The sequence below is a fragment of the Arachis hypogaea genome, chromosome 19, assembly GCF_003086295.3.
Source record: "Arachis hypogaea cultivar Tifrunner chromosome 19, arahy.Tifrunner.gnm2.J5K5, whole genome shotgun sequence".
Classification (NCBI taxonomy): Eukaryota; Viridiplantae; Streptophyta; class Magnoliopsida; order Fabales; family Fabaceae; genus Arachis; species Arachis hypogaea.
Window position 1 is genome coordinate 58,270,989 of NC_092054.1, and position 72,089 is coordinate 58,343,077.

The 72,089-nt window shown below is 38.9% G+C and overlaps 3 non-coding genes across 3 annotated transcripts; 1 reads left to right on the forward strand and 2 right to left on the reverse strand.

Moving 5' to 3' along the window:
• The first annotated feature begins 7,199 nt into the window (after window positions 1–7,199).
• LOC112780576 (small nucleolar RNA R71) lies at window positions 7,200–7,307 on the forward strand. The gene has a single exon (XR_003191402.1). It is a non-coding gene; the product is annotated as a small nucleolar RNA R71 (small nucleolar RNA).
• A 13,802-nt stretch (window positions 7,308–21,109) lies between these two features.
• On the reverse strand, window positions 21,110–21,216 carry LOC112781121 (small nucleolar RNA R71). Its single transcript, XR_003191915.1, has one exon. It is a non-coding gene; the product is annotated as a small nucleolar RNA R71 (small nucleolar RNA).
• A 12,724-nt stretch (window positions 21,217–33,940) lies between these two features.
• Window positions 33,941–34,044, reverse strand: LOC112780422 (small nucleolar RNA R71). Its single transcript, XR_003191261.1, has one exon. It is a non-coding gene; the product is annotated as a small nucleolar RNA R71 (small nucleolar RNA).
• Between the last annotated feature and the right edge of the window lie 38,045 nt (window positions 34,045–72,089).

Consider the following 72,089-nt stretch of genomic DNA (forward strand, 5'->3'; position numbering starts at 1 on the left):
TCAATCCTCATGGCGACAACCTCCACCAACGCACTATGAAGAAGAGCCATCCTATGATGCATACCAATCCAATGGTTATGGTGAATCCCCTTGTGACTTCTAAGAACCACCACCATACACCTATGATCCATATCCTCAATATAGCCATCAACCATACTCACAAGCCACCCTTCACCAACCATCTTCATATGACCATAATCCATATCCATCCTACCAACAACCATATTAGCAATATGAACCACATATAGAGCCACCACCATTCCAACATCAACATTTCCAAGAGCCACCCCCTCCATACTATTACCAAGATGAACCACCTCCAATGCATGCAAATTTTCAACCACAAGATGAATTCTACTTTCCACCACAATCTCCCATGGAAGAATACTCATGTCCTTTGATCCAAGAGCCATATGATCCTAATCTTACTATCCAAGAGGAACAAGAGTCAAGGGATCATTTCAAGGAGGCATTGGATCAATTTCAAGCAACCATGGAGTGTGTTGTGCAATGAATGGAAAGAATGGGAAATATTGAACCACCACAACTCTACATAAAAGAACCACCTTCTAACTATAATACCTTTCCCTCAAACAATGAACCCTTTCTTCCACCATCACCTCCCGATGAAGCCTTTATGCTAGAATTAAGGGATCTTAAATCTCACACCTTAAGGCAACACGAGGAGGATGAAAAGAAATTTGAGGAGTTAAGAGCAAAAACGGCTATCATGGTAGAAGTGGTGCACGAAATTGTGATCATCAATGGCGCCATCAACATCGTACGCTCAATTGTAATCTCAATTTTTTATCACAACTTCGCACAACTAACTAGCAAGTGCACTGGGTCGTCCAAGTAATAAACCTTACGCGAGTAAGGGTCGATCCCACGGAGATTGTTGGTAAGAAGCAAGCTATGGTCATCTTGTAAATCTCAGTCAGACGAATATAGAATGGTTATGGAGTTTTCGAATATTAATAATAAAATAGGGATAGAAATACTTATGTAAATCCTTGATGAGAATTTCAGATAAATGCATGGAGATGCTTTCGTCCCTCTAAACCTCTGCTTTCCTGCTGTCTTCATCCAATCAGTCTTACTCCTTTCTATGGCTGGCTTTATGTAAGGACATCACCGCTATCAATAGCTACTTTTGATCCTCTCTGGAAAATGGTCCGATGCGCTGTCACTACATGGCTAATCGTCTGGAGGCGTCACCCTTGCCAACGGCCGTATCCTATCCTCTTGTGAAAATGGTCCAAATGCTCTGTCACAGCACGGCTAATCATCTGAGGTTCTCGATCATACTGGAATAGGATTCACCCTCCTTTTGCGTCTGTCACTACGCCCAGTACTCGCGAGTTTGAAGCTTGTCACAGTCATTCAATCCCTGAATCCTACTCAGAATACCACAGACAAGGTTTAGAATTTCCGGATTCTCATGAATGCCGCCATCAGTCTAGCTTACACCACGAAGATTCTAATTAAGAGATCTAAGAGATACTCATTCAATCTAAGGTAGATCGGAAGTGGTTGTCAGGCACGCGTTCATAAGGAATGATGATGATTGTCACGTTCATCACATTCAGGTTGAAGTGCGAATGAATATCTTAGAAGTGGAATAAGTTGAATTGAATAGAAAAACAGTAGTACTTTGCATAAATCTTTGAGGAACAGCAGAGCTCCACACCTTAATCTATGGAGTGTAGAAACTCTACCGTTGAAAATACATAAGTGAAAGGTCCAGGCATGGCCGAATGGCCAGCCCCCATGATCTAAGAACTAGGCATCCAAAGATGTCTAATACAATAGTAAACAGTCCTATTTATACTAAACTAGTTACTAGGGTTTACAGAAGTAAGTAATTGATGCATAAATCCACTCCGGGGCCCACTTGGTGTGTGCTTGGGCTGAGCTTGAATGTTACACGTGCAGAGGCTCTTTCTGGAGTTGAACGCCAGGTTGTAACGTATTTCTGGCGTTCAACTCTGGTTTGTGACTTGTTTCTGGCATTTAACTCCAGACAGCAGCGTAGAACTGGCGTTCAACACCCTTTTACGTCGTCTAAAGTCGGCCAAAGTATTGGAAGCGCGCCATTTTGAGTTCTGTAGCTCCAGAAAATCCACTTTGAGTGTAGGGAGGTCAGAATCCAACAACATCAGCAGTCCTTCTTCAAACTCTGAATCTGATTTTTGTTCAAGTCCCTCAATTTCAGCCAGAAAATACCTGAAATCACAGAAAAACACACAAACTCATAGTAAAGTCCAGAAATGTGAATTTAACATAAAAACTAATGAAAACATCCCTAAAAATAACTAGATTCTACTAAAAACATACTAAAAACAATGCGAAAAAGCGTATAAATTATCCGCTCATCACAACACCAAACTTAAATTGTTGCTTGTCCCCAAGCAACTGAAAATCAAATAGGATAAAAAGAAGAGAATATACTATAAATTCCAAACTATGAATGAAACATAGCTCCAATCAGATGAGCGGGACTTGTAGCTTTTTGCCTCTTGAATAGTTTTGGCATCTCGCTTTATTCATTGAAGTTCATAATGATTGGCATCTATAGGAACTCAGAGTTCAGATAGTGTTATTGATTCTCCTAGTTCAGTATGATGATTCTTGAACACAGCTACTTTATGAGTCTTGGCCGTGGCCCTAAGCACTTTGTTTTCCAGTATTACCACCGTATACATAAATGCCACAGACACATAATTGGGTGAACATTTTCAGATTGTGACTCAGCTTTGCTAAAGTCCCCAATTAGAGGTGTCCAGGGTTCTTAAGCACACTCTATTTTTGCTTTGGACCTTGACTTTAACCGCTCAGTCTCAAGTTTTCACTTGACACTTACACGCCACAAGCAAATGGTTAGGGACAGCTTGGTATGGCCGCTTAGGCCAGGATTTTATTCCTTTAGGCCCTCCTATCCACTGATGCTCAAAGCCTTGGGATCCTTTTTATTTACCCTTGCCTTTTGGTTTTAAGGGTTATTGGCTTTTTGCTCTTGCCTCTTGGTTTTAAGAGCTTTTGGCTTTTTCTGCTTGCTTTTCTTTTTCTTTCTATTTTTTTCGCTATTTTTTTCTCTCTTTTTTTTTCTGCAAGCTTTGTTCTTTGCTGCTTTTTCTTGCTTCAAGAATCATTTTTATGATTTTTCAGGTTATCAAATAACATGTCTCCTTGTCATCATTCTTTCAAGAGCCAACATATTTAACATTCATAAACAACAACTTCAAAAGACATATGCACTGTTCAAGCATTCATTTAGAAAACAAGAAGCATTGTCACCACATCAATATAATTAAACTAAGTTCAAGGATAAATTCAAAACTCATGTACTTCTTGTTCTTTTGAATTAAAACAGTTTTCATTTAAGAGAGGTGATGGATTCATAGGACATTCATAACTTTAAGACAAAGTTACTAAATACTAATGATCATGTAATGAAGACACAAACTTAGATAAGCACTTAACATAGAAACGAAAAACAGAGAATGTAAGAACAAGGAATGAGTCCACCTTAGTGATGGTGGCGTTTCCTTCTTGAGGAACCAATGATGTCCTTGAGCTCTTCTATGTCTCTTCCTTGTCTTTGTTGCTCCTCCCTCATTGCTTTTTGATCTTCTCTAATTTCATGAAGGATGATGGAGTGCTCTTGATATTCCACCCTTAGTTGTCCCATGTTGGAACTTAATTCTCCTAGGGAGGTGTTAATTTGCTCCCAATAGTTTTGTAGAGGGAAATGCATTTGAGGCATCTCCGGGATCTCATGGTGATGAGCTTCATGCGCCTCTTGAGCTCCATGAATGGGCTCTCTTGCTTGCTCCATCCTTTTCTTAGTGATGGGCTTCTCTTCCTCAATGGGAATGTCTCCTTCTATGAAAGCTCCAGCTGAGTAACTTAGATGGCAAATAAGATGAGGAAAAGCTAGCCTTGCCATGGGGGAGGACTTTTCGACTATTTTGTAGAGTTCAAGGGAGATGACTTCATGAACTTCTACTTCCTCTCCAATCATGATGCTATGAATCATGATGGCCCAATCCACAGTAACTTCGGATCAGTTTCTAGTGGGGATGATGGAACGTTGTATGAACTCTAACCATCCTCTAGCTACAGGCTTGAGGTCCAGTCTTCTGAGTTGAACTGGCTTGCCTTTGGAGTCAATCTTCCATTGAGCTCCTTCCACACATATGTCCATGAGGACTTGGTCTAACCTTTGATTAAAGTTGACCCTTCTAGTGTAGGGGCGTGCATCTCCTTGCATCATAGGCAAGTTAAACGCCAACCACACATTTTCCAGACTAAAATCTAAGTATTTCCCCCGAACCATGGTGAGATAATTCTTTGGGTCCGGGTTCTTACTTTGATCATGGTTCCTAGTGATCCATGCATTGGCATAGAACTCTTGAACCATTAGGATGCCAACTTGTTGGATGGGTTTTGTTAGAACTTCCCAACCTCTTCTTTGGATTTCATGTCGGATCTCCGGATACTCATTCTTCTTGAGCTTGAAAGGGACCTCAGGGATCACCTTCTTCTTGGCCACAACATCATAGAAGTGGAAGCTTTTGTCTTCCCTTTCCCTTTTCTAGAGGATTCTCCGGTCTTAGGTGCCATCAATGGTAATGGAAAAACAAAAAGCTTATGCTTTTACCACACCAAACTTAGAATTTTTGCTCGCCCTCGAGCAAGGGAATAAAGAATAGATGAAGAAGAAGAAGAAATGGAGGAGAGGGAGAGGGAGATGTGTTTCGGTCAAATAGGGTGGGTTTGGGTGGGAAATTGCTTTTGGATTTTGAAGGTAGGTGGTGTTTATGAGGTAGGTTTATGGGGAAGAGTGGATGGATGTGAGTGGTGAAGTGGTGATAGGGAAGAGGGATTGAGGTGATTGGTGAAGAGTTTTGGGGAAGAGTGTTTATGGGATTGTGTGAAAGAGGGGTGAGGAGAAGTGAGTGGAGGTAGGTGGGGATCCTGTGGGGTCCACAGATCCTGAGGTGTTCGAGGATTTACAACCTTGCACCAAATTAGGCATGCAAAATGCCCTTGCACACAACTCTGGGCGTTCAGCGCCAGATTGGTGCTTGTTCTGGGCGTTGAATGCCCATTTGTTGCCCATTTCTGGCGTTGAACGCCAGAACCATGCTTGTTCTGGGCGTTCAGCGCCAGCTCTTCTCCAGGGTGCAATTCTGGCATTCAAACGCCCAGATGCTGCCCATTTTGGGTGTTCAGCGCCAGAACCATGCTCTGTTCTGGCGTTGAACGCCAGCCAGATGCTTCTTACTGGCATTTAAACACCAATAAGGTCTTCCTCCAGGGTGTGATTTTTTTTCTACTGTTTTTGATTCCATTTTTAATTTTTATATTTATTTTGTGACTTCACATGATCATGAACCTAATAAAACATGAAAAACAATAAAAATAGAAATTAGATAAAAATTGGGTTGCCTCCCAACAAGCGCTTCTTTAATGTCAATAGCTTGATAGTGGGCTCTCATGGAGCCTCACAGATGTTCAGAGCATTGTTGAGACTCTCAAACACCAAACTTAGAGTTTAGATATGGGAGTTCAACACCAAACTTAGAGTTTGGTTGTGGCCTCCCAACACCAAACTTAGAGTTTGACTGTGGGGGCTCTGGTTGACTCTGTAATGAGAGAAGCTTACTGTGCTTCCTCTCCATGGGTACAGAGAGAGATCCTTGAGTTTTAAACACAAGGTTGTCCTCATTTAATTGAAGGATCAATTCTCCTCTGTCCACATCAATCACAGCTCTTGCTGTGGCTAGGAAGAGTCTTCCAAGGATGATGAATTCATCCTCATCCTTCTCAGTATCTAGGACTATGAAATCAGCAGGGATGTAAAGGCCTTCAACCTTTACTAACACGTCCTCTACTTGTCCATAAGCCTGTTTTCTTGAATTGTCTGCCATTTCTAATGAGATTTTAGTGGCTTGCACCCCATAGATTCCCAGTTTCTCTATTACAGAGAAGGGCATGAGGTTTATCACTGAACCAAGGTCACACAGAGCCTTCTCAAAGGTCATGGTGCCTATGGTACAAGGTATTAAGAACTTTCCAGGATCCTGTTTCTTCTGAGGCAATCTCAGTTGATCCAGATCACTTAGTTCATTGGTGAACAAGGGAGGTTCATCTTCCCAAGTCTCAATACCAAATAATTTGGCATTCAGCTTCATGATTGCACCAAGAAACTTGGCAGCTTGCTCTTCAGTAACATCCTCATTCTCTTCAGAAGAGGAATACTCATCAGAGCTCATGAATGGCATAAGGAGGTTTAATGGAATCTTTATGGTCTCTAGATGAGTCTCAGATTCCTTTGGTTCCTCAAAGGGAAGCTCCTTATTGATCACTGGACGTCCCAGGAGGTCTTCCTCCTTGGGATTCACGTCCTCTCCTTCCTTCACAGGTTCGGCCATGGTGATTAATTCAATGGCCTTGCACTCTCCTTTTGGATTTTCTTCTATATTGCTTGGGAGAGTACTAGGAGGGATTTCAGTGATCCTTTTACTCAGTTGGCCCACTTGTGCCTCCAAATTTCTAATGGATGACCTTGTTTCATTCATGAAACTCACAGTGGCCTTAGATAGATCAGAGACTAGGTTTGCTAAATTAGAGGTATTTTGTCCAGAGTTCTCTGTCTGTTGCTGAGTGGATGATGGAAAAGGTTTACTATTATTAAACCTATTTCTTCCACCATTATTAAAGCCTTGTTGAGGCTTTTGATCCTTCCATGAGAAATTTAGATGATTTCTCCATGATGGGTTATAGGTGTTTCCATAAGGTTTACCCATATAATTTACCTCTGCTATTGCAGGGTTTTCAGGATCATAAGCTTCTTCTTTAGAAGATGCCTCTTGAGTACTGTTGGATGCAGCTTGCATTCTATTCAGACTCTGAGAAATCATATTGACTTGCTGAGTCAATATTTTGTTCTGAGCCAATATGGCATTCAGAGTGTCAATTTCAAGAACTGCCTTCTTCATAGGCGTCCCATTACTCACATGATTCCTCTCAGAAGTGTACATGAACTGGTTATGAGCAACCATGTCAATGAGTTCTTGAGCTTTTGCAGGTGTTTTCTTTAGGTTAATGGATCCACCTGCAGAAGTATCCAATGACATCTTAGCCAATTCAGATAGACCATCATAGAATATATCCAGGATGGTCCATTCTGAAAGCATGTCAGAAGGACACTTTTTGGTCAGTTGCTTGTATCTTTCCCAAGCTTCATAGAGGGATTCACCTTCTTTCTGTCTGAAAGTTTGAACATCGACTCTAAGCTTGCTCAGCTTTTGAGGAGGAAAGAACTTAGCTAAGAAAGCCGTGACCAGCTTCTCCCAAGAGTTTAGGCTATCTCTGGGTTGAGACTCCAACCACACTCTAGCTCTGTCTCTTACAGCAAAAGGGAAAAGCATGAGCCTGTAGATTTCAGGATCTACTCCATTAGTCTTAACAGTATCACAGATTTGCAAGAATTCAGTTAAGAACTGAAAAGGATCTTCAGATGGAAGTCCATGAAACTTGCAGTTCTGCTGCATCAGAGAAACTAATTGACGTTTCAGCTCAACGTTGTTTGCTCCAATGGCAGGAATAGAGATGCTTCTTCCATGTAAATTGGAATTAGGTGCAGTAAAGTCACCAAGCATCCTCCTTGCATTATTATTATTTTCGGCTGCCATGTCCTCTTCTTGTTCGAATATTTCTGAAAGGTGCTTGCTGGCTTGTTGTAATTTAGCTTCTCTTAGTTTCCTCTTCAGAGTCCTTTCAGGTTCTGGATCTGCTTCAACAAGAATATTCTTGTCCTTGCTCCTGCTCATATGAAAAAGAGGAAACAGAAAAATAATAATAATAGGGATCCTTTTTACCACAGTATAGAGATTCCCTTGTTGTTAGTAGAAGAAGAAGGGGAATAAGAGTGAAGAAGAATGGATAATCCAAACACAAGGGTGAGGATAGGAGCGGTAATTTGAGATGAAGAGAAGTGTTAGTAAATGAATAAATAAAATAGAAGGAGATGAGAGAGAAGAATTTTCAAAAATTATTTTTGAAAAAGAGTTAGTGATTTTCAAAAATAGTTTTTGAAAAAGGTTAGTAATTTTCGAAAATTAGGAATAAAATTAAAATAAAAAATTAAATTAATTAGTTAATTAAAAAGAAATTTTGAAAAAGAGGGAAGATATTTTCAAAAATTAGAGAGAGAGAGAGTTAGTTAGGTAGTTTTGAAAAAGATAAGAAACAAACAAAAAGTTAGTTAGTTAGTTGAAACAGATTTTGAAAAGCAATTTTGAAAAGATAAGAAGATAAGAAGTTAGAAAAATATTTTAAAATCAAATTTTTGAAAAAGATAAGATGAAAAGATATTTTTGAAAAGATATGATTGAAATTAGTTTTGAAAAAGATTTGATTTTTAAAATCACAATTAATGACTTGATTCACAAGAAATCACAAGATATGATTCTAGAACTTAAAGTTTGAACCTTTCTTAACAAGTAAGTAACAAACTTGAAATTTTTGAATCAAAACATTAATTGATGATGTTATTTTCGAAAATTATGTGATAAAGATAAGAAAAAGGTTTTTGAAAAATATTTTTTTATAATTTTCGAAAATAAATAAGAAAGATGAAAAAGATTTGATTTTTGAAAAAGATTTTGAAAAAGATGAGATTTTTAAATTGAAAATTTGATTTGACTTATAAAAACAACTAGATTTTAAAAATTTTTGAAAAAGTCAAATCTAATTTTCGAAATTTTAAGAGAGAAAAAGGGAAAGATATTTTTTTTGATTTTTGAATTTTTAATGATGAGAGGGAAAAACATGAAAAATGATGCAATGCATGAAAGTTATGAATCAAAGTATGTGATGAATGCAAGAACATCATGACTGTCAATATGAACACCAAGAACACTTTGAATGTCATGATGAACATCAAGACTTTTTTTTGAAAAATTTTTAATGCAAAGAAAACATGCAAGACACCAAACTTAAGAATTTTTCATGTATAGACACTATGAATGCAAGAATGCATATGAAAAACAAGAAAAGACACAAAACATGAAAACACCAAGATCAAACAAGAAGACTTACCAAGAACAACTTGAAGATCATGAAGAACACTATGAATGCATGAATTTTTCGAAAAATGCAAGATGAGTATGCAATTGACACCAAACTTTCAACTTGACTCAAGACTTGACAAGAAACATGAAATATTTTTTTGATTTTTATGATTTTATGATTTTTTTTTTGTATTTTCTTTTAATTTTTTTTTTCAAAAATCATTTTGAAAAAGAAAAATAAGGATTCCAAAATTTTTAATATGAATTCCAGGAATCTTATGCTCTTTAAACTAAAGCTCCAATCAAAGGGTCAGGCATGGCTTAATAGCCAGCCAAGCTTTAGTATGTAACTCAGACATGACACGCCTGACATTCCCTACCCAGAAGAATTAGACATGGCTTTACAGCCAGCCAGGCTTCAACATGCTTCATGAAACACTAGAATTCATTCTTAAAAATTCTGAAGAAAAATATATTTCTGAAAACATTTTTATTTTAAAATTTTTTTCGAAAACAAAGGAGAAATTTTTGAAAGATTTTTGAAAAATTTTTGAAAATAAAACAAAAAGAAAATTACCTAATCTGAGTAACAAGATGAACCGTCAGTTGTCCAAACTCGAACAATCCCCGGCAACGGCGCCAAAAACTTGGTGCATGAAATTGTGATCATCAATGACACCATCAACATGGTACGCTCAATTGTAATCTCAACTTTTTATCACAACTTCGCACAACTAACCAGCAAGTGCACTGGGTCGTCCAAGTAATAAACCTTACGCGAGTAAGGGTCGATCCCATGGAGATTGTTGGTATGAAGCAAGCTATAGTCATCTTGTAAATCTCAGTCAGGAGGATATAGAATGGTTATGGAGTTTTCGAATATTAATAATAAAATAGGGATAGAAATACTTATGTAAATCCTTGATGAGAATTTCAGATAAATGCATGGAGATGCTTTCGTCCCTCTAAACCTCTGCTTTCCTGCTGTCTTCATCCATTCAGTCTTACTCCTTTCTATGGCTGGCTTTATGTAAGGACATCACCGCTGTCAATGGCTACTTTTGATCCTCTCTGGAAAATGGTCTGATGCGCTGTCACTGCATGGCTAATCGTCTGGAGGCGTCACCCTTGCCAATGGCCGTATCCTATCCTCTTGTGAAAATGGTTCAAATGCTCTGTCACAGCATGGCTAATCATCTGAGGTTCTCGATCATACTGGAATAGGATTCACCCTCCTTTTGCGTCTGTCACTACGCCCAGTACTCGCGAGTTTGAAGCTTGTCACAGTCATTCAATCCCTAAATCCTACTCGGAATACCACAGACAAGGTTTAGACTTTCCGGATTCTCATGAATGCCACCATCAATCTAGCTTACACCACGAAGATTCTGATTAAGAGATTTAAGAGATACTCATTCAATCTAAGGTAGAACGGAAGTGGTTGTCAGGCACGCGTTCATAAGGAATGATGATGATTGTCACGTTCATCACATTCAGGTTGAAGTGCGAATGAATATCCTAGAAGCGGAATAAGTTGAATTGAATAGAAAAACAGTAGTACTTTGCATTAATCTTTGAGGAACAGCAGAGCTCCACACCTTAATCTATGGAGTGTAGAAACTCTACCGTTGAAAATACATAAGTGAAAGGTCCAGGCATGGCCGAATGGCCAGCCCCAATGATCTAAGAACTAGGCGTCCAAAGATGTCTAATACAATAGTAAACAGTCCTATTTATACTAAACTAGTTACTAGGGTTTACAGAAGTAAGTAATTGATGCATAAATCCACTTCCGGGGCCCACTTGGTGTGTGCTTGGGCTGAGCTTGAATGTTACACGTGCAGAGGCTCTTTCTGGAGTTGAACGCCAGGTTGTAACGTATTTCTGGCGTTCAACTCTGGTTTGTGACTTGTTTCTGGCGTTTAACTCCAGACAGCAGCGTAGAACTGGCGTTCAACACCCTTTTACGTCGTCTAAAGTCGGCCAAAGTATTGGAAGCGCGCCATTTTGAGTTCTGTAGCTCCAGAAAATCCACTTTGAGTGCAGGGAGGTCAGAATCCAACAGCATCAGCAGTCCTTCTTCAACCTCTGAATCTGATTTTTGCTCAAGTCCCTCAATTTCAGCCAGAAAATACCTGAAATCATAGAAAAACACACAAACTCATAGTAAAGTCCAGAAATGTGAATTTAACATAAAAACTAATGAAAACATCCCTAAAAGTAACTAGATTCTACTAAAAACATACTAAAAATAATGCCAAAAAGCGTATAAATTATCCGCTCATCAAGAAGCCATTGGCAACATAGTCTCATCCCGCCTAAGCCTATGCGATCAAGGCACTTCCATTGTGGAATGTGGAGAAGCAACGAAGGAGCTTAATGAGGGAGTAAACTTGAAGCTCCAAGGTGAAGAAGATGAGTTAAAACAAGAAATGCAACAAGAAGAGGAGGTAGAGATTATTGAAGAAGAGGAAGAAGTGGTTGAAGACTTAGGAGATGCGGAACCACCTTAGGAGTCTAGGATTGAAGAAAACCCCTCCAAAATGATTGAATTTGATGCTAAGGAGGAATGTGCACAACCTCTGAGGCATATCCCTTATGAAGAATTGGATGGGATAGAGTAAGAATTGAGCCCCCTTGGTGATGAAGATCAGGCATCAAGTCTTAGTGGTGAAGAATCCTTTGAGCATGAAGAACCTTTTCCCGTTGGGTTTGAAAGCGTTGTGGAGGTAAATTTTTCTCACCCTCCTAATTATGACTTGAGTAAGGGAAAAGGCTTAGACAATATTGTTGAAAAAAGGATCACATTTAAGAAAACTTGTGAGGAGGTGGAGATCCTTAGAAAAAGGAGGATGGGAATTGAATATGCTTTAGCAAGACCCTTGGAATTGTCTTTGCCTAGGTTGCCATCTACTCCTTCATTTGAGTGGGTGAAACTAATTTCTATTAGCTTTATTATCCCACTTGAATATGATTTGCTTGAAACGGATGGCCAACTTAGGATGCTTTGTGGGATGAAGTGTAAAAGAAAGATGTTTCGTGGTTGGCGTTGCAAATCAAGGCTCATTATGGTTGATGCATCCAACATGAGATATAAAGGTTGGAGTAGTGCTCACCTAGATGGGTCTAGAAGGATTGTTGGTCACTTTATAGAGAATTCACCTTGTTCACCACCCGGATGGGCTAATAATGAGAGTCAACCTCAAGACGGGTGTGAAAACAAAGTGTGGGACCCCGGATTACAAGAACAAGATCAACTTTGGGAGACCATTGTTTGTGAAGAACTCCATCGAAGCTTGGAGTTACTAACTTTGAATGATGAAGCACAATGGAAATCCAAGCATTGCTGGATGTTCAAGGATGGATTCAAGCACAAGCCACCTTGATGAGGAGCTCCCCATAAGTCCAACTTAAGGACAATAAACAAAAGTGCAAGGTGGGAGACACCCCACCATGGTAACATCTTTCCCTTTTCCCTTTTGTACATATTGGTAAAATAAGTTTAATTTCATGTTTTGTTTGGTTAATTGAGTTTAATTGGGAGTCTAGTAGGTTAAATAAGGTTTTATGATGTTTTGGTAGTTGTTTGGAGGTTTGGAATGCTTGGTTTAGTACAAAAACATAGAAAAATTTTGAAAAACAGAGTACTACCCACGCGCACGCGCACTCCACGCGCACGCACACTCCATGCGTACGCGTGAATCAAGCAATTTCAGCAATCCACGCAGACGCGCCATGTACGCGTACGCGTGGATTGAATTTTTCCACCTCCCATACATTCACCCGAGAGTTGTGCCTGAAGTGTGCCAACTTTGTGCCCCAGGCACGCGAACGCGTACCTTGCGCGTACGCGTCGACTCTCTGCCTTGCCATGCACGTGTACACGCACTGCACGCATACGCGTCACTTCCATTTTCATCAATCCACGCTTACGCGCACATGACGCGCACGCGTGGATTGCCCTGTTTCACCCACCTTCTTTTCTTCTCCTCTTTCCATCTCTTTGCCTCTTCTCTTTTCTCTTCTTTTCTTTCCACCCTGCAAACATCATCCAACACTACCAAGCATCATGTAACACCATTTCTTTTAGTTAGTTTAATTTTTGTTTTCCATTATAAGTGTTGGATTGCTAATCTTGTTTACTGTTTCTTGCTGCTGATTATTGATGAGATGTTATTTTAACATCATTATTTTTAATTTTTATTGTTGGGTTTAATTGTTGAGGTTATATTTTGTCACTTGGTTTTGAGTCTTCATGTTTAACATTTGTGAGCACCAAGTGAATGTTACATTGCCTTTAAGCTTCTTAACTCTTTTGAATTGCATGTTTTGGCCACCATGCATTCATCATCTACTGTTAGGCAATTGTATATTATTATTGCATTTTTTTTAGGTGATGCTTGTTTATGGTTTACCCTTATTCACATCACTTATTTCATGCATTGAGATTATAGAATTGTGAAATTGGATCAAAGCTTACCTAGTGACATATTTTTGAGCTTTGAAAAGCTTTGTGGGCCATGCTTGCTATGTGATTGATTTCCACTTCTATCTTCTTTTTCCTAAGTTCCATAGCATCCATGTGTTTCACCTCTATGTCACTTAGGTGTTGCAACAACTTCAATATGTATCATTGATTGTTGTGTGAGTTTCATATACTATTTTGTTCACTAAGTCCACCTACACATCAATCAATGTCCATGCATTATCCAATTTCACAATTGCTTGATTAATTGCTTGAATGCTTTCATGCCTCTTCACTACTTGTGTGGTTGACTTAACCTACAAGTCTTTTGAAGTATTTCAAGCACACTAGAATGAGTGAAATGTGTGTCTTCTTTTGTATAATTGTGACATGGTTTCTAAATACTAGGGTGTGAGTTCTAAACCGCATACAAGTTAGGACCCACACACTTATTTTTCATTAATGTCACACTAATTCACTCACTCAATTCTAGTGATTTACCTCATTCCAATAATCCATGCTTCCTTGCTTGTGCATTTACTTGTCTTGTTATCTCCTGTTTTCTATGTTCAGGATGAGTCATCATAAGCAAAAACGGAAGCGGGAGAAGAACACGCAGCATCGGTTGACCTACCAACTGAAGGTAGCAACTAGGAAAGTCTCCGTACCCCCTTTGCTCATCTTTGGATGCACCGAGGATGGTGCAAACTTTGAAGTGTGGGGAGGTCGTCCGACCACTCGGCATTTTTGGGTAACAAGTTTCTAATCCCAACACTCTTGCATTTTATTTTAGGATTTTTAGTTGCACTATCTCATTTTGCATATGTATATATTAAGCTTAGTCAAAATCATGATATCTTCCAAGGATTTTATCTATAGGACACCCCAATTGAAAAAAAAAAATTTAGAACTTGCTTGAATTATATACTTTGTGGAACATGATTTTTGAGCTAAGAACACAAGCATGTGAGATTTGAGCCTAATTGTGTGGTTACATCATATATAACCACTTACTTTCATTCTTGTGTGCATTATTCTTTTCCTATGATTGTAATCTTTGATTTGTTTAATTCTATATGTCCATTATTTTGTGTATACATGCATTTATATGATTGAGGCCATTATTCAAATAGCTCACTTACCCAAATAGCCTACCTTTTATCTTCCATTGTTAGCCAATTTTGAGCCTATGCATAACCCATTTGTTCTTAATTGTAGCACATTACAAGCCTAAGTGAAAAATAATAAATGTCCTTAATTCAGATCTTTGATTAGCTTAGGCTAGTGAGAGTGTTCATTACTTGATTTTGGGAAAGTTGGGTACATTGGGTAGAGATAAAGGTGTGTTTATATTTTTGTTGAAAAATCTTGGGTGCTGGGTGCATACTCATGTTTTAATCATATGTAAACCATATGCATTGATATTCTTGTACATATTTTAGTTTGAAAAAAATATATATATAGAATAATAAAAGAAAAAAATAGATATACAATATATATATATATAGAAAAAGAAAAAGAAAAAGAAAGAAAAAGAATTACAATAAAAAGGTGACAAAAATGCCCATAGAAAAAGAAAAAGAAAAAGAATTACAATAAAAAGAGGACAAAAATGCCCCAAAGCAAGGTTCAATAAAAGTCAATGCATATGGGTGGTGATCAAAAAGAGAATGCATGAGTGTGTGAAAAAGTGAAGAATGGGTATTTAGGTTTGTTTAGAATTGTATAGGATGTCATAGGTTAGGTGGGAAGTTTAAGCTTATCAAAGATTCAAATTTCAAGCTCACTTGACCAAATATGTATCCTACCTTGACCCTAACCCTATTACAACCTAAGGGAAGTCCTCATGATATTTGTATACATGCATGAAATAATTGTTGATTGTTAGATGAAAAACAAATCTTGGAAAACATGATTAGGGGAGAATTAAGTGAATCAACTCCATACACTTGAGTGACTAGAGCAGATACACATCCGGTGAGGGTTCGATTGCTCAATTACATGTTTCCACCCATGATCATCTCTTTTCTTGCAAGTTTGTAAAATATTTTTAATAATTCAATTCAATTGTGGGTTGAGTGATTGCTATTTCCTTAGCCCTTGTGTTTGTATATGTATTCTTGGAAATTGATTTATTTTGACTAAGTGGATGCATTCATGTAGATAGATTGCATATAGATAGGTTGCATGTAGTTAGTTTGCATTGAATAAATGTTGATGTCCCTTTGCTTCTTTCTTGATTTTAGCATGAGGACATGCTTAGTTTAAGTGTGGGGAGATTTGATAAACCCCGATTTTGTGATTTATCTTGTGCTTAATTTGGGGGATTTTATCACCTTTTCCCACATTTATTCAATGAAATAGCATGGTTTTGTAATTCTCCCTTGAATTGTGCTTAAGTGTAAAAACATGCTTTTTAGGCCCTAAATTAGTGATTTTGATTCACTTTAATTCCATTCGATGCCTTGACGTGTTTGTTGAGTGATTTCAGGTTCATAAGGCAAGTATTAGATGGAAGAAATGAGTAGAAAAGCATAGAAAGGGGAGAATGCATGAAGAAACAAGGATTGGGAATGCATCAATGGACGCGCACGCGTACAAGGCACGCACGTGCAAAAGTGGTTTCGCCTAGAGATGCGCACGCGTACATGCCGCGTCCGCGCGGATGAAGAATTTTCCAATCGACGCGCACGCGCACATGGCGCGCACGCGCCGATACTCTCACATGGCCCACTTAAAGGCAAAATGCTGGGGGCGATTTCTGAGCTGCCCAGGCCCAAATACAACTTGTTTCTAAGTGTATTTCATGCAGAATTGAGGTCCAAGCAAAGGGGAAGCAATTGTTTGTAGCATTAGCATCATGTAGGTTAGTTTCTAGAGAGAGAATCTCCCTCTTCTCTCTAGAATTAGGTTAGTTTAATCTCTTCTAGATCTAGGCTCAATAACATGTTTTCATCTTATTTCTTTTATGATTTCTTGTTCCTACTACTTGATTCTCTTAGTTTTCATGTTAATTTCCCTTTTATGTTTCTTTTGTGATGATGAACTCATGTAGGATTTGATTTACATTTAATGAAATTTAATGTTTGATGTTCTTTTTATTGTTGATTTGGGATGTGTTCTTACTTTTCTTGCAATTTGTAGTTGGTAGATTTTACTATTTCTTGTCATTTACTATGCTTTCTTTTTATTCCTTCCAAGTGTTTCATAAAATGCTTGGTTGGATTTTAGAGTAGAATTTTATGTTATTGGCTTGGGAAGGTAACTTAGGAACTCTTGAGTTACTAATGTCCAAGTTATTGACGATTGGGAGCCATTAACTCTAGATCTCACTAATTGATTTGGTAGAGAACTAGGACTTATGGACTTGGGTTGATATAGCTCATTTGACTTTCCTTTATTACTTAGAGGATGACTTAATGGGGTTGATCCTCGCCAATTCTCATGTTGTGGTTAGTGATTAGGATAGAGATCCTTGACCACCTAACCTTACCAAGACTTTTTTGTTAGTGTATTTCCTTTCCCATTTATATTTCTTGTCCATCATATCAAAAACCCCAAAACATACTCCATAACCAATAACAAGGCACTTTATTGCAATTCCTAGGGAGAACGACCCGAGGTTTAAATACTTCAGTTTATAAAATTTAGGGGCTTGTTACTTGTGACAAACAAATTTTTGTATGAAAGGACTATTGTTTGGTTTAGAAACTATACTTTACAACGAGAATTCATTAGTGGAATTCTAGACCACTGATGAGCGGATAATTTATACACTTTTTGGCATTGTTTTTAGTATGTTTTTAGTATATTTTAATTAGTTTTTATTATATTTTTATTAGTTTTTATTTAAAAATCATATTTATGGACTTTACTATGAGTTTGTGTATTTTTCTGTGATTTCAGGTATTTTCTGGCTGAAATTGAAGGACCTGAGCAAAAATCTGATTCAGAGGCTGAAAAAGGACTGCAGATGCTGTTGGATTCTGATCTCCCTGCACTCAAAGTGGATTTTCTGGAGCTACAGAAACCTAATTGGTGCGCTCTCAATTGCGTTCAAAAGTAGAAATTCTGGGCTTTCCATCAATATATAATAGTCCATACTTTGCCCGAGATTTGATGGCCCAAACAGGCATTCCAAGTTAGCTCAAGAATTCTGGCGTTTAACTCCGAAACTGGCACAAAAGCTGGAGTTAAACGCCCAAACTGGCACAAAAACTGGCGTTTAACTCCAAGAAAAGTCTCTACACATGAAAGCTTCAATGCTCAGCCCAAGCACACACCAAGTGGGCCCAGAAGAAGATTTCTGCATTAATTACCTATTTTTGTAACCCTAGGCTACTAGTTCTCTATAAATAGGACCTTATGCTATTGTATTTTCACACCATCTATCTTTTACTCATACTTTTGATAGGCCTTTTCATGTCTGGGGGCTGGCCTCACGGCCATGCCTGGACCTTGTTCTTATGTATTCTCAACGGTGGAGTTTCTACACACCATAGATTAAGGTGTGGAGCTCTGCTGTTCCTCATGAATTAATGCAATCATTACTATTTTTCTATTCAATTCACGCCTACTTCTTCTCTAAGATATCACTTGTTCTTCAACTTGATGAATGTGATGATCCGTGACACTCATCATCATTCTCACCTATGAACGTGTGCCTGACAACCACCTCTATTCTACCTTCGATTGAGTGTGTATCTCTTGGGTTTCTAATCTAAGATTGGAACCTTAGTGGTATAGGCTAGAATTAATGGCAGCCATTCCTGAGATCCGAAAAGTCTAAACCTTGTCTGTAGTATTCTGAGTAGGATCTGGGAAGGGATGACTGTGATGAGCTTCAAACTCGCGATTGTGGGGCGTGTGGCAGACGCAAAAGGATCAATGGATCCTATTCCGACATGATCGAGAACCGACAGTTGATTAGCCGATGTTATGACAGAGCATCAGGACCATTTTCACTGAGAGGATAGGATGTAGCCATTGACAACGGTGATGCCCAACATAAAACTTGCCATGGAAAGGAGTATGAATGATTGGAAGAAGGCAATAGGAAAGCAGAGGTTCAAGGGGAACAAAGCATCTTCATACGCTTATCTGAAATCCACCAATGAATTACATAAGTATCTCTATCTTTATTTTATGTTTTATTTTCATCACCTTAAACTCCATAATCATTTGAATCCGCCTGACTGAGATTTACAAGATGACCATAGCTTGCTTCAAGCTGACAATCTCCGTGGGATCGACCCTTACTCACGTAAGGTTTATTACTTGGACGACCTAGTGCACTTGCTGGTTAGTTGTGCGGAATTGTGACAAAGTGTGATTCACGTTTGAGAGCTCCAAGTCCTTTGGTGCCATTGTTGATGATCACAATTTCGTGCACCAAGTTTTTGGTGCCGTTGCCGGGGAAGGAACGAATAAACGAACAACAATTTCACATTTGTTTCCGGTAACAACCGTGCCAAGTTTGGTCTGGCAACAACATCAAGTTTTTGGCGCCGTTGCCGGGGATTGTTTGAGTTTGGACAACTGACGGTTCATCTTGTTGCTTAGATTAGGTATCTTTTCTTCAGAATTTTTAAGAATGAATTCTAGAGTTTCAAGGTGATGTTCCCACCATCACAAAAGCTGATTGATTCTCATCAATTTAGTTATTGAGTCTAATGTCCTGCTGAAGCTTGGCCAAACATGTCTAATCCTTTTTAGACTGAAGCTTTAGACTAACATTGCATGATTCCTGGAATTCTTATTAAAAGTTTTGATTCTCTTTATTTTCTTTTTCATATAAGTTTCGAAAATCACAAAAAAAAATTATAAAACCATAAAAATAAAAAAAAAAATTTATCTTTCTTGTTTGAGTCTAGTATCAATTTTTAAGTTTAGTGTCAATTGCATGTTTTTATTCTTCTTGCATTTTTTGAATACATGCAATATGTTCTTCATTGATCTTCAAGTTGTTCTTGATGATTTCAGTGCTCTGATCTTTAAATTCTCTTGTTTAGTGTGTTTTGTTGTTTCTCATATGCATTCTCAATTTGTTAGTGTCTCCTATATGAAAATTTTTAAGTTTGGTGTCCTGCATGCATTGTTTATTTGATCTTTGTTGCATTTTTATTGATTTCCATCATCAAAAATTCAAAAATATTTTTTAAAACTATGTCTTTTCAAGTCAATAATACAGAGAATTGAAGATTCAGAACATTCAGCAGAGGAATCAAACAGAAAAAGCTGGGCGTTCAAAACGCCCAGTGAAGAAGGAAAACTGGCATTTAAACGCCAGCCAGGGTACCTGGCTGGGCGTTTAATGCCCAAAAAGGTAGGGATTTGGGCGTTAAACGCCAAAATGGGCACCATTCTGGGCGTTTAACGCCAGGATGACACTAGAGGGAAGATTTTGTTTTTAATTCACATTTTTTTCAAGTTTTCATAATTTTTCAAAATCAAATCTTTTTTAAATCATATCTCTTTCAAAATCAATTTCTTTCCATTTTATATTTATTTTTACTATTTTCAAAAATCCTTGCTTCAATTCAAGATTTACTTCAAAAATTTTCAAGTTGTTACTTGCCTATTAAGAAAGGATCAAATTTTAAATTTTAGAATCATATCTTTTAATTTCTTGTTAGTCAAGTAATCAACTTTAGTTTTAAAACTTTCTCTTTTTAATTTGATTTTCAATCATATCTTTTCAAACATATCTTTTCAATCACATCTTTTTCAAAATTAATTTTTTTCAATCATATCTTTTTCTAATTTCAAAATCTTTTTCAAAAATCACTTTATTTCTTTCCCAATCTTAGTTTTCGAAAATCTCAATCAAATTTTCAAATTTCTTTTTAATTATTTCAAAATCTTTTTAAATTATTTTCGAAAATTCTTCCCCTCTTGATAAGTTCGAATTCCCTCTTCTCCACCTCCTCCTTCTATTCTTCTTTTCCTCTGACACCTCAAGGAATCTCTATACTGTGACATAGAGGATTTCCTACTTTCTTGTTCTCTTCTCTTTCATATGAGCAGGAACAAAGATAAAGGCATACTTGTTCAAGCTGATCCTGAACCTGAAAGGACCTTGAAGAGAAAGCTAAGAGAAGCTAAAGAAAAATTCTCTTTAGAAGGCCTAACAGAACTCTTCAAAGAAGAAGAAACCATGGCAGCTGAAAATAACAACAATGCCAACAATGCAAGGAAGGTGCTTGGTGACTTTACTGCACCTACTCCTGATTTCTATGGGAGAAGCATCTCTATCCCTGCCATTGGAGCAAACAACTTTGAGCTTAAGCTTCAATTAGTTTCTCTAATGCAACAGAATTACAAGTTTCATGGATTTCCATTGGAATATCCTCATCAGTTCTTGGCTAAATTCTTGCAAATCTGTATAACTGTTAAGACCAATGGGGTTGACCCTGAAGTCTACAGACTTATGCTCTTTCCTTTTACTGTAAGAGACAGAGCTAGAACATGGTTGGATTCTCAACCTAAGGAAAGCCTGAACTCTTGAGAAAAGTTAGTCAATGCCTTCTTGGCAAAGTTCTTTCCACCTCAAAAATTGAGCAAGCTAGAGTGAAAGTCCAAACCTTTAGACAAAAGGATGGTGAGTCCCTCTATGAAGCTTGGGAGAGATACAAGCAATTGATCAGAAGGTGCCCTTCTGACATGCTTTCAGAATGGAGCATCATAGGAATCTTCTATGATGGTCTGTCTGAACTATCCAAGATGTCATTGGATAGCTCTGCTGGAGGATCTCTTCATCTGAAGAAGACGCCTGCAGAAGCTCAAGAACTCATTGAAATGGTTGCAAATAACCAATTCATGTACACTTCTGAAAGGAATCCTGTGAATAATGGGACAACTCAGAAGAAAGGAGTCCTTGAGATTGATACTCTGAATGCCATATTGGCTCAGAATAAAATATTGACCCAACAAGTCAATATGATTTCTCAGAGTCTGTCTGAAATGCAAGCAGCAACAGGCAGTACTAAGGAAGCTTCCTCTGAAGAAGAAGCTTATGATCCTGAGAACCAAGCAATGGAAGAGGTGAATTACATGGGAGAAATCCTATGGAAACACCTATAATCCTTCATGGAAAAATCATCCAAATCTCTCATGGAAGGATCAACAGAGACCTCAACAAGGTTTCAACAACAATAATGGTGGAAGAAACAGGTTTAGCAATAGCAAGCCTTTTCCATCATCTTCTCAGCAACAGACAGAGAATTCTAAGCAAAACCCCTCTGACTTAACAACCATTGTCTCTGATCTAATCAAAACTACTCAAAAAGTTTCATGACTGAAACAAGGTCCTCCATTAGAAATTTGGAGGCACAATTGGGTCAGCTGAGTAAGAAAATTACTGAACTCCCTCCTAGCACTCATCCAAGCAATACAGAAGAGAATCCAAAAAGGGAGTGCAAGGCCATAACCATATCTCACATGGCCGAACTTGGAGAGGAGGAAGAGGCAGTGATTCCCACTGAGGAAGACCTCAATGGACACCCACTGACCTCCATGGAGTTCCCTAATAAGGAACCATGGGAATCTGAGGCTCATACTAAGACCATAGAGATTCCATTAAATCTACTTCTGCCATTCATGACCTCTGATGAATATTCTTCCTCTGAAGAGGATGAAGATGTTACTGAAGAGCAAGTTACTAAGTACCTTGGAGCAATCATGAAGCTAAATGCCAAGTTATTTGGTAATGAGACTTTGGAGGATGAACCTCCATTGCTCATCAAAGAACTGGATGACTTGACTAGGCAGAGATTACCTCAAAAGAGACAGGACCCTGGAAAGTTTTCAATCCCTTGTACCATAGGCACCATGACCTTTGAGAAGGCTTTGTGTGACCTAGGGTCAAGCATAAACCTTATGCCTCTCTCTGTAATGGAAAAGCTAGGGATCATTGAGATACAAGCTGCAAGAATCTCACTAGAGATGGCAGAAAATTCAAAGAAACAGGATTATGGACTTGTAGAGGATGTCTTGGTAAAGGTTGAAGACCATTACATCCCTGTTGATTTCATAATCCTAGAAACTGCGAAGTGTATGGATGAATCCATCATCCTTGGCAGACCCTTCCTAGCCACAGCAAAGGCTGTGATTGATGTTGACAGAGGAGAATTGATCATTCAAGTGAATGATGACTCCCTTGTGTTTACAGCTCAAGGATATCCCTCTGTAACCATAGAGAGGAAGCATGAAGAGCTTCTGTCAATACAGAGTCAAATAGAGCCCCTACAGTCAAACTCTAAGTTTGGTGTTGGGAGGCCACAACCAAACTTTAAGTTTGGTGTTGAACCCCCACATTCAAACTCTAAGTTTGGTTTTGGGAGGTTCCAACATTGCTCTGAACATCTGTGAGGCTCCATGAGAGCCACTGTCAAGCTATTGACATTAAAGAAGCGCTTGTTGGGAGGCAACCCAATCTTTACTTATCTATGTTAAATTTCCATTTTCTATTGTTATTTTATGTTTTCTGTAGGTTGATGATCATGTGAAGTCACAAAAGCAATTGAAAAAGCAAAAACAAAGTGAAAAACAGAATAAAAAATAGAACACCCTGGAGGAGACAGTTACTGGCGTTTAAACGCCAGTAAAGGTAGCAGAATGGGCGTTAAACGCCCAGTCTGGCACCATTCTGGGCGTTTAACGCCAGAAATGGGCACCAGACTGGCATTTAACGCCAGGAATAGGAATGGGCATGAAGCTGGCGTTAAACGCCAGAAATGGGCAGCAGCCTGGCGTTTAACGCCAGGATTGGCAGAAAGGGGCGTTTTGCACACCACTTGGTGCAGGGATGAGATATCCTTGACACCTCAGGATCTATGGACCCCACAGGATCCCCACCTACCCCACCACTCTCTCTCTTCTTCACCCATTAACCAATCACCTCAATACCTCTTCCCCAAAAACCCCTCACCTATCAAATCCCACCATTCTCTTCACCACTCACATCCATCCTTCATAAAACCCCACCTACCTCACCATTCAAATTCAAATCACTTTCCCTCCCAAACCCACCCTCTATAGCCGAGCCATACACACCCCTCTCACCCCTATATAAACCCATCTTCACTCCTTCATTTTCACACAACCCAAACACCACTTCTCTCCCTTGGCCAAAACACAAGCCCACTCCATCTCCTCTATTTCTTCTTCTTCTACTCTCTTCTTTCTTCTTTTGCTCGAGGACGAGCAACCTTCTAAGTTTGATGTGGTAAAAGATAAAGCTTTTTATTTTTTCATAACCATTTATGGCACCAAAGGCCGGAGAAACCTCTAGAAAGAGGAAAGGGAAGGCAAACGCTTCCACCTCCGAGTCATGGGAGATGGAGAGATTTCTCTCAAGGGTGCATCAAGACCACTTCTATGAAGTTGTGGCCAAGAAGAAAGTGATCCCCGATGTCCCTTTTAAGCTCAAAAGGGCGAATATCCGGAGATCCGACATGAGATCCGAAGAAGAGGTTGGGAAGTCCTCACCAATCCCATTCAACAAGTCGGAATCTTAATGGTTCAAGAGTTCTATGCCAATGCATGGATCACCAAGAACCATGATCAAAGTGTGAACCCGGACCCCAAGAATTGGCTTACAATGGTTCGGGGGAATTACTTAGATTTTAGTCCGGAAAATGTAAGGTTGGCATTCAACTTGCCTACGATGAAAGGAGATGCACACCCATTCACAAGAGGGTCAACTTTGATCAAAGGTTGGACCAAGTCCTCATGGACATATGTGAAGAGGGCACTCAATGGAAGAGAGATTCAAGAGGGAAGCCGGTTCAACTAAGAAGGCATGACCTCAAGCCCGTGGCTAGGGGATGGTTGGAGTTCATCCAACGCTCAATTATTCCCACTAGCAACCGGTCTGAAGCTACTATAGACCGGGCTATCATGATACATAGCATCATGATTGGAGAGGAAGTGGAAGTTCATGAGGTTATATCCCAAGAACTCTACAAGGTGGCGGACAAGTCCTCCACTGTGGCAAGGTTAGCCTTCCCTCATCTCATTTGTCACCTCTGCAATTCGGTTGGAATTGACATAGAGGGAGACATTCTCATTGATGAGGACAAGCCCATCACTAAGAAAAGGATGGAGCAAACAAGAGATCCCACTCATGGACAAGAGCATGAGGAAACTCCTCATCATGAAATCCCTGAGATGCCTCAAGGGATGTATCTTCCTCCACAAAACTATTGGGAGCAAATCAACACCTCCCTAGGAGAATTAAGATCCAACATGGGACAACTAAGGGTGGAGCACCAAGAGCATTCCATCCTCCTCCATGAAATTAGAGAAGATCAAAGAACCATGAGAGAGGAGCAACAAAGGCAAGGAAGAGACATTGAGGAGCTCAAGAACTCCATAAGATCTTCAAGAGGAAGAACAAGCCACCATCACTAAGGTGGACCCGTTCTTTAATTTCCTTGTTCTTTATTTTCTATTTTTCGAAAATTGTGCTTTTTGTTTATTTATGTTTGTGTCTTTATTACATGATCATTAGTGTCTAAGTGTCTATGCCTTAAAGCTATGAAAATGAATCCATCACCTTTCTTAAATGAAAAATGTTTTTAATTGAAAAAGAAAAAGAAGTGCATGAATTTCAAATTTTAAAACAGTTTAATTATTTTGATGTGGTGGCAATGCTATTGTTTTTCTGAATGAATGCGTGAACAGTGCATATTTTTGAATTTGTTGATTCATGAATGTTAAAATTGTTGGCTCTTGAAAGAATGAAAGGAAAAGGAGAAATGTTATCTGATGATCTGAAAAATCATAAAATTGATTCTTGAAGCAAGAAAAAGCAGTGAAAAGCTTGCAAAAAAAAAAAGAAAAAGAAAAGCAAGCAGAAAAAGCCAATACCTCTTTAAACCAAAAGGCAAGGGTGATAAAAAGGATCCAAAGCTTTGAGCATCAGTGGATAGGAGGGCCCACAGGAATAAAATCCTGGCCTAAGCGGCTAAACCAAGCTGTCCCTAACCATGTGCTTGTGGCGTGAAGGTGTCAAGTGAAAACTTGAGACTGAGCGGTTAAAGTCAAGGTCCAAAGCAAAAAGAAGAGTGTGCTTAAGAACCCTGGACACCTTTAATTGGGGACTCTAGCAAAGCTGAGTCACAATCTAAAAAGGTTCACCTAGTTATGTGTCTGTGGCATTTATGTATCCGGTGGTAATACTGGAAAACAAGGTGCTTAGGGCCACGTCCAAGACTCATAAAGTAGCTGTGTTCAAGAATCAACATACTTAACTAGGAGAGTCAGTAACACTATCTGGATTCTGAGTTTCTATAGATGCCAATCATTCTGAACTTCAAGGGATAAAATGAGATGCCAAAACTGTTCAGAAGCAAAAAGCTAAAAGCCCCGCTCATCTAATTAATACTGATCTTCATAGATATTTTTGGAATTCATTGTACATTCTCTTCTTTTTATCCTATTTGATTTTCAGTTGCTTGGGGACAAGCAACAATTTAAGTTTGGTGTTGTGATGAGCGGATAATTTATACGCTTTTTGGCATTGTTTTTAGTATGTTTTTAGTATATTTTAATTAGTTTTTATTATATTTTTATTAGTTTTTATTTAAAAATCATATTTCTGGACTTTACTATGAGTTTGTGTGTTTTTCTGTGATTTTAGGTATTTTCTGGCTGAAATTGAGGGACCTGAGCAAAAATCTGATTCAGAGGCTGAAAAAGGACTGCAGATGCTGTTGGATTCTGACCTCCCTGCACTCAAAGTGGGTTTTCTGGAGCTACAGAAGCCCAATTGGCGCGCTCTCAATTGCGTTGGAAAGTAGACATCCTGAGCTTTCCAGAAATATATAATAGTCCATACTTTGACCGGGATTAGATGGCCCAAACAGGCGTTCCAAGTCAGCTCAAGAATTCTGGCGTTTAACTCCGAAACTGGCACAAAAGCTGGAGTTAAACGCCCAAACTGGCATAAAAACTGGCGTTTAACTCCAAGAAAAGTCTCTACACATGAAAGCTTCAATGCTCAGCCCAAGCACACACCAAGTGGGCCCAGAAGAAGATTTCTGCATTAATTACCTATTTCTGTAACCCTAGGCTACTAGTTCTCTATAAATAGGACCTTATGCTATTGTATTTTCACACCATCTATCTTTTACTCATACTTTTGATAGGCCTTTTCACGTCTAGAGGATGGCCTCACGGCTATGCCTGGACTTTGTTCTTATGTATTCTCAATGGTGGAGTTTCTACACGCCATAGATTAAGGTGTGGAGCTCTGCTGTTCCTCATGAATTAATGCAATTACTACTGTTTTTCTATTCAATTCACGCCTACTTCTTCTCTAAGATATCACTTGTTCTTCAACTTGATGAATGTGATGATTCGTGACACTCATCATCATTCTCACCTATGAACGTGTGCCTGACAACCACTTCCGTTCTACCTTCGATTGAGTGTGTATCTCTTGGGTTTCTAATCTAAGATTGGAACCTTAGTGGTATAGGCTAGAATTAATGGCAGCCATTCCTGAGATCCGGAAAGTCTAAACCTTGTCTGTGGTATTCTGAGTAGGATCTGGGAAGGGATGACTGTGATGAGCTTTAAACTCGCGATTTTGGGGCGTGTGACAGACGCAAAAGGATCAATAGAGCCTATTCCGACATGATCGAGAACCGACAGCTGATTAGCCGATGTTGTGACAGAGCATCAGGACCATTTTCATTGAGAGGACGGGATGTAGCCATTGACAACGGTGATGCCCAACATAAAGCTTGCCATGGAAAGGAGTATGAATGATTGGAAGAAGGCAATAGGAAAGCAGAGGTTCAAGGGGAACAAAGCATCTTCATACGCTTATCTGAAATCCACCAATGAATTACATAAGTATCTCTATCTTTATTTTATGTTTTATTTTCATCACCTTAAACTCCATAATCATTTGAATCCGCCTGACTGAGATTTACAAGATGACCATAGCTTGCTTCAAGCCGACAATCTCCGTGGGATCGACCCTTACTCACGTAAGGTTTATTACTTGGACGACCCAGTGCACTTGCTGGTTAGTTGTGTGGAATTGTGACAAAGTGTGATTCACGTTTGAGAGCTCCAAGTCCTTTGGCGCCATTGTTGATGATCACAATTTCGTGCACCAACCACACAAAAGTCCAAATCTTCAAAATGGCGCCATTGCCGGGGAGTTGCAATGGTGTTATGTTATTGGTTATTGTACATATGTGAATATTGTAAATGGGTTTACCTTTTGCTTCTTTGTTAGTTTTTGCTAGTTTTAGGATTTAATTTTCTTGCTTTTTATTTGATTTTATTTTCATTTTCTCTTGCTATCATGAATTCTCACTTTGGCTATGAGTTTGGTTCTAACTATGTTGTAGGAAATGAGAGCTTCAATGAGGATGTGTATCAAGGATGGGACAATCAAAGGTGGGAGGAGCCATATGCATATGATCAATCCTCATGGAAACAACCTCCACCAACGCACTATGAAGAAGAGCCATCCTCTGATGCATACCAATCCAATGGTTATGTTGAATCCCCTTGTGACTTCCAAGAACCACCACCATACACCTATGAGCCATATCCTCAACATAGTCATCAACCATACTCACAAGCCACCCTTCACCAACCATCTTCATATGACCCTAATCCATATCCATCCTACCAACAACCATATGAGCCATATGAACCACATATAGAGCCACCACCATTCCAACATCAACATTTCCAAGAGCCACCCCCTCCATACTATTACCAAGATGAACCACCTCCAATGCATGCAAATTTTCAACCACAAGATAAATTCTACTTTCCACCACAACCTCCCATGGAAGAATACTCATATCCTTCGATCCAAGAGCCATATGATCATAATCATACTATCCAAGAGGAACAAGAGTCAAGGGATCATTTCAAGGAGGCATTGGATCAATTTCAAGCAACCATGGAGTGTGTTGTGCAACGAATGGAAAGAATGGGAAATATCGAACCACCATAACTCTACCTAAAAGAACTACCTTCCGACTATAATACCTTTCTCTCAAATAATGAACCATCTCTTCTACCATCACCTCCCGATGAAGCCTTTATGCTAGAATTAAGGGATCTTGAATCTCACACCTTAAGGCAACACGAGGAGGATGAAAAGAAATTTGAGGAGTTAAGAGTAAAAATGGCTATTATGGTAGAAGCCATTGGCAACATAGTCTCATCTCGCCTAAGCCTATGCGATCAAGGCACTTCCATTGTGGAATGTGGAGAAGCAACGAAGGAGCTTAGTGAGAAAGTGAACTTGAAGCTCCAAGTTGAAGAAGAGGAGTTAAAGCAAGAAATGCAACAAGAGGAGGAGGTAGAGATTATTGAAGAAGAGGAAGAAGTGGTTGAAGACTTAGGAGATGCGGAACCACCTTGGGAGTCTAGGATTGAAGAAAACCCCTCTAAAATGATTGAATTTAATGTTAAGGAGGAATGTGCACAACCTCTGAGGCATATCCCTTATGAAGAATTGGATGGAATAGAGCAAGAATTGAGCCCCCTTGGTGATGAAGATCAGGCATCAAGTCTTAGTGGTGAAGAATCCTTTGAGCATGAAGAACCTTCTCCCGTTGGGTTTGAAAGCGTTGTGGAGGTAAATTTTTTTCACCCTCCCAATTATGACTCGAGTAAAGGAAAAGGCTTAGATAATATTGTTGAACAAAGGATCACATTTGAGAAAACTTGTGAGTAGGTGGAGATCCTTAGAAAAAGGAGGATGAGAATTTAATATGCTTTAGCAAGACCCTTGGAATTGTCTTTGCCTAGGTTGCCATCTACTCCTTCATTTGAGTGGGTGAAACTCATTTCTATTAGCTTTATTATCCCACTTGAATATGGTTTGCTTGAAACGGATGGCCAACTTAGGATGCTTTGTGGGATGAAGTGTAAACGAAAGATGTTTCGTGGTTGGCGTTGCAAATCAAGGCTCATTATAGTTGATGCATCCAACATGAGATATAAAGGTTGGAGTAGTGCTCACCTAGATGGGTCTAGAAGGATTGTTGGTCACTTTATAGAGAATTCACCTTGTTCACCACCCGGATGGGCTAATAATGAGAGTCAACCTCAAGACGGGTGTGAAAACAAAGTGTGGGACCCCGGATTACAAGAAGAAGATCAACTTTGGGAGCCCATGGTTTGTGAAGAACTCCATCAAAGCTTGGAGTTACTAACTTTGAATGATGAAGGACAATGGAAATCCAAGCATTGGTGGATGTTCAAGGATGGATTCAAGCACAAGCCACCTTGATGAGGAGCTCCCCATAAGTTCAACTTAAGGACAACAAACAAAAGTGCTAGGTGGGAGACACCCCACCATGGTAACATCTTTCTCTTTTCTCTTTTGTACATATTGGTAAAATAAGTTTAATTTCATGTTTTGTTTAGTTAGTTGAGTTTAATTGGGACTTGATGAGCGGATAATTTATACGCTTTTTGGCATTGTTTTTAGTAAGTTTTTAGTATATTTTAGTTAGTTTTTCCTATGTTTTTATTAGTTTTTAAATAAAAATTACATTTCTAGACTTTACTATGAGTTTTTGTGATTTTAGGTATTTTCTGGCTGAAATTGAGGGACCTAAGCAAAAATCTGATTCAGAGTCTGAAAAAGGACTGCAGATGCTGTTGGATTCTGACCTCCCTGCACACGAAGTGAATTTTCTGGAGCTACAGAAACCCAATTGGCGCGTTCTCAAATGTTTTGGAAAGTCGACATCCTGGGCTTTCCAGAAATATATAATAGTTCATACTTTGCCCAAGATTTGATGGCCCAAACCGGCGTTCCAAGTCAGCATAGAAATTCTAGCGTCAAAACGCCAGAACTGGCATAAAAGCTGGAGTTAAATGCCCAAACTGGCACAAAAGCTGGCACTTAACTCCAAGAAAAGCCTCTACACGTGAAAGCTTCAATGCTCAGCCTAAGCACACACCAAGTGGGCCCGGAAGAAAGATTCTGCATCATTTACCTATTTCTGTAATCCTAGGCTACTAGTTTTCTATAAATAGGACCTTTTGCTATTGTATTTTCATACTTTCATATACTTTTTACACACTTGATCATACTTTCATAGACCTTTTCATCTTTGGGAGGCTGGCCATTCAGCCATGCCTAGACCCTTTTGTTCTTATGTATTTTCAACGGTGGAGTTTCTACACACCATAGATTAAGGTGTGGAGCTCTGCTGTTCCTCATGAATTAATGCAAAGTACTATTGTTTTTCTATTCAATTCACGCCTACTTCTTCTCTAAGATATCCATTCGTTCTTCAAGATGATAAATGCGATGATCCATGACACTCATCACCATTCTCACCTATGAACGCGTGCCTGACAACCACTTCCGTTCTACATGCAAACAAGCTTGAATGTGTATCTCTTGGGTTTCTAATCTAAGATTAGAACCTTCGTGATATAGGCTAGAATTATTGGCGGTCATTCCTGAGATCCGGAATGTCTAAACCTTGTCTGTGGTATTCCGAGTAGGATCTGGGAAGGGATAACTGTGACGAGCTTCAAACTCACGAGTGTTGGGTGTAGTGACAGACGCAAAAGGATCACTGGATCCTATTCCAACATGATCGAGAACCGACAGATGATTAGCCGTGTGGTGACAGCGTATTTGGACCATTTTTACTGAGAGGACGGGAAATAGCCATTGACAACGGTGATGCCTAACATAAAGCTTGCCATGGAAATGAGTATGAATGATTGGAAGCAGGCAATAGGAAAGCAGAAGTTCAGGAGGAACAAAGCATCTTCATACGCTTATCTGAAACTCTCACCAATGAATTACATAAGTATCTCTATCCTATTTTATATTTTATTCATCTTTTAATTATCAATCCTCCATAACCATTTGAATCCGCCTGACTGAGATTTACAAGATGACCATAGCTTGCTTTAAGCCGACAGTCTCCCTGGGATCGACCCTTACTCGCGTAAGGTTTATTACTTGGACGACCCAATGCACTTGCTGGTTAGTTGTGCGGAGTTGTGATAAAGAGTTGAGATTACAATTGTGCGTACCAAGTTGTTGGCGCCATTGATGATCATAATTTCGTGCACTAAGTTTTTGGCACCGTGTCTGGGGATTGTTCGAGTTTGGACAACTGATGGTTCATCTTGTTGCTTAGATTAGGTAATTTTATTTTATGTTCAAGCTTTTTAGTTTTTATTTTCGAAAAAAAAAATTTTCAAAAATACAAAAAATTTTCTATTCTGTTCTTTAGAGTTTTTAAGAATGAATTCTAGAGTTTCATGATGATTTGCTGAAGTCTGGCTGGTTGTGAAACCATGTCTAAACTTTTGGACCGAGGTTTCAACTTATCATCACGAGAGCTTATTGATTTCTATCAATTTTGCTGTTGAGAGTAATGATCTGCTAAAGCTTGGCTGGCCATTGGCCATGTCTAGTGTTTTGGACCGAAGCTTTCACTAAAAGCTTGGCTAGCTAGTAAGCCATGTCTAATTCCTGGATCGGAGTTTTAGACTAACATTGTATGATTCTTGGAATTCTTATTAAAAATTTTGAATCTCTTTATTTTCTTTTCCATATAATTTTCGAAAAATCACAAAAAAAATTTATAAAATCTTAAAATAAAAAATATTTTATGTTTCTTGTTTGAGTCTAGGGTCTAATTTTTAAGTTTGGTGTCAATTGCATGTCTTTATTCTTCTTGTGTTTTTTCGAATATATATATTATGTTCTTTATTGATCTTCAAGTTGTTCTTGATGATTTCATTGCTCTGATCTTTGATTTCTCTTATTTTGTGTCTTTTGTTGTTTCTTACATGCATTTTCAAATTGTTAAAGTCCTTAGTATACAAACTTCTAAGTTTGGTGTCTTGCATGCATGGTTTATTTGATATTTATTGCATTTTTTTATTGTTTCTCATCATTAAAAATTCAAAAAATTTTTAAAATTGTGTCTTTTCAAGTCAGTAACACAGAGAATTGAAGATTCAGAACATTCAGCAGAGGAATTACACAGAAAAAGCTGGACGTTCAAAACGCCCAGTGAAGAAGGAAAACTAGCGTTTAAACGCCAGCCAGGGTACCTGGCTGGGCGTTAAACGCCCAAAAAGGTAGCATTTTGGGCGTTAAACGCCAGAATGGATGCCATTCTGGGCGTTTAACGCTAGGAGGACACTAGAGGGAAGATTTTGTTTTTAATTAAAATCTTTTTCAAATTTTCATAATTTTTCAAAATCAAATTTTTTTTCAAATCATATCTTTTCAAGCATATCTTTTCAAAATCAATTTCTTTTCAATTTTTTTATTTATTACTATTTTCAAAAATCCTTGCTACAATTAGTGATTTAATTCAAAATTTTTAAGTTGTTACTTGCCTATTAAGAAAGAATCAAAAGTTTTAATTCTAGAATCACATCTTTTAATTTCCTGTTAGTCAAGTAATCAACTTTAATTTTAAAAATTTCTCCTTTTAATTTGATTCTCAATCATATCTTCTTAATCATATCTTTTCAATCACATCTTTTTCAAAATTAATTTTCAATCATATCTTTTTTATTTCTAATTTCAAAATCTTTTTCAAAAATCACTTAATTTCTTTCCCAATCTTAGTTTTCGAAAATCATTTACCAAATTTTCAAAATTTCTTTTAATTTTTTAAAAATCTTTTTACTTTAATTTCGATTATTCTTCTCCTCTTCTCACATCCTTCTATTTATGGACTAACACTCCTCCTCAATGTACAATTCGAACTCTATCCCTCTTGATAAGTTCGAATTCTCAATTCTCTACCTCATCCTTCTATTTTTATTTTCCTATAACACCTCAAGGAATCTCTATACTGTGACATAGAGGATTCCATATTTTCTTCTCCTCTCTTTTTATATGAGTAGGAGCAAGAACAAAGGTACCCTGAAGAGAAAGCTAAGAGAAGCTAAAGTACAACTCTCTGTAGAGGACCTAACAAAGCTTTTCAAACAAGAAGAAGCCATGGCAGCCGAAAACAACAACAATGCCAACAATGCAAGGAAGGTGCTTGGTGACTTTACTGCACCTACCCCTGACTTCTATGGGAGAAAAATCTCAATCCCTGCCATTGGAGCAAAAAACTTTGAGCTTAAGCCTCAATTAGTTTCTCTAATGCAACAGAATTGCAAGTTTCATGGACTTCCATTGGAAGATCCTCATCAGTTCTTAGCTGAATTCTTGCAAATCTGTGACACTGTCAAGACCAATGGGGTTGATCCCGAGGTCTACAAGCTTATGCTCTTTCCCTTTGCTGTCAGAGACAGAGCTAGAACATGGTTGGATTCACAACCTAAAGAAAGCCTGAACTCTTGGAAAAAGCTAGTCAATGCCTTCTTGGCAAAGTTCTTTCCACCTCAAAAATTGAGCAAACTTAGAGTAGAAGTCCAAACCTTCAGACAAAAGGAAGGTGAATCCCTCTATGAAGCTTGGGAAAGATACAAGCAATTGATCAGAAGGTGTCCTTATGACTTGCTTTCAGAATGGAGCATCATAAGTATCTTCTATGATGGTCTGTCTGAACTGTCCAAGATGTCATTGGACAGCTCTGCTGGAGGATCTCTTCATCTGAAGAAGACGCCTGCAGAAGCTCAGGAACTCATTAAAATGGTTGCAAATAACCAATTCATGTGCACTTCTGAAAGGAATCCTGTGAATAATGGGACAAATCAGAAGAAATGAGTTCTTGAGATTGATACTATGAATGCCATATTGGCTCAGAACAAAATATTGACTCAGCAAGTCAATATGAATTCTCAAAGTCTGTCTGGCATGCAAGCAGCAACAGGCAGTACCAAAGAAGCTTCATCTGAAGAAGAAGCTTATGATCCTAAGAATCCAGCAATGGAAGAGGTGAATTACATGGGAGAACCCTATGAAAACACCTATAACTCTTCATGGAGAAATCATCCAAACCTCTCATGGAAGGATCAACAGAGGCCTCAACAAGGCTTTAACAACAATAATGGTGGGAAAAATAGGTTTAGCAATGGCAAACCTTTTCCATCATCTTCTCAGCAACAAACAGAGAATTCTAAGTAGAGCCACTCTGACTTAGCAACTGTAGTCTCTGATTTAATTAAAACCACTCAAAGTTTCATGACTGAAACAAGGTCCTCCATTAGAAATTTGGAGGCACAGGTGGGTCAGCTGAGTAAGAAAGTTACTGAACTCCCTCCTAGCACTATTCCAAGCAATACAGAAGAGAATCCAAAAGGAGAGTGCAGGGCCTTCAACATGACCCACACGGCCGAACCTGGAGAGGAGGAAGAGGCAGTGATCTCTACTGAGGAAGACCTCAATGGATGTCCACTGGCCTCCAAGGAGTTCCCTAATGAGGAACCATGGGAATCTGAGGCTCACACTGAGACCATAGAGATTCCATTGAATTTACTTTTGCCATTCATGAGCTCTGATGAGTATTCTTCCTCTGAAGAGGATGAAGATGTTACTGAAGAACAAGTTGCTAAGTACCTTGGAGCAATCATGAAGCTAAATGCCAAGCTATTTGGTAATAAGACTTAGGAGGATGAACCCCCCTTGCTCCCCAAAGAACTGGATGACTTGACTAGGCAGAAATTACCTCTGAAGAGACAAGATCCTGGAAAGTTCTCAATACCTTGTACCATAGGCACCATGACCTTTGAGAAGGCTCTGTGTGACCAAGGGTCAAGCATAAACCTCATGCCTCTCTTTGTAATGGAGAAGCTAGGAATCCTTGAGGTACAAGCTGCAAGAATCTCACTAGAGATGGCAGACAATTCAAGAAAACAGGCTTATGGACTTGTAGAGGATGTCTTGGTAAAGGTTGAAAACTACTACATCCCTGCTGATTTCATAATCCTAGACACTGGGAAGTGTATGGATGAATCCATCATCCTTGGTAGACCCTTCCTAGCCACAGCAAAGGCTATGATTGATGTTGACAGAGGAAAATTGGTCCTTCAAGTGAATGAGGACTCCCTTGTGTTTAAAGCTCAAGGATCTCCCCCTGTAACCATGGAGAGGAAGCATGAAATGCTTCTCTCAATGCAGAGTCAAACAAAATTCCCACATTCAAACTCTAAGTTTGGTGTTGGAAGGCCATAACCAAACTCTAAGTTTGGTGTTGAGAGGCCATCATCATGCTCTGAGTATCTGTGAGGCTCCATGAGAGCCCACTGTCAAGATATTGACATTAAAGAAGCGCTTGTTGGGAGGCAACCCAATTTTACTTATCTATGTTAAATTTCTATTTTTCATTGTTATTTTATGTTTCTATAGATTGATGATCATGTGAAGTCACAAAAAACAATTGAAAAAGCAAAAACAAACTTAAAAACAAAATGAAAAATAGCACACCCTGGAGGAGAAGCCTACTGGCGTTTAAACGCCAATAAGGGCAGCAGAATGGGCGTTAAACGCCCAGTCTGGCACCATTCTGGGCGTTTAACGCCAGAAATGGGCACCCAACTGGCGTTTAACGCCAGAAAAGGGCAAGAAGCTGGCATTAAACACCAGAAATGGGCAGCAACCTGGCGTTTAACGCCAGAATTGGCAGCAAAGGGCGTTTTGCAAGCCTAATTGGTGCATGGATGAGAAATCCTTGACACCTCAGGATCTGTGGACCCCACAGGATCCCCACCAACCTCAACTCACTCTCTCTCTTCTTCACACCTTTTCATAATACTCTTCCCCAAATACCCTTCACCAATCACCTCAATACCTCTTCCCATAAAAACCCTCACCTATCAAATCCTACCCTTTTCTCCATAAACCCTTCCCCAATCCACATCCATTCATCATAAACCCCACCTACTACACCATTCAAATTCAAACCACTTTCCCTCCCAAACCCACCCATACATGACCGAACCAAAGCCCCCCTCTCCACTCCTATATAAACCCATCTTCACCCCTTCATCTTCACACATCTTAAACACTACTTCTCCCCCTTGGCCGAAACACTAAGTTTGGTGCGAGCAAACCTTCTAAGTTTGGTGTGGTAAAAGCGTTACTTTTTGTTTTTCCATAACCATTTATGGCACCAAAGGCCGGAGAAACCTCAAGAAAGAGGAAAGGGAAGGCAAAAGCTTCCACCTCCGAGTCATGGGAGATGGAGAGATTCATCTCAAAGGTCCATCAAGACCACTTCTATGAAGTTGTGGCCAAGAAGAAAGTGATCCCTGAAGTCCCTTTCAAGCTCAAAAAGGGTGAATATCCGGAGATCCGACATGAGATTTGAAGAAGAGGTTGGGAAGTTCTCACCAACCCCATTCAACAAGTCAGAATCTTAATGGTTCAAGAGTTCTATGCCAATGCTTGGATCACCAAGAACCATGATCAAAGTGTGAACCCGGACCCAAAGAATTGGCTTACAATGGTTCGGGGGAAATGCTTAGATTTCAGTCCAAAAAATGTAAGGTTGGCATTCAACTTGCCCATGATGCAAGAAGATCCATACCCCTACACTAGAAGGGTCAACTTTGATCAAAGGTTGGACCAAGTCCTCATAGACATTTGTGAAGAGGGCGCTCAATGGAAGAGAGATTCAAGAGGGAAGCCGGTTCAACTAAGAAGGCATGACCTCAAGCCTGTGGCTAGGGGATGGTTGGAGTTCATCCAACGCTCAATCATTCCCACTAGCAACCGGTCTGAAGTTACTATAGACCGGGCTATCATGATCCATAGAATCATGATTGGAGAGGAAGTAGAAGTTCATGAGGTTATATCCCTAGAACTCTACAAGGTCGCGGACAAGTCCTCTACTTTGTCAAGGTTAGCCTTCCCTCATCTTATTTGTCACTTTTGTAATTCAGCTAGAATTGACATAGAGGAAGACATCCTCATTATTGAGGACAATCCCATCACTAAGAAAAGGATGGAGCAAACAAGAGATCCCACTCATAGAAAAGAGCATGAGGAAATTCCTCATCATGAAATCCCTGAGATGCCTCAAGGGATGCATTTTCCTCCACAAAATTATTGGGAGCAATTCAACACCTCCCTAGGAGAATTAAGTTCCAATATGGGAGAACTAAGGGTGGAGCACCAAGAGCATTCCATCCTCCTCCATGAAATTAGAGAAGACCAAAGAGTCATGAGGGAGGAGCAACAAAGGCAAGGAAGAGACATTGAGGAGCTCAAGCACTCCATAAGATCTTCAAGAGGAAGAACAAGCCGTCATCACTAAGGTGGACCCGTTCTTTAATTCCCTTATTCTTTATTTTCTGTTTTTCAAATTTTTATGCTTTATGTTTATTTATGTTTGTGTCTTATTACATGATCACTAGTGTGTAAGTGTCTATGCCTTAAAGCTATGAAAATGAATCCATCACCTTTCTTAAATGAAAAATATTTTTAATTGAAAATGAAAAAGAACTGCATGAATTTCGAATTTTAAAATAGTTTAATTATTTTGATGTGGTGGCAATACTTTTGTTTTTCTAAATGAATGCTTGAACAGTGCATATTTTTGAAATTGTTGTTTACGAATTTTAAAAGTGTTGGCTCTTAAAAGAATGATGGAAAGGGAGAAATGTTATTTGATAATTTGAAAAATCAAAAAAATGATTCTCGAAGAGAGAAAAAGCAGTGAAAAGCTTGAGAAAAAAAATAAAAAAAATGGCAAAAAAAGGAGAGAAAAGAGAAAAAGAAAAAGCAAGAAGAAAAAGCCAATAGCCCTTTAAACCAAAAGGCAAGTGTAAAATAAAAAGGATCCAAGGCTTTGAGCATCAGTAGATAGGACGGCCCACGGGAATAAAATCCTGGCCTAAGCGGCTAAACCAAGCTGTCCCTAACCATGTGCTTGTGGCGTGAAGGTGTCAAGTGAAAACTTGAGACTGAGCGGTTAAAGTCATGGTCCAAAGCAAAAAGAGTGTGCTTAAGAGCTCTGGACACCTCTAATTGGGGACTCTAGCAAAGCTGAGTCGCAATCTGAAAAGGTTCACCCAGTTATGTGTCTGTGGCATTTATGTATCCGGTGGTAATACTGGAAAACAAAATGCTTAGGCTCACGGCCAAGACTCATAAAGTAACTGTGTTCAAAATCAACATACTGAACTAGGAGAATCAATAACACTATCTAAATTCTGAGTTCCTATAGATGCCAATCATTCTGAACTTCAAGTGATAAAGTGAGATGCCAAAACTGTTCGGAAGCAAAAAGCTAAAAGCCCCGCTCATCTAATTAAGACTGATCTTCATAGATGTTTTTGGAATTCATTGTATGTTCTCTTCTTTTTATCCTATTTGATTTTCAATTGCTTGGGGACAAGCAACAATTTAAGTTTGGTGTTGTGATGAGCGGATAATTTATACGCTTTTTGGCGTTGTTTTTAGTATGTTTTTAGTATATTTTAGTTAGTTTTTATTATGTTTTTATTATTTTTTAAATAAAAATCACATTTCTGGACTTTACTATGAGTTTTTGTGTTTTTCTGTAATTTCAAGTATTTTCTGGCTGAAATTGAGGGACCTGAGCAAAAATCTAATTCAGAGGCTGAAAAAGGACTGCAGATGCTGTTGGATTCTGACCTCCCTGCACTCAAAGTAAATTTTCTGGAGCTAAAGAAGCCCAATTGGTGCACTCTCAATTGCGTTGAAAGGTAGACATCCTGGGCTTTCCAGCAATATATAATAGTTCATACTTTGCCCAAGATTTGATGGCCCAAACCGGCGTTCTAAGTAAGCATAGAAATTCTGGCATCAAAACGCCAGAACTGGCATAAAAGCTAGAGTTAAACGCCCAAACTGGCACAAAAGCTGGCGTTTAACTCCAAGAAAAGTTTCTACACATGAAATCTTCAATGCTCAGCCCAAGAACACACCAAGTGGGCCCAAAAAAAGGATTCTGCATCATTTACCTATTTCTGTAACCCTAGGCTACTAGTTTTCTATAAATAGGACCTTTTGCTATTGTATTATCATACTTTCATATACTTTTTACACACTTGATCATACTTTCATAGACCTTTTCATCTTTGGGAGGCTGGCCATTCAGCCATGCCTAGACCCTTTTGTTCTTATGTATTTTCAACGGTGGAGTTTCTACACACCATAGATTAAAGTGTAGAGCTCTGCTGTTCCTCATGAATTAATGCAAAGTACTATTATTTTTCTATTCAATTCACGCCTACTTCTTCTCTAAGATATCCATTTGTTCTTTAACATGATGAATGTGATGATCCATGACACTCAACACCATTCTCACCTATGAACGCGTGCCTGACAACCACTTCCGTTCTACATAAAAACAAGATTGAATGTGTATCTCTTGGGTTTCTAATCTAAGATTAGAACCTTCGTGGTATAGGCTAGAATTATTGGCGGTCATTCCTGAGATCCGGAATGTCTAAACCTTGTTTGTGGTATTCCGAGTAGGATCTGGGAAGGGATGACTGTGACGAGCTTCAAACTCGCGAGTGTTGGGCGTAGTGACAGACGCAAAAAGATCAATGGATCCTATTCCAACATGATCGAGAACCGACAAATGATTAGTCGTGTGGTGACAGCACATATGGACTATTTTCACTGAGAGGACGGGAAGTAGCCAGTGACAATGGTGATGCCCAACATAAAGCTTGCCATGGAAAGGAGTATGAATGATTGGAAGCAGGCAATAGGAAAGAAGAAGTTAAGGAGGAACAAAGCATCCCCATACGCTTATCTGAAACTCTCACCAATGAATTAAATAAGTATCTCTATCCTATTTTATATTTTATTCATCTTTTAATTATCAATCCACCATAACCATTTGAATCCGCCTGACTGAGATTTACAAGATGACCATAGCTTGCTTCAAGCCGACAGTCTCCGTGGGATCGACCCTTACTCGCGTAAGGTTTATTACTTGGACGACCCAGTGCACTTGCTGGTTAGTTGTGCGGAGTTGTGATAAAGAGTTGAGATTACAATTGTGCGTACCAAGTTCTTGGCGCCATTGATGATCACAATTTCGTGTACCAGGAGTCTAGTAGGTTAAATAAGGTTTTATGATGTTTTGGTAGTTGTTTGGAGGTTTGGAATGCTTGGTTTGGTGCAAAAACATAGAAAAATTTTGAAAAACAGAGCACCACCCACGCGCACGCGCACTCCACGCGTACACGTGAATCAAGCAATTTTGGCCATCCACGCAGACGTGCCATGTACGCGTACGCGTGGATTGAATTTTTCCACCCCCATACATTCACCCGAGAGTTGTTCCTGAAGTGTGCCAACTTTGTGCCCCAGGGCACGCGAACGCGTACCTTGTGCGTACACATCGACTCTCTGCCTTGCAATGCACGCGTACGCGTTGCTTCCATTTTCATCAATCCACACTTACGCGCACATGACGCGCACGCGTGGATTGCCCTGTTTCACCCACCTTCTTTTCTTCTCCTCTTTCCATCTCTTTTCCTCTTCTCTTTTCTCTTCTTTTCTTTCCACCCTGCAAACATCATCCAACACTACCAAGCATCATGTAACACCATTTCTTTTAGTTAGTTTAATTTTTGTTTTCCATTATAAGTGTTGGATTGCTAATCTTGTTTACTATTTCTTGCTGCTGATTATTGATGAGATGTTATGTTAACATCATTATTTTTAATTTTTATTATTGGATTTAATCGTTGAGGTTATATTTTGTCACTTGGTTTTGAGTCTTCATGTTTAACATTTGTGAGCACCAAGTGAATGTTACATTGCCTTTAAGCTTCTTAACTCTTTTGAATTGCATGTTTTGGCCACCATGCATTCATCATCTATTGTTAGGCAATTGTATATTATCATTGCATTTTTTTTAGGTGATGCTTGTTTATGGTTTACCCTTATTCACATCACTTATTTCATGCATTGAGATTGTAGAATTGTGAAATTGGATCAAAGCTTACCTAGTGACATATTTTTGAGCTTTGTAAAGTTTTGTGATCCATGCTTGCTATGTGATTGATTTCCACTTCTATCTTCTTTTTCCTAAGTTCCATAGCATCCATGTGTTTCACCTCTATGTCACTTAGGTGTTGCAACAACTTCAATATGTATCATTGATTGTTGTGTGAGTTTCATATACCATTTTGTTCACTAACTCCACCTACACATCAATCAATGTCCATGCATTATCCAATTTCACAGTTGCTTGATTAATTGCTTGATTAATTGCTTGAATGCTTTCATGCCTCTTCACTACTTGTGTGGTTAACTTAACCTACAAGTCTTTTGAAGTATTTTAAGCAAACTAGAATGAGTGAAATGTGTCTTCTTTTGTATAATTGTGACATGGTTTCTAAATACTAGGGTATGAGTTCTAAACCGCATGCAAGTTAGGACCCACACACTTATTTTTCATTAATGTCACACTAATTCACTCACTCAATTCTAGTGATTTCCCTCATTCTAACAATACATTCTTCCTTGCTTGTGCATTTACTTGTCTTATTATCTCCTATTTTCTATGTTCAGGATGAGTCATCATAAGCAAAAACGAAAGCGAGAGAAGAACACGCAGCATCGGTTGACCTACCAGCTGAAGGTAGCAACTAGGAAAGTCGCCGTACTCCCTTTGCTCATCTTTGGATGCACCGAGGACGGTGCAACCTTTTAAGTGTGGGGAGGTTGTCCGACCACTCGGTATTTTTGGGTAACAAGTCCTAATCCTAACACTCTTGCATTTCATTTTAGGATTTTTAGTTGCACTATCTCATTTTGTATATGTATATATTAAGCTTAGTCAAAATCATAATATTTTCCAAGAATTTTATCTATAGGGCACCCCAATTGAAAAAAAAAAATTTAGAACTTGCTTGAATTATATACTTTGTGGAACATGATTTTTGAGCTAAGAATACAAGCATGTGAGATTTGAGCCTAATTATGTGGTTACATCATATATAACCACTTACTTTCATTCTTGTGTGCATTATTCTCTTCCTATGATTGTAATCTTTGATTTGTTTAATTCTATATGTCCATTATTTTGTGTATACATGCATTTATATGATTGAGGCTATTATTCAAATAGCTCACTTACCCAAATAGCCTACCTTTTATCTTCCATTATTAGCCAATTTTGAGCCTATGCTTAACCCATTTATTCTTAATTGTAGCACATTACAAGCCTAAGTGAAAAATAATAAATGTCCTTAATTTAGATCTTTGATTAACTTAGGCTAGTGAGAGTGTTCATTACTTGATTTTGGAAAAGTTGGGTACATTGGGTAGAGATAAAAGTGTGTTTATATTTTTGTTGAAAAATCTTGGAAATTGGGTGCATACTCATGTTTTAATCATATGTAAACCATATGCATTGATGTTCTTGTACATATTTTAGTTTGAAAAAAATATATATAGAATAATAAAAGAAAAAAATAGATATACAAATATATATATATATATATATAGAGAAAAAGAAAAAGAAAAAGAAAGAAAAAGAATTACAATAAAAAGGGGACAAAAATGTCCCAAAGCAAGGTTCAATAAAAGTCAATGCATATGGGTGGTGATCAAGAAGAGAATGCATGAGTGTGTGAAAAAGTGAAGAATGGGTAGTTAGGTTTGTTTAGAATTGTATAGGATGTCATAGGTTAGGTGGGAAGTTTAAGCTTATCAAAGATTCAAATTTCAAGCTCACTTGACCAAATATGCATCCTACCTTGACCCTAACCCCATTACAACCTATGGGAAGTCCTCATGATATTTGTATGCATGCATGAAATAATTGTTGATTGTTAGATGAAAAACAAATCTTGGAAAACATGATTAGGGGAGAATTGAGTGAATCAACCCCATACACTTGGGTGACTAGAGCGGATACACATCCGGTGAGGGTTCGATTGCTCAATTACATGTTTCCACCCATGATCATCTCTTTTCTTGCAAGTTTGTAAAATCTTTTTAATAATTCAATTCAATTGTGGGTTGAGTGATTGCTATTGCCTTAGCCCTTGTGTTTGTATATGTATTCTTGGAAATTGATTTATTTTGACTAAGTGGATGCATTCATGTAGATAGATTGCATATAGATAGGTTGCATGTAGTTAGTTTGCATTGAATAAATGTTGATGTCCCTTTGCTTCTTTCTTGATTTTAGCATGAGGACATGCTTAGTTTAAGTGTGGGGAGATTTGATAAACCCCGATTTTGTGATTTATCTTGTGCTTAATTTGGGGGATTTTATCACCTTTTCCCACATTTATTCAATGAAATAGCATGGTTTTGTAATTCTCCCTTGAATTGTGCTTAAGTGTAAAAACATGCTTTTTAGGCCCTAAATTAGTTATTTTGATTCACTTTAATTCCATTCGATGCCTTGACATGTTTGTTGAGTGATTTCAGGTTCATAAGGCAAGTGTTGGATGGAAGAAATGAGTAGAAAAGCATACAAAGGGGAGAATGGATGAAGAAACAAGGATTGGGAATGCATCAATGGATGCGCACACGTACAAGGCGCGCACGCGCAAAAGTGGTTTCGCCTAGAGACGCGCACGCGTACATGCCGCGTCCGCGCGGATGAAGAATTTGCCAATCGACGCGCACGCGCATATGGCGCGCACGCGCCGATACTCTCACATGGCCCACTTAAAGGCAAAACACTGGGGGCGATTTCTGAGCTGCCCAGGCCCAAATCCAACTTGTTTCTGAGTGTATTTCATGCAGAATTGAAGTCCAAGCAAAGGGGAAGCAATTGTTTGTAGCATTAGCATCATGTAGGTTAGTTTCTAGAGAGGGAAGCTCCCTCTTCTCTCTAGAATTAGGTTAGTTTAATCTCTTCTAGATCTAGGCTCAATTACATGTTTTCATCTTATTTCTTTTATGATTTCTTGTTCCTACTACTTGATTCTCTTAGTTTTCATGTTAATTTCTTTTTTATGTTTCTTTTGTGATGATGAACTCATGTAGGATTTGATTTACATGTAATTAAATTTAATGTTTGATGTTCTTTTTATTGTTGATTTGGGTTGTGTTCTTACTTTCCTTGCAATTTGTAGTTGGTAGATTTTACTATTTCTTGTCATTTACTATGCTTTCTTTTTATGCCTTCCAAGTGTTTGATAAAATGCTTGGTTGGATTTTAGAGTAGAATTTTATGTTCTTGGCTTGGGAAGGTAACTTAAGAACTCTTGAGTTACTAATGTCCAAGTGATTGACGATTGGAAGCCATTAACTCTAGATCTTACTAATTGATTTGGTGGAGAACTAGGACTTATGGACTTGGGTTGACATAGCTCATTTGACATTCCTTTATTAGTTAGAGGATGACTTAATGGGGTTGATCCTCGCCAATTCTCATGTTGTGGTAAGTGATTAGGATAGAGATCCTTGACCACCTAACCTTGTCAAGACCTTTTTGTTAGTTTATTTCCTTTGCCATTTATATTTCTTGTCCATCATATCAAAAATCCCAAAACATACTCCATAACCAATAACAAGGCACTTTATTGCAATTCCTAGGGAGAACGACCCGAGGTTTAAATACTTCGGTTTATAAAATTTAGGGGTTTGTTACTTGTGACAAACAAATTTTTGTATGAAAGGACTATTGTTTGGTTTAGAAACTATACTTTACAACGAGAATTCATTAGTGGAATTCTAGACCACACAAAAGTCCAAATCATCAAAATGGCGCCGTTGCCGGGGAGTTGCAATGGTGTTATGTTATTGGTTATTGTACATATGTGAATATTGTAAATGGGTTTACCTTTTGCTTCTTTGTTAGTTTTTGCTAGTTTTAGGATTTAATTTTCTTGCTTTTTATTTGATTTTATTTTCATTTTCTCTTGCTATCATGAATTCTCACTTTGGCTATGAGTTTGGTTCTAACTATGTTGTAGGAAATGAGAGCTTCAATGAGGATGTGTATCAAGGATGGGACAATCAAAGGTGGGAGGAGCCATATGCATATGATCAATCCTTATGGCAATAACCTCCACCAACGCACTATGAAGAAGAGTTCAATATATAATGTAAGCTTTTCAAAGTAAGGGTGGAGAGATTCTAAGAAAAATATAAAGTAGAGAATATAAAGATCTTCGCCATCTCTTAGATGAACCACAGCTCACTTCTGAGTACCTGGACCTGTATCTGAAAAATAAGAGATATATACGGAATGAGAACCCCAATCCATGGGTTCCCAGTATGGTAAAAGTGCCAAATAAATACAATGCACTGCAACAAAAACTCACTAAGCATCATAAACTTCTTTTCACCAAACATTCACCCTATATTCTCACTAATCCATAAATAGGCAACTGTCATAAGGGAAAGCTAAGTCTAAATCTTGTTCTTCATGCTTCTCAACTCTCTCTAAATCTCCAATGAATCGGAATCAGAGTCATAACAAAACCATCACCAGTTATTCTGTCTCAATAATTCTATATCAATACATCATATCCTCACCAGAAGCAAGTGAAATCACTTCACTGCATCTACCCAGGGAGCCCAAATTACCTCATTCAATAATCATCATCATTATTCAATTACATCATTAACTCATCTCATCTAGAACAGCCCTCAGCATCCACCGACACCGGTATGAGGGATCTCTCAGTTGTACAAACACAAGCAATATAGACAAGTAATACATAATTAAAGTGCAAGTAGAACAAGTAGCACATAATCAGGTAACACAGCATATATGATATTACAATCCAAAACAAATAGGCAAACCCAAATAAATCAAACATATGCAAATGATGTATGCCTGTCCTATAGCTGATGATATCATCTGTCGGTTATATAGCCAACCCGACATGTCCTGGTAGCTAACCATGGACAGAAACACCCATCGCGGAGCAGGTAGGTTTGAGCTACAACCCCCTTGTTACTACCCGCTCAACCCAGAGCCAGTGGAATAACCACTACTGCGGTTACTACCCAGGCGGGGGTTTAAAAGCTCAACCTGGAGCAAGTGGAATCACCACTACTGCCGTTACTACCCAGGCGGGGGTTTAAAAGCTCAACCTGGAGTAAGTGGGACGAACCACAACCCTTGCTACTACCCAGGTATCTCAAGCATTGGCCCGGAGCAAGTGGGACGAACCACAAACCTAGCTACTGCCCAGGTATCTCAAACATATTCATTCAATCCTAATTCATATTATCAATCTTCGTTGTTACCAAATCTCAAATATTGACCTGGAGCAAGCCGAATGAACCACAACCCTTGCTACTACCCATGTATCACAAATACACATTTATCTATAATCACCCTTCATTATTATTATCAATTCTCAGACAATGACCCGGAGCAAGCGGGACGAACCATGACCCTTTGCTACTACCCAGGTATTACAGACATACATTCATTCCAAACTCCATAATTAAGCTCATGTATCATAATCTTTCATACCATCTCATACCCAGAGCAAGTGGACAACGCCACTGCCTACTACCTGGTGTCACACATCACAGTCAACATGTTCCATCATTATTCCCTTGCCACATTTAGTCATTAATCATATACATATACATATACATATACATATACATACTCAGCCATAATTCAATTCTTATCACAGCCCTCCAGCTCATACTGTACACGATACTTTCGCCTCCATCCTTAGTAACTCATACAATTATTATTACTCATCATTCATCATTGGTTCTCACTTTCCTTCATCCACAAGTTACCACATGTCCTAACTTCTTTTCATTATTAGGCATGCTATAAAAATTTAGGGCTTAATGGATGAAAGTGGAGGCTTAGAAGTATGGAATTCAGCTTTAGAAACTCAAAAATCAACTGTTGCCAAAAACAGAGTCACGCGTGCATGTCGCTCACGCCCACGCGTCGAACGCAGCAAAACACAGTGACGCGTACGCGTCCCTCCACGCACACGCATGGATGGGAGAAAAGCCCAGTAACGCCTACGCGTCAGCCACGCGTACACGTGGGTACATTTTGTGCCCCAGGCACAAAAGTGGCACAAATCAGGCACAACTCCCTGGAATTTGGGCGGGGCAACTATTTTAGTTCATCGACGCGTATGTGTGGGCCACGCGCACGCGTGGGTAATGAAACTTGGAAAACGACGCGTGCTCGTCGGCCACACACGCGCGTTCTGCCAAAAATTTCACTAAGTTAAAAAGCTACAGAATTTTTAAAACCCCAAACTTCCACCACACATAACTTCTTCTACAAACGTCCGTTTTCAACCATTTTTGAACCGTTGGAAAGACCTTTGAATAAAATTTCATAAAAATCTATTTTTGAAGAATTCTAAACTCCGTGGACCGAGTTACAGACCGCCAAAGTTGGTCAAAAATAAGTTTTTTACCCAAACATAGAAATCACCAATTTTCCAATGTTCACAAGCCAAATTCATTTCCACTCATCCAAATGACCATAACCCAACCACATCCACATAATTACACTCAACAAAAATCAAACCTACCTCATCTACATAACTTCACCCAAAACCATTAAATTCCACTCTTAAATTCCTCAAACCATATTATTCAATAACCAAACCAATTATTCACATATTCGATGTCTAAAATCCAACCAATTACTCATGTCATCACACAATCCACACGTCAACTTACCTTACTTACCTCTTTCCGGCCTCCGGCCTAAAGTTCACGGCCTCCGTCCCAAATTCACAATTTAAATGCATATTCCACAATTCAATACTCATTATCCAATTCATCAAATTCTCAACACACCAAACATACAAAGCCACACACTCCTCAACTCAATTATTAATTCATATTACATATCAACTATGCATATTAGCACCAACCATTCACATAATCCAAACTTAATCCTAGGGGGCATCTAGCCTAGAAACTTAAATCGTACCTCTTGTAGCCAAAATAATTGAGCTCTTCTTGGAAGTCTCAACCAACGCTTAGCTCCAAGCCTTACCAAAGCTCCACAAGCAATACCAACCTCCCAATTGTGCACCAAAATCACCAAATACACTAACATAACCAATTTCACATATATACATCAACCTAGGGCTCATGAAAATGATAAATCACAAGGGTTTGAGTACTACTTACCTCAGCCCATATGAAATACGGATAGAATCCACTTAGAATCCATGTTAGAGTATCCCTAAACAACCAAAATTACAATATTTCAACACCAACTACCCCAAAAACATGTAACAGTGGGGAATTTCGAAATTTGGGCAGAGATGAATGGAATACTCACCACAAAACTTAGATAGAATTGTAGAGGATGGAAAAAGGTGAAGCGTGGCCACAAACGGCTCGTCAATCGGAGTTCCGTAGAGAAAGTTATGGTGATTTGAAGATCAAAGAGAGTTAGGGTTTCTCTCTTCTTCTTCCCTTCTCAATTCAGCGCCCCACACCCCTTTTTTAGGGTAAAATGAGCTGAAATGCTCATAACTAATATTTATATGTGTTGGGTCTTGGGCCCACTTAGGCCCGATTCACTTATTTTTGTCTGTTGGCCCAATTTTGGGCCAAAACCTTTAAGATTAGTGCTCTGAAATGCACTTTAAATATTTCTACATTCCCTAATTATAGTTCCTCATTTCTTAACCTTACTTACTTATAATCAATTTTCTCAGCTGCAGTACCAGACAGATCTCAGCCGGTACTGCCAGCCAAAATTCCAATGCGCATTTTTATGCGAAAAACTATGTTTTTTAACTCAGAAAAATTTACTGAATCCAAATATCATATTTAAATTAGCAAATTCCAATTGCTCAATTTTCTGAACCATATTCGTTCATATCTAATTTATTATTTAATTAATTATGGTTTGACCAGGTTTTACACTTTTTACATAATTTGCAATTAGTTTTTAATCTGACTTTTTCTTTGATTAGTTGAACGGTGAGCTCTTTCCGACTGTAGTAAGTCATTGTTCTTTCCAAGCTAATGTTGGTCATGACAGCTGAGTTGAATGGTGAGCTCTTTCTGATTGTAAATATTTTCATTGATTTTTTGACATTATATTAGGGAAGATAATTTTAGTGTTATTTTCTAGAAGTTTGATTAGTTTAAAATCATATGCATCTTTTTAAACCTTAAAATCATATGTCTATCTGATTGCCTATTATATATTAAATTGCAGTGTTATTTTAAAAGGAAACTATTTTACAATAGTTTGCTTTCCTATTTTCTTGCTCAAGGGAGAAAAAGTGTGGAGTTTCCTTCTTGGCTCACTCAGTTATTTAATAAGGTTAGAAGCTATGGATTATTCATTCTTTGTTTCTTTCAACTATAATTTGTTGCTGCAATTCAGTGGATTCATATCTATTAAGCTTAGGTCTAACAAGTGAGGAACTTTGCCTCCCTTATTTTTGTCTATTTCTGGCATCTGCTTTGGTGTTTAAAATTTTTCTTTCTTTCATTCGTCATATTTAGCATATCATTGTTATGATTCTTTGTAGGTTAAGACGAATTATTCATCTCCATTTAAATGCTCAAATGCATCAATTACAGATGTTGCAGCAGTCTCAAGTTTCGTCGATGCAGACTTATTATCAAAACCAGCTCCAAGAGTTTTCACATGCAACAGCAGTAGCATCAGCCAGCTGAATTTACACAACAACGCGATGCTCAACCATAGCTGCAGTAAGATCCTGGAATGTCATTACACAAGTATTTCAAATTGCCCGAAGCAATTCAGGTATTTGCTATGCATGGTGTTTTTTCTTACTGTTGTTTTTGTTTTCGAGCACACATAACACACTACTTTCTATTGACGATGCTGATATACAAACTTGATTTACCTTTTTATTCTTACCATCTTACTCTTTTGACTTGGCAGTCTTCGTTGTGTGACTGTGACAAACTTTGCCAACTTTTGGAGCAGCATCTGAAGTTAATGCAGATGCTACAGGTAACAAGATTTAGTCCTTTATTGGGTGTTTCCATATTAGCACTATAACATCCCTAAACATTAAGTATCTGTTCCCGACGCGAGTTGCACCTTTTTTAAAGATTTGGGGATAGGGGGTTGAAATTGCACATGGCTTATAATCATGAGGGCAGAATGTAATTAAACCAAAATTATTTATCAGCATTCAAATTGGTTTTCTTTTCTTCTGCAAGAAAGATTGGGCCAGTTGTAGCAGCATGATGGCAAAGTAGAACAAAAGAAGCATGATTGCTTGCACTATTCTTATCTGTAAATGTTCTTTATTATTAATTACTAATGAGCTTGTGCTGATGTTTGTGCCTTAGCCATTGAAATTTTATGTTAATATCTACTTTATAAACATGCTTTTAATTTCTTAGTCAATGCCCCAATGGTCCTTATGTTGATTTCTGGCGCAATCATGGTGCTGTTGTATTTATATTGTACAGTTGCATTATTAGTTCTTGATATCATTGCCTTAATGTGTACAATTATTTCCTTCCCCTTTTACTAAATTATATTCAAGTTTAAGTGTTAATTTTATTGGGGAAATTCGTTAATTACATCGGTCATTGTGAATTGAGCTCCAAGATTTCTATGCTAATCTTTGTTAGTTAGAAACACGATTTTTTTTTTAACTTTGACAAGGCTATTGCCACGCTTTTAAAAGCATAGCCATATCTTGCTATTCGCCACGCTTTAAAAGCGTAGCCACATCTGGCACATATAGCTACGCTTTTAAAGCGTGGCCATATTTAAAAACGTGGCAAAAAATAAAGCATGGCTATAGTTCACCAAAAGCGTGGCGATAGAGCAACCGGCACCCTTGCAAGCGTGACCTTTTCAAAAGTGTGCCAGTAGCTCAAAAAACGTAGCAAAAAGCTATCGCTACGTTCTTTTGATTTTTCGCCACACTTTAAAAGCGTAGCAAAAAATGTGTTTTCTTGTAATGATTAGTAATTAAACAAGTATAGGGGTATTTTGGATATTAATAAAGAAGTTCAAGGATAAAATGGATATTTTATAAAATTTCAAGGATATTTTTTATATTTATAAAATAAGTAAAGTTATTTTATTCATTTATAAAATATGTTAGGATAAAAATAAAAATATTTAAAAGTTCAAAGTGAAAATAAAATTCTTAAAAGTTTAAGTATAAGACAGTATTAAACAAGATTTTGATATAAAAATAATAATGCTAATACTCCTTCATTATTAATATTAGTTTACTCATAATAATATAATTATTATCTTTTCATAATATTACAGAAGAGTAAAATAGTAGTCTTTTCTAAAAGTTTTAGCAAGACAAATCTAAGTTAAAAATCTTTGATTCACTTTTCATAAGAAACTTAGGGAAAGGGGAGGGAGGAGTACGAAGATAATTTATATTTTTGAAATGTAAGAAAATAAAAGAGAACGATAAGAAAGAGAAAGGCACCAAAAATGGTAAAAGAAATTTAAGAGACTAAATGTTCTCATAGCCAAAAATACACCTTTTTATTCACTTATGGTTTTCTCCCTTGATTCAAGGCCTAAAAACTAGCAAAAAGATTTTAAACAAGTGTTACGGAAGTTTACAAGCTTGTTGGGAAGGTAAAACAGTTAAAAATAGAATTTTAGATGAAAAACAGATCTGGTGCATACGCATAGGGTTGTGCGTATGCACGCAGAAGAGTTTTCTCAACTTGTGCGTACGCATAGAAGTGTGCATATGCACACAAAGTAAAATGTTCTATTTTGTGTATACGCATGAATACGTGCGGACGCCCTCAACAGAAGGCTCTTCCCAGCTTGTGCATACGCATGATGTTGTGCGTACGCACAACTTGCAAATTTCACAGAGTATGTGTGCACACCCCCTTGTGCGTGCGCATGAGTCACAACACTCGTTCTGCTCATAGCGTAGGCACAGGTGTGTGCATGCACACAAAAACTAGAACTCACAATTTTCTGCAACATCACAGAATTAAGATTTTTGGCACCAACTTCCAACGATCATATCTTTTGTTACAAAATTCCGATTTCCACAAAATCTATACTGTTTTAAAGCTCTTTGAATTATCTTTAATTTGATACAAAATTCAATCAATTTTAAAAACTGTAGTGATGTAGGGCGTTTGTCGGTGTAAAAATTTTCTTTTCAATAAGAGAATCATTTCGTTGCAAGTATAGTTCCAAACCAACAATCAACTCTCACATCAAAGTTTAAATATGGAATTGTCACAATTCAAATCAAATAACCAGGAGTTTTAAATCCTGGGTCGTTCTCCCCAGGAATTGCAATTGAGTACTCAATTATTGGCTATGAGAAAATGGGGGTTGTGATTGCAATAAACGGAAATGTAGATAGCAAGAAAGTAAATGAGCATGCAATAAATAAATATCAAAAGCAATTAAACTCAAGGCAATTAATCAAAAGAAAGGAAAATTCAAATACTAAGAAACCTCTTGGCAAGGATTGAGAGTTAAGGTTATCTATCCTAGCCATTGACCACAAACATAGATGATTATGAAGAGTTAACCCTACTTAGTCAATCCTAACATCGAGGATAAGTCAAATAGGCATAATTGATCTCAATCCACAAGTCTTAGCTTACTCACTAATTAATTAGCTTAGTGAAAGAATAGCGGTTGTGGAAACCAAATCAACTAACAACCCTAATATATCAATCAAGAATGGACATCAATGACTTAAGGTTATCTAAATCCTCAATTCTAAGCCAAGAGTGTGAAAAACTATACTAAAACTAAGTCAGGCATTTTATCAAACACTTGGTGTGCATGACAATAAAAACATATTAAATTGTAATAAAAATAAAATCTAAAGCTACCAAATGCAAGAAATTAATCATAACAACTTAATTAAACATCAATAAACATAAAAACATCAAATTGCATTAATAGAAATTAAAATTAACAAGAGTTCATCAACAATAAAATAACAAAATAAAAGAAATAACAAGTAAAACTAAAAGAAGATGCTAGAACAAGAAATAGCAAAGAAATTAAATCAAGACAAGAATTAAGACCTAAATCTAAGATGAAATTAACTAAATCTAACCTATTTCTAGAGAGAAGAGAGAGCTTCTCTCTCTAGAATAACTTAAAGCATGTTTCTATCTAAACCCTAATTGCTCTCTCCTTTCATCCTGGTGGACGGAAAACTTGTCTCATAACAAATTTCCTTCGGCAAGTGTACCGAATTTGTCGTCAAGTAAAAACTCACAATAGAGTGAGGTCGAATCCCACAAGGATTGATTGATCAAGGAACTTTAATTAGAGGAATGTTCTAGTTGAGCGAATCATAAATTGAGTTGAGAATTGCAGAAAGTTAAATGCGGGAAAGTAAATGACAGAAAGTAAATTGCAGAATCTTAAATGGGAATGGGGGAATTGCTCATAAATGTAAATGACAGAAATTAAAGAGAATGGGTAAGATTAGAAATGGGGAGTTCATTGGGCTTAGGAGATATTGCATTCTCCGGATCAATCTCATTTACATCTCTTCCTCAATTAATGCACTCATTGATCTCCTTGGCAATCTTAAGTGATTGAATTACAATTTCTTGTAATTGAATCTCTCAAATCTTGATCAATAGCCAATTCCTTGGTCAATTGCTCATGAGAAGAGATGAAGTATGGTCACTGATTATACCACATGCATTTCCCAAATCAAGTATTGAGAGGATTATAGTCACATATCCATCCAAACCCAATTTGGTCCAGCATGAGAAAGCATTTCTAGCTTGATCTCTTCATTCCTCTTCCAAGGTTCAGAAGAGATCCAAGTATGAATAGTTTCTTTTCCAAGATCACTACCCAATTGGATGAAGATCGAAAGCTTTCAAGTAAAATCAAGAGAAAAGATAGAAGAAGAATAATGAAAACTAGTATTGATCCATCAAATTACAACAGAGCTCCCTAACCCAATGAAAGGGGTTTAGTTGTTCATAGCTCTAGAAAATGAAAACAAAGATGGAGAATACATAATGAAAACTAGAAGTGCAGAGAAAGTAAATACAGGAAGTAGTTCTATGCTATTTTCCAACTCCCGGAACTCCCTAAATATTCAAAGCTACTCCTATATATACTACTCTTCTCATCTTCTAGTTGGCTCTTCAAGTCTTGGGCCTTTGGATCTTGAGTTTGAAGCAGTTCTTTTCTTCATTTGGGCTTGGCTTTACTTGCAGAGAGAAAGTGTGAAGTGGGCAGAGACTTTAGCTCAAGGCGTTAGGAGTGTTAACGTTTAGTGAAAATATGAGTTCGAGAACGTTAGTGACAATCAACTTTCTCACTAACGTTCCTAAGTAAAAGCCACGTTAACTTCAACGTTAGTGGTACAAACGTTGCCACTAACGTTGCCTCTAGGTCCTTCGCACACGTTATTGGGGCTTAACATTCCCAATAACGTTGAAAAGCCCCCCTTGCTCCTACGTTAGAGCTCACATTAACTTAGTTAATGTGGCTCTTTAACATGGGCTTGCCATCCTTCGAGAACGTTAGTGACACTCAACATTGTCACTAACGTTCCAATGTGTCCCCATGTCTCACGTTAGAGCCCACGTTAACTTAGTTAACGTGGCATTGTTTAGCCATCCCCAACGTTAGTGACAATGTTGAGTGTCACTAACGTTGGCTCATCTTTTGCTCATCCACGTTAGCTTCCACGTTAACTAAGTTAACGTGGGAGTTAACGTGGCTCATAGTGGCTTGTGTGGCTCCTTCCAACGTTAGTGACAATGTTGAGTGTCACTAACGCTGGCCATCACCTTCTTCTTTCACGTTAGCCTCCACGTTAACTAAGTTAACGTGGAAGTCAACGTGGCTCCTTGGGGTTGTGTGGTTGCTTCCAATGTTAGTGACAATGTTGGGTGTCACTAACGTTGTCGACCACCCTTGCCTCTTCATGTTAGCTCCCACGTTAACCAAGTTAACGTGGGAGTTAATGTGGCATTGTGCACTTAGGCCAACGTTAGTGACAATGTTGAATGTCACTAACATTTGGTTCCTTTTCCCCTTTTAACGTTAGAGGCCACGTTAACTAAGTTAACGTGGACTCTAACGTGGCCACTTATGAGTATTGGCCAACGTTAGTGATAATGTTAAGTGTCACTAACGTTGGCTCAAATTTCCTTCTTCACATTAGAGTTCACGTTAACTTAGTTAACGTGACTCTTAACGTGGGTAATGATGGCTTCGAGAGCGTTATTGGCAGTCACTTTTCTCATTAACTTTGCAAGTTACCTCCCATTCCTTGCTTCCTTTGGTCCTGAAATCAGGAAATAGAGTGCATCAAAGTTCTAGTCCAAGTCATGGGTAATGCAACATACAATTTGTCACTAAACTCATGCAAAATCCTCATGAAATCATGTAAAATGCACAATGTATGCTTGAATCCAGGTGTAAGTGAATATCTACCCAAAACTAGCTTATTTCCTAAGAAAATGCAAAAAACTACCCTAAAAACAGTAAAGAAAAGGTCAGTAAAACTGGCCAAAATGCCCTGGCATCACAACACCAAACTTAAAGCTTGCTTGTCCCTAAGCAAGTACTGGAACAAGAGAATGATGAATGAAATGCCAAGAGAAATGAGTCATTCTTGTGGAAGTCATGTCACTGATTTTATGGTGGTTTCATGCATAGCAACTTAGGTTCATTCCTGGCTTTCAGACCTTTATCATGCCCTACAATACTCACTTTGCTTACATCCCATGAGACTTTTATTCATTGATCCTTTTATTGTCATTTCACGGCTTATTGGTGTTCTTCAGGCTAAGTGTTCTGTAAAGGGGCAACTCTTTAAGATAAGCTTTTAGCCAACACTCCCGAACCAGTTGGTTCAAGGTGCTAGGTGTTGAGACACTCCTAAGGACTTACTCCCTCAAGTCTCTCCCCTATACATACACACCACAGGCATATAGTTTATTCATTTTCTTTCTTGAGGCCTTGGTGTCCAGCACCTCTTTGGATTACTAAATGTTCTGTGGTGAGGGTTACTCTTGATAGTGGACTTTCAGCTGATAATCCCGAGTTAGTTAACCCAAGTTACCAAGTGATAAGGCACCCCTAAGAGCTTATTCATCCAAGTAGATCCCTCACACAGGAACACCACAGACACATGCTTCAAGATTTAAAACCATTGGTGCCTAGCCTTATTGCTTAGTCTTTTTCTTTTATTCCTCAACTTTGATTGTTCTTTCCCTTTTTCTTATTAGTATTTTCTTATTTATCTAGTCTCATGGGGTGTGTCTCAAGTATAATATTCATGACAGATAGTTGTCTTCCCACCTTATGGTTGAACCAACTTAGCTAACTTATGATCACACCAAAAAAAAAACTCATGAATGCATTTCCATATTATGAACTCCACTCTGGTCTTTTTAAAACACACTCATTCTTTTTTTCATTTGATTTAAAGGGACAAACATACAATTAAGTAAGGAGATGGTGTAGTAACATAAAGACTAGCACACAGAGACTTTCTTCAATACCAAAAATTAAAAGACATAATTGAAAAAGGTTTAAACATAACATGGAAGCAAGTTCTATTTCATACAAGATCTTCCTTATTTAAAACATAGAGAAAGATGGAACAAAGAAGGAACTCCACCACCTTTTACTCTTGTGGTCGTCCATGCTCTTTTCCTTGCTTGTCCTCCTTGTTTCCTCTTGCATTTCCTTACATCCGTGCCAATCTTGCTTGCTTCCAATCCTCAAGTGCCTTCCTCACTGACTCATGACTCTCTTCCACCCTTTGTCTTTCCTCTCGTGCTAATTCATCCTTCATTTCTTCATACCGGGCTATTCCTGGATGCAGTATTGGCAGCTGTCCTACTAAGTAGCCGAGCCTGGCTTGAGTGTTTATATGATGTCCTGTCTTGCTCATGTAAACTCCTTCTGCGAATGCCCTTTGCTCGTCCAATAGTTCTGCCTATTCTATTTGTCTTCGGTGCATCTCATGTATGTGTGCCCCTTGATGTGCTTGGATGTTGATTAGCCTCTGGATGGATTCTTGTTGCTCATTTTGCCTTTGTTCCATCCTGTTGAATGTTTCTCCCCATTGTTGTCCTTGACTTAGTTGATGTTCCATCATTTGCCTTTGCCACTCACCTTGCTGAGTCATCCATCTTGAGAGTGCTTCCTCTTGCTGCCCCATCATCTGTAGTTGAAGCTCTTTCTGTGCTCCTTGGCTTTCCAAATATTGTCTAGACAAGCCATCAATGGCTTCCTGCAATTGGTGCATGTCCAAGGTCTGTTGTGCTTGCCCCTCTAAAACTTGTCCTTCCACTACTTGAGGGGCTGTCCTCTTTCTTTGCTTCCGTTGAGGCAGGGGGAAGGCTGCGGCATTCATCCTTCGTACAGTTATTGGGATGCCTTCCTTTATCCACATGGGGTCCTCATCTTCAAAAACCACCCCAGCTTTCTTGCATATTCAGTAAATAGTGCTGGGGTAACCTAACGTTCCTCTTGAGTCACTTTTCTCAGCCATCTTTCTAATGCCTTCAACTATGAGTTCATGAACCTTGATTTCTCCTCCCTTCAGTATACAGTGCACCATCGTGGCTCTCTTGACATTCACCTCTGAGTTGTTTGCAGCTGGGAAAATAGACCTTCTCACTAGCTCAAACCACCCCTTGGCTTCAGGAGTAAGATCTGTTCTCTTGATGAACTTTGGTTTCTTTCCCGCACCCCTTTCCCAGTCAGCTCCGTGTACACAAATGTCACGGAAAATATGGTCATAATTGGGGTTGTCCAATCTTGAGTGATAACTTTCTTCTTCAAACTGTATAGACCGTAGCTTCAGTGCCCTCATGACACTCATGGGACTAAAATCCACCATCTTTCCTCTCACAAAGCTTGTATATGACTCATCTTTCTTATCATATCAGACCGCATTTGCATAAAATTCTCTTATGAGATTTGCATTCATCTTAGTGACAGAGTCAGTGAGGAGCTCTCATCTTCTCTTTTCTACCTTTTCTGTGATTTCAGGACACTCAGTTTTCTTCACTTGAAATCCCAGCTCGTAAATGATTTCCTTGTCAACCATCCACCCGTATTGCAATGCATGATGCAAGCTTCTAAATCTCTTTTCGTCATACGGGTGCTGCTCCATGGGTTCCTTTCCCTTCCTTCTTTTAGAACTCGAAGACGCCATGAATGATAGTTACTATGTGAAGGTGGTAAAGTTGTGGAGACTTTTGGTTGTTTAGGGTTTTATTGCAATGAAGAGAGTGAGGGGGAGAATGTTTGTAATGGAGTAAGGAGTTTCTTGTACCGAAATGAAGAGTTGTGAAGAGTGGGTGATGACCATGAAGGTGGGTACGGAACAAGGGTAATATATAGGGACGTTGTGAGAGAATGGAGAGTGTGGATTGATGGAGTGGTTACTTGATGGACGGTTGGGGTTATGCATGGACAAAAGACAAGGATCATTACTTTATGATGGAGATTGCTCGGTCTTTTAGGGGTCCCATTTTTCCAATGTTGCATGGCAACATTTTCCAATGTATTCCCTTTTTAGAACAAATGTGTAGCCCCTCCTTTTGTGGTGTCCGATCCTTCTTTGTTTAGTTGTCCAATCCATCCCTTTTAATGCTTCTTTTCTTTTCCTATAAAGATAAAATAAGAAAAATAAGACATAATATCAAAAAGACAATTTAGCCTTCACGGCTATAATTAATAAAGAAAAGAAAAGATTAGATTATTTATTCATGAACTCCAACTAACTAACTAACTGTGTATCCTTATATGCATTTTGGTGGCACCATGGGGTGACACCAAACTTAGTTTGGAGCACTGTGATCAAAAGTCTTGTTCAAAGCTCCAAGACTAGCATGCTCTCTGTTGCATTCATGCTTTCTTGGTAAGCTTTGAACACCAAACTTGTTCTTCACTATATACTGCAATATAAGGACTTCACCAAGTTTAGGTTGGAATTCATGAATATTGACTTATTCAATAGTAAAAGCTAATAAAACATGGGTTGCCTCCCATGAAGCGCTTCTTTAGCGTCACTAGCTTGACATTTCTCCTTCATCAGGGAGGTTGATAATGCTTCAAGTCCTCCCCTCTTGCCTTGGACTTATATCCATTGGTTGTATCAATGATCTCCACATGTTCCAAGGAGAAGACTCTGTTAATAGTGAAGACTTTAGGTAACTGAGATGGTACAGTCGGGAGATTAGGGGGGATATCTGGGAAGTAAGCTGAGATCACTTTATCTCGTGGGGAGAAGTCTTCCGTAGGGATCTTCTTGTTCCTCCACCCCCTTGGTACTTTCTTCTTAGTCCCTTTTGATGTTGCCTTGCTCTTTGTAGCTTCTTCTTCTTAGGAAATTTTGTTGTTGTCTTCACATGTTTCTGGTGGTTTAGGCTCCTCCAGCTTTTCCTTGAGCTGTGACAGCTGCTTATTTCCTTGTTCATCAACCAAGGGCTTTCCCAGTTGGGCTGGTTGTGCTTCAATGTTTGCTTCCTCTGTCTGCATTTTGTTACGATCTGTACTTGGTTCTTTATTTTCTTGGTCAGCTTCTTGGGAGAGTTTGAAGACATTGAAGCTGAGTTGTTCATCATGGATCCTCAATATTAGCTCCCCTCGCTCCACATCTATGATTGCTCTGGCTGTAGCTAGGAATGGTCTTCCCAATATGATTGGGTGATTGTGACTCTCTTCCATGTCCAAGATGACAAAGTCTGTGGGAAAAAAGTATTTCCCAACCTTTAACAACACATTTTCCACCACCCCTGTTGCTTGTTTTTGAGTTTTGTTAGCCAGCCTGATGACCACATCCATGGGCAATATCTCATTGATCTGCAGTCTCTTCACCAGGGCTAAGGGCATTAAGTTGATGCTTGCTCTCAAATCGCAGAGTGCTCTATCAAACATTGTTTCTCCTATGGCACAAGGGACATGAAAACTCCCTGGATATTTTCTTTTCGTAGGCAACTGCGGTTGAATAAGGGCACTGCACCCCTTGTTCATCACTATAGTCTGGCCTCCCTTGAGTGAGCTTTTCCTAGGAAGAAGCTCCTTCATATACTTGATATATGCAGGCATTTGTTGGATAGTCTTGATGAATGGTATGTTCACATGCAGAGATGCAAACAAGTCAAGAAATCTTGAGTATATTCTCTTCTCTACAGCACCATTGAGTAGTTGGGGAAAAGGTGCATAGAGTCTCAGCAGCTCCTGTTTTGATATTTCTGGTTCTTGGTATTCTTTTTCCTCCTTCTCTGTTGAGGTATCTTCAAGCTATTCTGACAGCTTGCTTGGGTTGTCCTCAGTCTCTTTATCACTTATAGTGACCATCTTGCAATCTTCCCATCTTACTTTCTTTGTTTCACCTCTCGGATTCTTCTCTGTGTCACTTGGGAATCCATCTGTTGGTTTGGGAATTTGCTCAGAGAGATATCCTACTTGAGATTCCAACCTCTTGATTGTTTCTCCCTGGTTCTTGAAACTGGCTCGCACTTCCTCTTTGAACACCTTGTTGTCTTGGATATCCTTGCATATGCCTTCAAGTAGATTTTCAATCCTTGAGATTCTTTCATCAAATGATGATAGGTCAGGTTGAGGAGGATTGTTCTGGCCTTGATATGAATGTTGAGAGGTGTTGTTATTGGGATGTTGATATGGTCTAGAGGGGAAGTGTTGGTGGGCTGCATTGTTTAGACTTGGGCACCTTTGATCAAGGCTTTGGTCTTGTTGATTTCCCCACCCAAAGTTTGGGTGATTCCTCCATCCAGGGTTGTAATTCTTGGAGTAAGGATCATGGTTCTACCTAGGTGAATTCCCAATGTAGTTGGCTTGCTCCTGACTACCCTCTGCTTCTTCATTCACTCCTTCTTGGGTCGTTGATGAAGTGGAGATTGCTGCCACTTGGTTCCTCTCCATCTTCTTGGTGAGGTCAGCCAGCTATTGGGTAATGAGCTTGTTTTGGGCCAACAGAGCATCTACATTGTTTAGCTCCATTACTCCTCTTGTGTTCACTCTTTCGGACGCATAGAAGTAGTCGTTCTCTGCTACTGTTTCAATGACATCTATAGCCTCCTCAATGGTTTTTTTCTTGTTCAAAGATCCTCCGGATGAATGGTCTACGGCCTTCTTTGACTCAAAAGAGAGCCCTTCATAGAAAATGTGCAGCTGCACCCATTCGTTGAACATGTCAGGTGGACACCTCCTTGTTAGGTCTTTAAACCTTTCCCATGCTTCATAGAGAGTCTCACCATCTTGTTGCCTGAAGGTTTGGACCTCAGCTCTCAGCCTATTGATTCTTTGAGAAGGGTAAAATCTTGCTAAGAATTTATTCACCACGTCTTCCCAAGTTGTCAAGCTTTCCCTTGGGAAAGATTCCAGCCACTTGAATGCTTTATCCCTAAGTGAGAATGGAAATAAGAGCAGTCTATAGGCGTCAGGATGAACACCATTAGACTTCACTGTGTCATATATTCTCAGGAAGGTGGTTAAATGTTGATTTGGGTCCTCTTGGACACTTCCTCCGAACGAACAGTTGTTCTACACAAGGGTGATGAGATGTGGCTTCAGTTCAAAATTGTTGGCATGGATGGTTGGCTTTTGAATGCTACTTCCACAGTTTCCTGGGTTTGGATTGATGTAAGAGCCTAAAACTCTTCTATCCTCCCCAGCATGATTTGCTCGACTTCTTCCGCCATGGTTGTGAGCCTCTTCTTCATGATGGTTTTCCATGTTTTCTTCCATGTTTGGTTCAAAGTATTCCTCAAAGTGTTCCTCCTCTTCTTCACCACCTACTACACGTTTTTCTCTTGCCTCCCTCCTTAATCTAAGGAAGGTTCTCTCAGGTTCAGAATCAAAGGAAGTTGAAGCCCCGCTTATTCTCCCTGTCATACAACCAACAAGTACAAGCAAAGAGAATAGGTGCAGAAAGTATATCTGTCAAAATTACTGTTAGTGTGAGTGATGCAATATATCAAACAGTTAGTGGGTTAGTGCGATGAAGTGTAAATAACAAAGAAAAAGTAGGGGGAAGGGAAGAAATTAACTAAAGCAGGAAGTAAATAACTCAAACAGAAATTTAAATCAAACAAAAATAAAATGCTCAATCTAGTTATCCTCCAATCTAATCATTGTTGATGCACAATCAATCCCCGGCAACGGTGCCATAAACTTGGTGCACGGAAAACTTGTCTCATAACAAATTTCCTTCGGCAAGTGTACCGAATTTGTCGTCAAGTAAAAACTCACAATAGAGTGAGGTCGAATCCCACAAGGATTGATTGATCAAGCAACTTTAATTAGAGGAATGTTCTAGTTGAGCGAATCAGAAATTGAGTTGAGAATTGCAGAAAGTTAAATGCGGGAAAGTAAATGACAGAAAGTAAATTGCAGAATCTTAAATGGGAATGGGGGAATTGCTCATAAATGTAAATGACAGAAATTAAAGAGAATGGGTAAGATCAGAAATGGGGAGTTCCTTTGGCTTAGGAGATATTGCATTCTCCGGATCAATCTCATTTACATCTCTTCCTCAATCAATGCACTCATTGATCTCCTTGGCAATCTTAAGTGATTGAATTACAATTTCTTGTAATTGAATCTCTCAAATCTTGGTCAATAGCCAATTCCTTGGTCAATTGCTCATGAGAAGAGATGAAGTATGGTCACTGATTATACCACATGCATTTCCCAAATCAAGTATTGAGAGGATTATAGTCACATATCCATCCAAACCCAATTTGGTCCAGCATGAGAAAGCATTTCTAGCTTGATCTCTTCATTCCTCTTCCAAGGTTCAGAAGAGATCCAAGTATGAATAGTTTCTTTTCCAAGATCACTACCCAATTGGATGAAGATCGAAAGCATTCAAGTAAAATCAAGAGAAAAGATAGAAGAAGAATAATGAAAACTAGTATTGATCCATCAAATTACAACAGAGCTCCCTAACCCAATGAAAGGGGTTTAGTTGTTTATAGCTCTAGAAAATGAAAACAAAGATGGAGAATACATAATGAAAACTAGAAGTGCAGAGAAAATAAATACAGGAAGTAGTTCTATGCTATTTTCCAACTCCCGAAACTCCCTAAATAATTCAAAGCTACTCCTATATATACTACTCTTCTCATCTTCTAGTTGGCTCTTCAAGTCTTGGGCCTTTGGATCTTGAGTTTGAAGCAGTTCTTTTCTTCATTTGGGCTTTGCTTTACTTGCAAAGAGAAAGTGTGAAGTGGGCAGAGACTTTAGCTCAGGGCGTTAGGGGTGTTAACGTTTAGTGAAAATATGAGTTCGAGAACGTTAGTGACAATCAACTTTCTCACTAACGTTCCTAAGTAAAAGCCACGTTAACTTCAACGTTAGTGGTACAAACGTTGCCACTAACGTTGCCTCTAGGTCCTTCGCACACGTTATTGGGGCTTAACTTTCCCAATAACGTTGAAAAGCCCCCCTTGCTCCTACGTTAGAGCTCACGTTAACTTAGTTAACGTGGCTCTTTAACGTGGGCTTGCCATCCTTCGAGAATGTTAGTGACACTCAACATTGTCACTAACGTTCCAATGTGTCCCCATGTCTCACGTTAGAGCCCACGTTAACTTAGTTAACATGGCATTGCTTAGCCATCCCCAACGTTAGTGACAATGTTGAGTGTCACTAACATTGGCTCATCTTTTGCTCATCCACGTTAGCTTCCACGTTAACTAAGTTAACGTGGGAGTTAACGTGGCTCATAGTGGCTTGTGTGGCTCCTTCCAACGTTAGTTACAATGTTGGGTGTCACTAACGTTGTCGACCACCCTTGCCTCTTCATGTTAGCTCCCACGTTAACCAAGTTAACGTGGGAGTTAACGTGGCATTGTGCACTTAGGCCAACGTTAGTGACAATGTTGAATGTCACTAACATTTGGTTCCTTTCTCCCTTTTAACGTTAGAGGCCACGTTAACTAAGTTAACGTGGACTCTAACGTGGCCACTTATGAGTATTGGCCAACGTTAGTGATAATGTTAAGTGTCACTAACGTTGGCTCAAATTTCCTTCTTCACATTAGAGTTCACGTTAACTTAGTTAACGTGACTCTTAACGTGGGTAATGATGGCTTCGAGAGCGTTATTGGCAGTCACTTTTCTCATTAACTTTGCAAGTTACCTCCCATTCCTTGCTTCCTTTGGTCCTGAAATCAGGCAATAGAGTGCATCAAAGTTCTAGTCCAAGTCATGGGTAATGCAACATACAATTTGTCACTAAACTCATGCAAAATCCTCATGAAATCATGTAAAATGCACAATGTATGCTTGAATCCAGGTGTAAGTGAATATCTATCCAAACCTAGCTTTTTTTCTTAAGAAAATGCAAAAAACTACCCTAAAAACAGTAAAGAAAAGGTCAGTAAAACTGGCCAAAATGCCCTGGCATCACAACACCAAACTTAAAGCTTGCTTGTCCCTAAGCAAGTACTGGAACAAGAGAATGATGAATGAAATGCCAAGAGAAATGAGTCATTCTTGTGGAAGTCATGTCACTGATTTTATGGTGGTTTCATGCATAGCAACTTAGGTTCATTCCTGGCTTTCAGACCTTTATCATGCCCTACAATACTCACTTTGCTTACATCCCATGAGACTTTTATTCATTGATCCTTTTATTGTCATTTCACGGCTTATTGGTGTTCTTCAGGCTAAGTGTTCTGTAAAGGGGCAACTCTTTAAGATAAGCTTTTAGCCAACACTCCCGAACCAGTTGGTTCAAGGTGCTAGGTGTTGAGACACTCCTAAGGACTTACTCCCTCAAGTCTCTCCCCTATACATACACACCACAGGCATATAGTTTATTCATTTTCTTTCTTGAGGCCTTGGTGTCCAGCACCTCTTTGGATTACTAAATGTTCTGTGGTGAGGGTTACTCTTGATAGTGGACTTTCAGCTGATAATCCCGAGTTAGTTAACCCAAGTTACCAAGTGATAAGGCACCCCTAAGAGCTTATTCATCCAAGTAGATCCCTCACACAGGAACACCACAGACACATGCTTCAAGATTTAAAACCATTGGTGCCTAGCCTTATTGCTTAGTCTTTTTCTTTTATTCCTCAACTTTGATTGTTCTTTCCCTTTTTCTTATTAGTATTTTCTTATTTATCTAGTCTCATGGGGTGTGTCTCAAGTATAATATTCATGATAGATAGTTGTCTTCCCACCTTATGGTTGAACCAACTTAGCTAACTTATGATCACACCAAAAAAAAACTCATGAATGCATTTCCATATTATGAACTCCACTCTGGTCTTTTTAAAACACACTCATTCTTTTTTTCATTTGATTTAAAGGGACAAACATACAATTAAGTAAGGAGATGGTGTAGTAACATAAAGACTAGCACACAGAGACTTTCTTCAATACCAAAAATTAAAAGACAGAATTGAAAAAGGTTTAAACATAACATGGAAGCAAGTTCTATTTCATACAAGATCTTCCTTATTTAAAACATAGAGAAAGATGGAACAAAGAAGGAACTCCACCACCTTTTACTCTTGTGGTCGTCCATGCTCTTTTCCTTGCTTGTCCTCCTTGTTTCCTCTTGCATTTCCTTGCATCCGTGCCAATCTTGCTTGCTTCCAATCCTCAAGTGCCTTCCTCACTGACTCATGACTCTCTTCCACCCTTTGTCTTTCCTCTCGTGCTAATTCATCCTTCATTTCTTCATACCGGGCTATTCCTGGATGCAGTATTGGCAGCTGTCCTACTAAGTAGCCGAGCCTGGCTTGAGTGTTTATATGATGTCCTGTCTTGCTCATGTAAACTCCTTCTGCGAATGCCCTTTGCTCGTCCAATAGTTCTGCCTATTCTATTTGTCTTCGGTGCATCTCATGTATGTGTGCCCCTTGATGTGCTTGGATGTTGATTAGCCTCTGGATGGATTCTTGTTGCTCATTTTGCCTTTGTTCCATCCTGTTGAATGTTTCTCCCCATTGTTGTCCTTGACTTAGTTGCTGTTCCATCATTTGCCTTTGCCACTCACCTTGCTGAGTCATCCATCTTGAGAGTGCTTCCTCTTGCTGTCCCATCATCTGTAGTTGAAGCTCTTTCTGTGCTCCTTGGCTTTCCAAATATTGTCTAGACAAGCCATCAATGGCTTCCTGCAATTGGTGCATGTCCAAGGTCTGTTGTGCTTGCCCCTCTAAAACTTGTCCTTCCACTACTTGAGGGGCTGTCCTCTTTCTTTGCTTCCGTTGAGGCAGGGGGGAGGCTGCGGCATTCATCCTTCGTACAGTTATTGGGATGCCTTCCTTTATCCACATGGGGTCCTCATCTTCAAAAACCACCCCAGATTTCTTGCATATTCGGTAAATAGTGCTGGGGTAACCTAACGTTCCTCTTGAGTCGCTTTTCTCAGCCATCTTTCTAATGCCTTCAACTATGAGTTCATGAACCTTGATTTCTCCTCCCTTCAGTATACAGTGCACCATCGTGGCTCTCTTGACATTCACCTCTGAGTTGTTTGCAGCTGGTAGAATAGACCTTCTCACTAGTTCAAACCACCCCTTGGCTTCAGGAGTAAGATCTATTCTCTTGATGAACTTTGGTTTCTTTCCCGCACCCCTTTCCCAGTCAGCTCCGGGTACACAAATGTCTTGCAAAATGTGGTCATAATTGGGGTTGTCCAATCTTGAGTGATAACTTTCTTCTTCAAACTGTATAGACCGTAGCTTCAGTGCCCTCATGACACTCATGGGACCAAAATCCACCATCTTTCCTCTCACAAAGCTTGTATATGACTCATCTTTCTTATCATATCAGACCGCATTTGCATAAAATTCTCTTATGAGATTTGCATTCATCTTAGTGACAGAGTCAGTGAGGAGCTCTCATCTTCTCTTTTCTACCTTTTCTGTGATTTCAGGACACTCAGTTTTCTTCACTTGAAATCCCAGCTCGTAAATGATTTCCTTGTCAACCATCCACCCGTATTGCAATGCATGATGCAAGCTTCTAAATCTCTTTTCGTCATACGGGTGCTGCTCCATGGGTTTCTTTCCCTTCCTTCTTTTAGAACTTGAAGACGCCATGAATGATAGTTACTATGTGAAGGTGGTAAAGTTGTGGAGACTTTTGGTTGTTTAGGGTTTTATTGCAATGAAGAGAGTGAGGGGGAGAATGTTTGTAATGGAGTAAGGAGTTTCTTGTACCGAAATGAAGAGTTGTGAAGAGTGGGTGATGACCATGAAGGTGGGTACGGAACAAGGGTAATATATAGGGACGTTGTGAGAGAATGGAGAGTGTGGATTGATGGAGTGGTTACTTGATGGACGGTTGGGGTTATGCATGGACAAAAGACAAGGATCATTACTTTATGATGGAGATTGCTCGGTCTTTTAGGGGTCCCATTTTTCCAATGTTGCATGGCAACATTTTCCAATGTATTCCCTTTTTAGAACAAATGTGTAGCCCCTCCTTTTGTGGTGTCCGATCCTTCTTTGTTTAGTTGTCCAATCCATCCCTTTTAATGCTTCTTTTCTTTTCCTATAAAGATAAAATAAGAAAAATAAGACATAATATCAAAAAGACAATTTAGCCTTCACGGCTATAATTAATAAAGAAAAGAAAAGATTAGATTGTTTATTCATGAACTCCAACTAACTAACTAACTGTGTATCCTTATATGCATTTTGGTGGCACCATGGGGTGACACCAAACTTAGTTTGGAGCACTGTGATCAAAAGTCTTGTTCAAAGCTCCAAGACTAGCATGCTCTCTGTTGCATTCATGCTTTCTTGGTAAGCTTTGAACACCAAACTTGTTCTTCACTATATACTGCAATATAAGGACTTCACCAAGTTTGTGTTGGAATTCATGAATATTGACTTATTCAATAGTAAAAGCTAATAAAACATGGGTTGCCTCCCATGAAGCGCTTCTTTAGCGTCACTAGCTTGACGTTTCTCCTTCATCAGGGAGGTTGATAATGCTTCAAGTCCTCCCCTCTTGCCTTGGACTTATATCCATTGGTTGTATCAATGATCTCCACATGTTCCAAGGAGAAGACTCTGTTAATAGTGAAGACCTTAGGTAACTGAGATGGTACAGTCGGGAGATTAGGGGGGATATCTGGGAAGTAAGCTGAGATAACTTTATCTCCTGGGGAGAAGTCTTCCGTAGGGATCTTCTTGTTCCTCCACCCCCTTGGTACTTTCTTCTTTGTCCCTTTTGATGTTGCCTTGCTCTTTGTAGCTTCTTCTTCTAAGGAAATTTTGTTGTTGTCTTCATATGTTTCTGGTGGTTTAGGCTCCTCCAGCTTTTCCTTGAGCTGTGATAGCTGCTTATTTCCTTGTTCATCAACCAAGGGCTTTCCCAGTTGGGCTGGTTGTGCTTCAATGTTTGCTTCCTCTGTCTGCATTTTGTTACGATCTGTACTTGGTTCTTTATTTTCTTGGTCAGCTTCTTGGGAGAGTTTGAAGACATTGAAGCTGAGTTGTTCATCATGGATCCTCAATATTAGCTCCCATCGCTCCACATCTATGATTGCTCTGGCTGTAGCTAGGAATGGTCTTCCCAATATGATTGGGTGAGTGTGACTCTCTTCCATGTCCAAGATGACAAAGTCTGTGGGAAAAAAGTATTTCCCAACCTTTAACAACACATTTTCCACCACCCCTGTTGCTTGTTTTTGAGTTTTGTCAGCCAGCCTGATGACCACATCCATGGGCAATATCTCATTGATCTGCAGTCTCTTCACCAGGGCTAAGGGCATTAAGTTGATGCTTGCTCCCAAATCGCAGAGTGCTCTATCAAACATTGTTTCTCCTATGGCACAAGGGACATGAAAACTCCCTGGATCTTTTCTTTTCGTAGGCAACTGCGGTTGAATAAGGGCACTGCACCCCTTGTTCATCACTATAGTCTGGCCTCCCTTGAGTGAGCTTTTCCTAGGAAGAAGCTCCTTCATATACTTGATATATGCAGGCATTTGTTGGATAGTCTTGATGAATGGTATGTTCACATGCAGAGATGCAAACAAGTCAAGAAATCTTGAGTATATTCTCTTCTCTACAGCACCATTGAGTAGTTGGGGAAAAGGTGCATAGAGTCTCAGCAGCTCCTGTTTTGATATTTCTGGTTCTTGGTATTCTTTTTCCTCCTTCTCTGTTGAGGTATCTTCAAGCTATTCTGACAGCTTGCTTGGGTTGTCCTCAGTCTCTTTATCACTTATAGTGACCATCTTGCAATCTTCCCATCTTACTTTCTTTGTTTCACCTCTCGGATTCTTCTCTGTGTCACTTGGGAATCCATCTGTTGGTTTGGGAATTTGCTCAGAGAGATATCCTACTTGAGATTCCAACCTCTTGATTGTTTCTCCCTGGTTCTTGAAACTGGCTCGCACTTCCTCTTTGAACACCTTGTTGTCTTGGATATCCTTGCATATGCCTTCAAGTAGATTTTCAATCCTTGAGATTCTTTCATCAAATGATGATAGGTCAGGTTGAGGAGGATTGTTCTGGCCTTGATATGAATGTTGAGAGGTGTTGTTATTGGGATGTTGATATGGTCTAGAGGGGAAGTGTTGGTGGGCTGCATTGTTTAGACTTGGGCACCTTTGATCAAGGCTTTGGTCTTGTTGATTTCCCCACCCAAAGTTTGGGTGATTCCTCCATCCAGGGTTGTAATTCTTGGAGTAAGGATCATGGTTCTACCTAGGTGAATTCCCAATGTAGTTGGCTTGCTCCTGACTACCCTCTGCTTCTTCATTCACTCCTTCTTGGGTCGTTGATGAAGTGGAGATTGCTGCCACTTGGTTCCTCTCCATCTTCTTGGTGAGGTCAGCCAGCTATTGGGTAATGAGCTTGTTTTGGGCCAACAGAGCATCTACATTGTTTAGCTCCATTACTCCTCTTGTGTTCACTCTTTCGGATGCATAGAAGTAGTCGTTCTCTGCTACTGTTTCAATGACATCTATAGCCTCCTCAATGGTTTTTTTCTTGTTCAAAGATCCTCCGGATGAATGGTCTACGGCCTTCTTTGACTCAAAAGAGAGCCCTTCATAGAAAATGTGCAGCTGCACCCATTCGTTGAACATGTCAGGTGGACACCTCCTTGTTAGGTCTTTAAACCTTTCCCATGCTTCATAGAGAGTCTCACCATCTTGTTGCCTGAAGGTTTGGACCTCAGCTCTCAGCCTATTGATTCTTTGAGAAGGGTAAAATCTTGCTAAGAATTTATTCACCACGTCTTCCCAAGTTGTCAAGCTTTCCCTTGGGAAAGATTCCAGCCACTTGAATGCTTTATCCCTAAGTGAGAATGGAAATAAGAGCAGTCTATAGGCGTCAGGATGAACACCATTAGACTTCACTGTGTCATATATTCTCAGGAAGGTGGTTAAATGTTGATTTGGGTCCTCTTGGACACTTCCTCCGAACGAACAGTTGTTCTACACAAGGGTGATGAGATGTGGCTTCAGTTCAAAATTGTTGGCATGGATGGTTGGCTTTTGAATGCTACTTCCACAGTTTCCTGGGTTTGGATTGATGTAAGAGCCTAAAACTCTTCTATCCTCCCCAGCATGATTTGCTCGACTTCTTCCACCATGGTTGTGAGCCTCTTCTTCATGATGGTTTTCCATGTTTTCTTCCATGTTTGGTTCAAAGTATTCCTCAAAGTGTTCCTCCTCTTCTTCACCACCTACTACACGTTTTTCTCTTGCCTCCCTCCTTAGTCTAAGGAAGGTTCTCTCAGGTTCAGAATCAAAGGAAGTTGAAGCCTCGCTTATTCTCCCTGTCATACAACCAACAAGTACAAGCAAAGAGAATAGGTGCAGAAAGTATATCTGTCAAAATTACTATTAGTGTGAGTGATGCAATATATCAAACAGTTAGTGGGTTAGTGCGATGAAGTGTAAATAACAAAGAAAAAGTAGGGGGAAGGGAAGAAATTAACTAAAGCAGGAAGTAAATAACTCAAACAGAAATTTAAATCAAACAAAAATAAAATGCTCAATCTAGTTATCCTCCAATCTAATCATTGTTGATGCACAATCAATCCCCGGCAACGGTGCCATAAACTTGGTGCACGGAAAACTTGTCTCATAACAAATTTCCTTCGGCAAGTGTACCGAATTTGTCGTCAAGTAAAAACTCACAATAGAGTGAGGTCGAATCCCACAAGGATTGATTGATCAAGCAACTTTAATTAGAGGAATGTTCTAGTTGAGCGAATCAGAAATTGAGTTGAGAATTGCAGAAAGTTAAATGCGGGAAAGTAAATGACAGAAAGTAAATTGCAGAATCTTAAATGGGAATGGGGGAATTGCTCATAAATGTAAATGACAGAAATTAAAGAGAATGGGTAAAATCAGAAATGGGGAGTTCATTTGGCTTAGGAGATATTGCATTCTCCGGATCAATCTCATTTACATCTCTTCCTCAATCAATGCACTCATTGATCTCCTTGGCAATCTTAAGTGATTGAATTACAATTTCTTGTAATTGAATCTCTCAAATCTTGATCAATAGCTAATTTCTTGGTCAATTGCTCATGAGAAGAGATGAAGTATGGTCACTGATTATACCACATGCATTTCCCAAATCAAGTATTGAGAGGATTATAGTCACATATCCATCCAAACCCAATTTGGTCCAGCATGAGAAAGCATTTCTAGCTTGATCTCTTCATTCCTCTTCCAAGGTTCAGAAGAGATCCAAGTATGACTAGTTTCTTTTCCAAGATCACTACCCAATTGGATGAAGATCGAAAGCTTTCAAGTAAAAC